Source organism: Erythranthe guttata, chromosome 4 (assembly GCF_056151865.1).
Source record: "Erythranthe guttata isolate IM_541 chromosome 4, IM_541, whole genome shotgun sequence".
In the NCBI taxonomy this organism is placed as follows: Eukaryota; Viridiplantae; Streptophyta; class Magnoliopsida; order Lamiales; family Phrymaceae; genus Erythranthe; species Erythranthe guttata.
This window is the reverse complement of record NC_142536.1, coordinates 14,761,973-14,833,417: the sequence shown is the minus strand read 5'-3', so window position 1 is coordinate 14,833,417 and position 71,445 is coordinate 14,761,973. Positions and strand designations below refer to the sequence as shown.

The 71,445-nt window shown below is 38.2% G+C and overlaps 6 protein-coding genes across 8 annotated transcripts; 1 reads left to right on the top strand and 5 right to left on the bottom strand.

The window, feature by feature from the left end:
• Positions 1–19,761: 19,761 nt before the first annotated feature.
• LOC105973285 (putative late blight resistance protein homolog R1C-3) lies at positions 19,762–22,310 on the bottom strand. Its single transcript, XM_088817543.1, has one exon. The coding sequence runs from the start codon at positions 22,303–22,305 to the stop codon at positions 19,762–19,764; it is 2,544 nt and encodes an 847-aa protein (XP_088673669.1). The 5' UTR covers positions 22,306–22,310.
• Positions 22,311–26,397: 4,087 nt separating this feature from the next.
• LOC105974582 (uncharacterized) lies at positions 26,398–47,833 on the bottom strand. 2 transcript variants are annotated; one of them, XM_088816973.1, is made up of 3 exons: positions 28,934–29,037; positions 27,521–28,192; positions 26,398–27,412 (listed from the first exon to the last, which is right to left on the bottom strand). In XM_088816973.1, the coding sequence occupies exons 2-3, from the start codon at positions 28,122–28,124 to the stop codon at positions 27,195–27,197; spliced, it is 822 nt and encodes a 273-aa protein (XP_088673099.1). In that variant the 5' UTR covers positions 28,125–28,192; positions 28,934–29,037; the 3' UTR covers positions 26,398–27,194. The 2 variants fall into 2 exon arrangements, with proteins under 2 accessions (XP_088673099.1, XP_088673098.1); XM_088816972.1 differs by lacking the exon at positions 28,934–29,037 and adding an exon at positions 47,703–47,833 and having other exon boundaries at positions 27,180–27,412.
• Positions 31,559–50,574, top strand: LOC105973471 (uncharacterized). Of its 2 annotated transcripts, none has more exons than XM_088816970.1 (6): positions 31,559–31,755; positions 32,124–32,207; positions 32,292–32,375; positions 32,450–32,575; positions 32,669–32,733; positions 49,733–50,574. In XM_088816970.1, the coding sequence occupies exons 1-6, from the start codon at positions 31,690–31,692 to the stop codon at positions 50,289–50,291; spliced, it is 984 nt and encodes a 327-aa protein (XP_088673096.1). In that variant the 5' UTR covers positions 31,559–31,689; the 3' UTR covers positions 50,292–50,574. The 2 variants fall into 2 exon arrangements, with proteins under 2 accessions (XP_088673096.1, XP_088673097.1); XM_088816971.1 differs by lacking the exon at positions 49,733–50,574 and adding an exon at positions 44,007–45,847 and having other exon boundaries at positions 31,647–31,755; positions 32,669–34,671.
• On the bottom strand, positions 33,670–46,076 carry LOC105973470 (putative late blight resistance protein homolog R1A-3). The gene is made up of 2 exons (XM_088816965.1): positions 44,007–46,076; positions 33,670–34,671 (listed from the first exon to the last, which is right to left on the bottom strand). Exons 1-2 carry the CDS (start codon positions 45,823–45,825, stop codon positions 33,785–33,787), a joined length of 2,706 nt encoding a protein of 901 aa, XP_088673091.1. The 5' UTR covers positions 45,826–46,076; the 3' UTR covers positions 33,670–33,784.
• Positions 33,670–53,540, bottom strand: LOC148771221 (putative late blight resistance protein homolog R1C-3). Its single transcript, XM_088816966.1, has 2 exons — positions 50,607–53,540; positions 33,670–33,702 (listed from the first exon to the last, which is right to left on the bottom strand). Exon 1 carries the CDS (start codon positions 52,922–52,924, stop codon positions 50,699–50,701), a length of 2,226 nt encoding a protein of 741 aa, XP_088673092.1. The 5' UTR covers positions 52,925–53,540; the 3' UTR covers positions 33,670–33,702; positions 50,607–50,698.
• A 10,221-nt stretch (positions 53,541–63,761) lies between these two features.
• LOC148771220 (putative late blight resistance protein homolog R1B-17) lies at positions 63,762–66,499 on the bottom strand. The gene has a single exon (XM_088817670.1). It carries the CDS (start codon positions 66,463–66,465, stop codon positions 63,871–63,873), a length of 2,595 nt encoding a protein of 864 aa, XP_088673796.1. The 5' UTR covers positions 66,466–66,499; the 3' UTR covers positions 63,762–63,870.
• Positions 66,500–71,445: the final 4,946 nt, after the last annotated feature.

Here is a 71,445-nt window from a genome sequence, read left to right as displayed (position 1 = left end):
CATTCCCATTTAGAATCAATTCAACTGTTGGCCAAACAATCGAAAGCATTTAATACAGGAAAACATAAACAGAATCAAAGAACGACAAATAGATAACAGATCTGGAAATCAAAATCAATATATACAAGGTTTCATTTCCCTAAAAGAAAATGCTCAGTTCATTACAAACATAGCATCAAAATGAAGAACACGAGAAATTATAAACTAAACGTAAAGAAAAAGCTTATGAAAAACCCGAGTCGAAACCCTCGTCGAAGCTTCCCGCGAAAAACTGGCGAGAACCAAAGAAAAACCGAAGACGAAGTCGAGAAGATAATCGAGATATCGAAAAATGAAAAGGAGACCTTCTATTTATAGTGAAAAATCAAAGAAAAATATCTAGTCTCGATTTCTGTGCCCAGATCGCGATCTGGGCTTCTTGGATCGCGATCTGGCAACCTTGAAAACTGTGAACCGCCTTCCCAGATCGCGATCCAGGAAGTGCGGATCGCGATCTGCCCCAATTTCTCGCTGCTACTGGAATTCGCCACCAGATCGCGATCCGGTGTTTCTGGATCGCGATCTGGCCTCTGCATCAACTTCAAACACTGTTTTCACCCATTTTTCGCCCGAATTTGACAATTATGCATTTCACAAAAGTTGTAGCCCTTGAAGTTAGCTATCTAAGGCCACTTGAATCAGCTCAATCGGAGGTCGTATGAGAAAGTTATGCTTGAAATACCAAACACTGCCACAATCCGCGAGAATGCACTTTTGCACGTGTTTGGTTTGGTTCTCGGCTTCGCTTCCAAAATCGTTTCGAATCGGCAAAAATAGCTTATCTTTACCTAAAATATAAATAAAACAAAAACAACATAATATATACAAATAAAGCCGAAAACTCGGACGAACGAAGACCAAAACTCGAAGAATTGATAAGTGAAAATCATGCAAAATGAACACTTATCACACCCTCAAACTTAGATCTTTACTCGTCCCGAGTAAATCAAAACAAAACAACAACAACCCAAAAACAAAAATGACGAAAGCAAAAAAAACTAAACCTAGGCCACTAACGTAGGGAAACACGATTGCATTTAGCGTATGCAACAAGCCGTTGAACCCCTGGGTACCCCCAAAGGACGAGTTGTGTCTCGTGAGGGTTTTTAGACAACACACCCACAAAGTTGCCGGATTGGTCAAAGCATTGCAATTAATTCGAAAGATGAAACGAGCTAGATAACCTAAAATCTTAGAATGGCATACGGCTTAAGGTATTCGACTTTCTTACCGACGCAATTAGTTGTTTCTACACCAAAATGAAAGATAGACTCAAGAATCCGTAATTAAACAATAAACACAATGATCGAGGGTTTTGAGTAGAAATGTGGGTGAAAAGTAAGTTTTGATTCAGAAATTCAAAAACTCGAGTTGGGCATAAGTAGGTCTATTTATTCAATAGAAGAAATGACAACAACAATATTTTTGGTGATTTTCATCACAATTTTTTTCTTTTTTCATTTTTTTTGAAACGGGCATAATCGTGACTCGTGCAAGGCTCGACACCACTGTGTTATCTCCCTGACCCATTTATCGAACTTTAGTCCAAGAAACCCCCAAGCTCGACAGCTCGAGAGACTTAGGCGACGAGGTGCACCCAACGGGTTAAGCTCGAGTCAGAAAGGCGGGGAAATCAGAGCGTGAATCACAACAATACCACAAATTATTATTTTTCTCTTTTTTTTTTTTTTTTTTTTTTTTTAACATCGAACATAAAATAAAAACGTAAAGACCATTGATAGAACTTTTAGCCAACAACTGGAAATCGTGAAAACATAATTCAATTCTAACTCGCCCCCCAAACCTCAGACTATTATACCCCTCAGAAAAGTGCGCTCCAGCTTAATCGGAAAGGATTCGAAAGGCTATCCACACAAGTTGCAAAAACGCAGTCGGAAGGTACATCTATAATTAGCCGGTTATCCATAATTTCAATTTTAAAATCAACTAGCCCATCTACTAATTCATTAATTGCTTTGCTTCAATAGAATCCGGAAATGCAACTTACACTCGATCCTAAATGAAATGCATGTGACAAACATAACACAATTACGGAAATCGAAATACATAAACGAGACTAAATTATATGATATGCATGCAAAAGACCAAATCAAAATAAGCTAAACTCCCCCCAAACTTAAATCATGCATTGCCCTCAATGCGAAAATAAAAGAAAGGAGAAAGAAATACGCCCTGAACAGTCGTGCCGCAGATTGATCAGTGTTCTACGGTTGCGAAAGTGTTCTTTGGTTGCACGGGGTGCCGTCAATTTTGGCACCGAGGGCGAATTGCCGGAATTGCCTAGACTTCCCGACTTCTTACTCTTCTTTCCTTGGGGACGAGATACCGGCAAAAATCAAGAAAAATGGGTGAAATCTAGCTTTAAATAAAAAAAAAATGCAAAAATAAAAGAAAACTAACAAAATAAATGACGAAAAATGAAAAATGGGTTGCCTCCCATTCAGCGCCTGTTTTACAGTCGACGGCTCGACACGTTTTGGACGGATTATGTCCAATCCAAAACCTTGTAGATTGCGCATCCATCCGTCAGTCTTGATACATACTTTGCAATCATATCGTGGACTAGATTGCAATCTTGTAATGACCATCCCAACCCATGGTACTTTTCGTTTGCTTTGGAAATCAGTCGGTAGGAGACTAGGATGGGTTGCTTGCCTACCGATCTCTCAAACTCGTATACAAGATACTCGAGCTTTGGAGAAAGCTCTACCTCAAATTTGAAACTCGTCTCCTCGCTCACACTCAAATCTGGAATAGCAATGTGGATAGGATTATGTTCGTCAAGTTCCTCTACCATCATCTTCATCCCACTCTCATCACACGCTAAAGTATCTACAGAACTGGGATGAATAATTCCCTCAAGGTGCTCAACCTCATCGTTTATACGAAAATCTGTAAATACCTCGTTGTCTTCATAAAGGATGGTCGGATGTGGTTTATGAATGTGACATCTCTGAAAATTTTCGAAAATATTTTCCAAAAAGTGGAGTTCTTCTTGTAGATAGCAGAAGTGCTCATTTGTTTGTGCAATTCCATTTTCTGGGTTCAACCTTCGATGTCTTTCAATATCCTCCAACTCCTGTTGAATGTAATCAGCTCTGGATTGAATCTTGCAAAGAGAGAGATCATAAATCGAGGCCATCGATGTATACAAATCTGCTATAAAAATAAAAAAAAATCAAAAGAAAAAAAAAATGTCTAAAGTAAAGTAAGGATAGTTGGTAACGATATTAGTAAATTCAAGATTAACTAATTCCCCGGCAACGGCGCCAAAAACTTGATACGCGTAAAACCTACGTATAAATAACCGCAAGTGTACAGTATCGCGTTTTGTAGAATAGTGAATTCCAGATATCGATCCACAGGGAATTAAGTTCCTAAATCTACCAAGTACCGTAATTATACTATCCTAAACTTTATCTAGACGAGAGAAAAAGATGGGAGATGACATGAAGCCAAAAGGAAACAAAAATAATAAAAACAACGGTCCGCCAGTATACGCGAGGAATTCCGACGTGTGATGGCTTCTAGGGTAAAATCCACCAGTGTATTATCGATAAAGATCTACAAATCCGAATCTATTGTCAATTCTATGTTCGCTAACCCAGACACTAAAGTACCCTAACCCCCGTCTCCAGTGTAGTTAGAGTCTACCCACAGGTCCGACGTCTCCGTTCAGAACCTGATATTAAGAGAGTATTTAGGTCAAGTCCTTAAGGGCTACCCGAGGTGCATCACGTCTCCGTTTCCACAACCCGAGCTATGTTTTCCTAAAATCAAACGAGAAATCCTCTCTCGAGTTCATTCCCATTTAGAATCAATTCAACTGTTGGCCAAACAATCGAAAGCATTTAATACAGGAAAACATAAACAGAATCAAAGAACGACAAATAGATAACAGATCTGGAAATCAAAATCAATATATACAAGGTTTCATTTCCCTAAAAGAAAATGCTCAGTTCATTACAAACATAGCATCAAAATGAAGAACACGAGAAATTATAAACTAAACGTAAAGAAAAAGCTTATGAAAAACCCGAGTCGAAACCCTCGTCGAAGCTTCCCGCGAAAAACTGGCGAGAACCAAAGAAAAACCGAAGACGAAGTCGAGAAGATAATCGAGATATCGAAAAATGAAAAGGAGACCTTCTATTTATAGTGAAAAATCAAAGAAAAATATCTAGTCTCGATTTCTGTGCCCAGATCGCGATCTGGGCTTCTTGGATCGCGATCTGGCAACCTTGAAAACTGTGAACCGCCTTCCCAGATCGCGATCCAGGAAGTGCGGATCGCGATCTGCCCCAATTTCTCGCTGCTACTGGAATTCGCCACCAGATCGCGATCCGGTGTTTCTGGATCGCGATCTGGCCTCTGCATCAACTTCAAACACTGTTTTCACCCATTTTTCGCCCGAATTTGACAATTATGCATTTCACAAAAGTTGTAGCCCTTGAAGTTAGCTATCTAAGGCCACTTGAATCAGCTCAATCGGAGGTCGTATGAGAAAGTTATGCTTGAAATACCAAACACTGCCACAATCCGCGAGAATGCACTTTTGCACGTGTTTGGTTTGGTTCTCGGCTTCGCTTCCAAAATCGTTTCGAATCGGCAAAAATAGCTTATCTTTACCTAAAATATAAATAAAACAAAAACAACATAATATATACAAATAAAGCCGAAAACTCGGACGAACGAAGACCAAAACTCGAAGAATTGATAAGTGAAAATCATGCAAAATGAACACTTATCACACCCTCAAACTTAGATCTTTACTCGTCCCGAGTAAATCAAAACAAAACAACAACAACCCAAAAACAAAAATGACGAAAGCAAAAAAAACTAAACCTAGGCCACTAACGTAGGGAAACACGATTGCATTTAGCGTATGCAACAAGCCGTTGAACCCCTGGGTACCCCCAAAGGACGAGTTGTGTCTCGTGAGGGTTTTTAGACAACACACCCACAAAGTTGCCGGATTGGTCAAAGCATTGCAATTAATTCGAAAGATGAAACGAGCTAGATAACCTAAAATCTTAGAATGGCATACGGCTTAAGGTATTCGACTTTCTTACCGACGCAATTAGTTGTTTCTACACCAAAATGAAAGATAGACTCAAGAATCCGTAATTAAACAATAAACACAATGATCGAGGGTTTTGAGTAGAAATGTGGGTGAAAAGTAAGTTTTGATTCAGAAATTCAAAAACTCGAGTTGGGCATAAGTAGGTCTATTTATTCAATAGAAGAAATGACAACAACAATATTTTTGGTGATTTTCATCACAATTTTTTTCTTTTTTCATTTTTTTTGAAACGGGCATAATCGTGACTCGTGCAAGGCTCGACACCACTGTGTTATCTCCCTGACCCATTTATCGAACTTTAGTCCAAGAAACCCCCAAGCTCGACAGCTCGAGAGACTTAGGCGACGAGGTGCACCCAACGGGTTAAGCTCGAGTCAGAAAGGCGGGGAAATCAGAGCGTGAATCACAACAATACCACAAATTATTATTTTTCTCTTTTTTTTTTTTTTTTTTTTTTTTTTAACATCGAACATAAAATAAAAACGTAAAGACCATTGATAGAACTTTTAGCCAACAACTGGAAATCGTGAAAACATAATTCAATTCTAACTCGCCCCCCAAACCTCAGACTATTATACCCCTCAGAAAAGTGCGCTCCAGCTTAATCGGAAAGGATTCGAAAGGCTATCCACACAAGTTGCAAAAACGCAGTCGGAAGGTACATCTATAATTAGCCGGTTATCCATAATTTCAATTTTAAAATCAACTAGCCCATCTACTAATTCATTAATTGCTTTGCTTCAATAGAATCCGGAAATGCAACTTACACTCGATCCTAAATGAAATGCATGTGACAAACATAACACAATTACGGAAATCGAAATACATAAACGAGACTAAATTATATGATATGCATGCAAAAGACCAAATCAAAATAAGCTAAACTCCCCCCAAACTTAAATCATGCATTGCCCTCAATGCGAAAATAAAAGAAAGGAGAAAGAAATACGCCCTGAACAGTCGTGCCGCAGATTGATCAGTGTTCTACGGTTGCGAAAGTGTTCTTTGGTTGCACGGGGTGCCGTCAATTTTGGCACCGAGGGCGAATTGCCGGAATTGCCTAGACTTCCCGACTTCTTACTCTTCTTTCCTTGGGGACGAGATACCGGCAAAAATCAAGAAAAATGGGTGAAATCTAGCTTTAAATAAAAAAAAAATGCAAAAATAAAAGAAAACTAACAAAATAAATGACGAAAAATGAAAAATGGGTTGCCTCCCATTCAGCGCCTGTTTTACAGTCGACGGCTCGACACGTTTTGGACGGATTATGTCCAATCCAAAACCTTGTAGATTGCGCATCCATCCGTCAGTCTTGATACATACTTTGCAATCATATCGTGGACTAGATTGCAATCTTGTAATGACCATCCCAACCCATGGTACTTTTCGTTTGCTTTGGAAATCAGTCGGTAGGAGACTAGGATGGGTTGCTTGCCTACCGATCTCTCAAACTCGTATACAAGATACTCGAGCTTTGGAGAAAGCTCTACCTCAAATTTGAAACTCGTCTCCTCGCTCACACTCAAATCTGGAATAGCAATGTGGATAGGATTATGTTCGTCAAGTTCCTCTACCATCATCTTCATCCCACTCTCATCACACGCTAAAGTATCTACAGAACTGGGATGAATAATTCCCTCAAGGTGCTCAACCTCATCGTTTATACGAAAATCTGTAAATACCTCGTTGTCTTCATAAAGGATGGTCGGATGTGGTTTATGAATGTGACATCTCTGAAAATTTTCGAAAATATTTTCCAAAAAGTGGAGTTCTTCTTGTAGATAGCAGAAGTGCTCATTTGTTTGTGCAATTCCATTTTCTGGGTTCAACCTTCGATGTCTTTCAATATCCTCCAACTCCTGTTGAATGTAATCAGCTCTGGATTGAATCTTGCAAAGAGAGAGATCATAAATCGAGGCCATCGATGTATACAAATCTGCTATAAAAATAAAAAAAAATCAAAAGAAAAAAAAAATGTCTAAAGTAAAGTAAGGATAGTTGGTAACGATATTAGTAAATTCAAGATTAACTAATTCCCCGGCAACGGCGCCAAAAACTTGATACGCGTAAAACCTACGTATAAATAACCGCAAGTGTACAGTATCGCGTTTTGTAGAATAGTGAATTCCAGATATCGATCCACAGGGAATTAAGTTCCTAAATCTACCAAGTACCGTAATTATACTATCCTAAACTTTATCTAGACGAGAGAAAAAGATGGGAGATGACATGAAGCCAAAAGGAAACAAAAATAATAAAAACAACGGTCCGCCAGTATACGCGAGGAATTCCGACGTGTGATGGCTTCTAGGGTAAAATCCACCAGTGTATTATCGATAAAGATCTACAAATCCGAATCTATTGTCAATTCTATGTTCGCTAACCCAGACACTAAAGTACCCTAACCCCCGTCTCCAGTGTAGTTAGAGTCTACCCACAGGTCCGACGTCTCCGTTCAGAACCTGATATTAAGAGAGTATTTAGGTCAAGTCCTTAAGGGCTACCCGAGGTGCATCACGTCTCCGTTTCCACAACCCGAGCTATGTTTTCCTAAAATCAAACGAGAAATCCTCTCTCGAGTTCATTCCCATTTAGAATCAATTCAACTGTTGGCCAAACAATCGAAAGCATTTAATACAGGAAAACATAAACAGAATCAAAGAACGACAAATAGATAACAGATCTGGAAATCAAAATCAATATATACAAGGTTTCATTTCCCTAAAAGAAAATGCTCAGTTCATTACAAACATAGCATCAAAATGAAGAACACGAGAAATTATAAACTAAACGTAAAGAAAAAGCTTATGAAAAACCCGAGTCGAAACCCTCGTCGAAGCTTCCCGCGAAAAACTGGCGAGAACCAAAGAAAAACCGAAGACGAAGTCGAGAAGATAATCGAGATATCGAAAAATGAAAAGGAGACCTTCTATTTATAGTGAAAAATCAAAGAAAAATATCTAGTCTCGATTTCTGTGCCCAGATCGCGATCTGGGCTTCTTGGATCGCGATCTGGCAACCTTGAAAACTGTGAACCGCCTTCCCAGATCGCGATCCAGGAAGTGCGGATCGCGATCTGCCCCAATTTCTCGCTGCTACTGGAATTCGCCACCAGATCGCGATCCGGTGTTTCTGGATCGCGATCTGGCCTCTGCATCAACTTCAAACACTGTTTTCACCCATTTTTCGCCCGAATTTGACAATTATGCATTTCACAAAAGTTGTAGCCCTTGAAGTTAGCTATCTAAGGCCACTTGAATCAGCTCAATCGGAGGTCGTATGAGAAAGTTATGCTTGAAATACCAAACACTGCCACAATCCGCGAGAATGCACTTTTGCACGTGTTTGGTTTGGTTCTCGGCTTCGCTTCCAAAATCGTTTCGAATCTGCAAAAATAGCTTATCTTTACCTAAAATATAAATAAAACAAAAACAACATAATATATACAAATAAAGCCGAAAACTCGGACGAACGAAGACCAAAACTCGAAGAATTGATAAGTGAAAATCATGCAAAATGAACACTTATCACAAGGTTCGAGATGTTGTAGTTCGATTTGATCCTGCCCATATTAACAACTACTTCAATTTGCCCGACTTATCGCTGGAAGGCTACAACACGGTGAAAAAGAAAACCATTTTCGATGATTTGATCAGCACTTTGTGCCCGAGAGGGACATCCTGGGAAGGGAAGAAGAAAAGTTTCAATCGTTCAGAATTGTTTAAGGAAGCAAAGGCGTGGGCTTACTTCGTCTCGGCCCGCCTTATGCCCACATCGGCGGTGAGAACAGTCCTACCCCCCCGGTTGGTTCTTATCTATGCTATCATCATAGGGATCGACATCAATGTAGGGAATATAATTTACGAAGAGATGCGGAGGTGCATCAACGACCTTTCACTTAGTCCGATGTTCCCATCACTGATTACCGGACTTTGTAAATGGGCAGGAGTTCCGACCCGGGAGAACGACGAGACGATGAAACCTCAATTGCCTATCAAAGATGTTTTTTCGTACAAGGACGCTGTTGGGCCGGACGATCCAGGTATGGGAGGCGATGACGATAAGGGAGATGCCCAGAATACTCCAGCTCCACGGCGAGCTGCTCAACCGCGCCAAAAAGGAAAGCAACCAGTTCAAGAGATTGGCGACGGGGACCGAGAGTGGAAGGAGGCAGTCGAAACACACCTGACATTCATCGGGAAAATGTTGCGAGCACTTACCAGCAAAATGGGGTGCGACACCACAGATATCGCAGAACCTCTCCCTTTCCCACGACATGCTGCAGCTGTGGATAGGCCCGAGAGCTCTCGGGCGAGACGAGTCATAGAGAGCGACGACGAGGAGGACCTAAACAACTAAGGGACGTTGTGTATTCTTTCCCTTTTATTTATTATTCTGCTTTTGAGCATAGGGACTATGCTAAAATTTGAGTTTGGGGGGGGTGTATGTTGAACCTCTTTTTTTTTGTTTTGTGTTTATTTTGTTCGTTTTGGATAAGTCGTTGGATTGATATTTCGTTTACGATGTATCTTTGCTAGACTTTGTTTTTATTTTTTATTTTATTTATCTTATTTTGGTTTGGTCTTTTGCATGCTTATCATATAATTTAGTTTCGTTTATGTATTTCGATTTCCGTAATTGTGTTATGTTTGTCACATGCATTTCATTTAGGATCGAGTGTAATTTGCATTTCCGGGTTCTATTGAAGCAAAGCAATTAATGAATTAGTAGATGGGCTAGTTGATTTTAAAATTGAAATTATGGATAACCGGCTAATTATAAATGAACCTTCCGACTGCGTTTTTGCAACTTGTGTGGATAGCCTTTCGAATCCTTTCCTATTAAGCTTAAGCGCACTTTTCTGAGGGGTATAATAGTCTGAGGTTTGGGGGGCGAGTTAGAATTGAATTATGTGTTCACGATTTCCAGTTGTTGGCTAAAATTTCTATCAATGGTCTTTACGTTTTTTTTATTTTTATTTTTATGTTATTATGTTAAAAAAAAAACAAAAAAAAAAAAAAGAAGAAAAAAGAGAAAAATAATAATTTGTGGTATCGTTGTGATTCACGCTCTGATTTCCCCGCTTTTCTGACTCGAGCTTAACCCGTAGGGTGCACCTCGTCGCCTAAGTCTCTCGAGCTGTCGAGCTTGGGGGTTTCTTGGACTAAAGTTCGATACATGGGTCAGGGAGATAACACAGTGGTGTCGAGCTTTGCACGAGTCACAATTATGCCCGTTTCAAAAAAAAATGAAAAAAGAAAAAAAATTGTGATGAAAATCACCAAAAATTTTGTTGTTGTCATTTCTTAATGAATAAATAGACCTACTTATGCCCAACTCGAGTTTTTGAATTTCAGAATCAAAACTTGCTTTTCACCCACACTTCTACTCAAAACCCTCGATAATTGTGTTTATTGTTTAATTACGGATTCTTGAGTCTATCTTTCATTTTGGTGTAGAAACAACTAATTGCGTCGGTAGGAAAGTCGAATACCTTAAGCCGTATGTCATTCTAAAATTTTAAGTTATCTAGCTCGTTTTATCTTTCGAATTAATTGCAATGCTTTGACCAATCCGGCAACTTTGTGGGTGTGTTGTCTGAAAACCCTCACGAGACACAACTCGTCCTTTGGGGGTACCCAGGGGTTCAATGGCTTGTTGCATACGCTAAATGCAATCGTGTTTCCCTACGTTAGTGGCCTAGTTTTAGTTTGGTTTTTTTTATTTTCTTTTTGTTGTAGTTTCGTTTTGATTTACTCGGGACGAGTAAAGATCTAAGTTTGAGGGTGTGATAAGTGTTCGTTTTGCACGATTTTTGCTTATCGAATCTTCGAGTTTTGGTCTTCATTCGTCCGAGTTTCGGCGTTATTTGTATATATTATTGCGTTTCTTGTTTTATTTCTATTTTTAGGTTTTGTTAGATTTTGTTTCCAATTCGAAACGATTTTGAAAGCGAAGCCGAGAATCAAGTCAAACAAGAGCAAAAATTGCAATCAAGTGGATGGTGGCAACCTTCAGTATTTTACGCATAACTTCTTCATACGACCTCCGATTGAGCTGATTCAAGTGTATTTACAAAGCCAACTGCAAGGGCTACAACTTTTGTGAAATGCAAAATTGTCAGATTCGGGCTACAAAAGGGTCAAACCAGAGTTTGAAGTTATTGCAGTGACCATATCGCGATATTACCTCCCATATCGCGATATGGGAGAAAACGAAACAAAGAGCTTGCATTTTTGCCATATCGCGCGATATGCCATTCCATATCGCGATATGGGGAGAAACGAAACAGAGAGCTTGCATTTTTGCCATATCGCGCGATATGCCATTTCATATCGCGATATGGGGAGAAACGAAACAGAGAGCTTGCAATTTTACCATATCGCCCGATATGACTACGCATATCGCGATATGGGCCTCGGGATGTGTAAAAAATATCTAAAAAGGCAAAGCTTCCTCAAGAAGCTTTGCCTTACTATAAATAGAAGTCAGCCCTCATTCTTCTGGGGACTTCTTCGACTTTCTTCGGTCCTCGACAGTTCTTCGCGGGAATCTTCAACGAGGATTTCGACTTGGGTTTTTCTTACGATATTTCTTTACGTTTTGTTCTTCATTTCTTGTGTTCATTCTTTTGACTCTATGTTTGTTATGAACTAAGAACATTTTCTTCTAGGGCAATGAAGCCTTGTATATATTGATTTCGATCGTCATTTCTGTTATCTTTTTGTCGTGTTTTGATTTCGTTTATGTTTTCCTGTATTAAATGCTTCTGATTGCGTTGATCAGCTCTCAGATTGATATTAAATAGGAATGAACTCGAGAGAGGATTTCTTGTTTGAAGTTAGGAAAACATAGCTCGGGGTGTGGAAACGGAGACATGATGCACTTCGGGTAGCCCTTAAGGACTTGACCTAAATGCTCTCTTAATAGCAGGTTCTGAACGGAGACGTCGGACCTGTGGGTAGACTCTAACTACACTGGAGACGGGGGTTAGAGTACTTTAGCGTCTGGGTTAACGAATAGGAATGTGACGTTAGATAACGGATTTGTAGATCGTTGTTGATTATACATAGGTGGATTTGGCCCTAGAAGTCCCCTTTAAATCAAAGTCCCCCCCCCCCCCCCCCCCCCCCCCCCCCGCGTTGAGTTATCGTTATTTTATTTACGTACATCCTATATTTGCATGTTTACGATCTTGCATGCTTTCAAATTAGGGTTTCTCACAATTCCAAATATTTACGATCGGCTAGATAATATAACGATAATATAATTACACTACTCAGCATGTGAATCTACAAGGTCCCTGTGGATCGATATCCGGAACCACTGTTCTGCAAAATGCGATACCGTATCCTTGCGGTAATTTATACGTGAGGAAAACGCGTATCACCTATGCAACTCGGAATTATTGAACAACATATTTCTTAACGAGCCTCTAAAATGAAGTTTAGAGACGTTAAACGAGCCTCCAAAATGAAATTCAGAGACCAATTTTGCTTACACAAGAAAATACAAAACACATCTTATAAACCTCACAACGACAAATTTCATTTCTCGACCTCAAACGAAAAAAAAAAAGAAAAGAAAAGAAAAATAATAAGCCCCAAGTTTGTTACGAGAAGGTGGAGTAACTCAATGTTGAAACTAGAAATACGCATTGGCTTGAAAATTATTTCCCGTAAAGCTCGTTGCTAATTGTTCCACCTTCTTCTTGAAACTCTCTAATTGTTCCTTCGTCTTGAAATCAACTTGAACTCGAAGTTCGTCGTTACCATTGTTCTCTTGTTCCACCGCTATTTTCATAGCAGAAATGGCGGCGGACTCAGTGCACCTATTTAATTCGACAAGTTCAAGCGTTGGTATTTCTCCGATATCTAAAGGGATCTCTTCTGATGATGCTAAAATATAGCTCACCTAGGGTAGTGTAAAAAACGAGCTGGGAGAGCAAAGCAGATCAGTAGCTTGACAACTTGATGATCCTGAGGTACCTGCGAAATGAACACACGTGAACTACGCCGGGGGTTGATCCGGCGGAAACCCCTCCGACGCTCAAGTCAGACGTGCTGATCATAGAAATAGTCCAGAGAATACGTATTATAGTATTGCTCAGTTAATAGGACGTACCTTAATAAAATGAGTAAAACCTCTATTTATATGTCGTTTATTGGGTTGGGTTTGCTTTGTTGGGCCCAAGCCTTACTTGAAGGTGTTTGGGCCTCGGTGATTTTAGTCTTCGATATTGGGTTCGTAGCTCAGTAAGTAAAGAAATTGTAGGCCCATTGGGTCGGCCCAATTAGGCATATCATTAAGCCCCCCACTCTCGAGTCGATGTGGGGGCCATGTTGTGATGGGTCTCAAATCGTGTCGAGAGTAAAAATTGTAGAAGTCGATTGTTGGCGTATGGCCTAAGGGTATGCGAAAACGCGTTGGAGCGTGTGTCGGAGGGGCGTGAATGCGCGTTGGCGCATAGCGCGACAAGGTTGTCGCGATGTAAGTTAATTGAGTCGTCGGTTTTGTCCCGCGACGATGTAGTAGCGAATTATCTCCTCGTGGGAGTTGTCTTGTCGCGGGTAATAGTGTTGATCGAGTTATCTCCTCGTGGGAGTTGTCTCGCGATTATGTAGTAGCACGGATCAAGTAATCTCCTCGTGGGAGTTTTCTCTGGGGTAATCGAGTTGATCGAGTTACGTCCTCGTGGAAGTTGTCTCACGATAATGTAGTAGCACGGAGCTAGTATTCTCCTCGTGGGAGTTGTTATTTTTCGACATTGTCGATGTTTTGACGCGTTGCTTATATGTGTTTACATATAGCCTTGTGCGTGATGTACTTGAAGAGGGGATCAAACTCTCAAGGTTTTTTATGGGGATCGTGCCCCTTGTTAGACCTCGTGGGTTGTAAGTGTGTTTGGACCGTGGCCACGTTTTAATGAATGACCCATCGAAAACAAGTAGATAAATTTGAGTAATCAAGCTGGCCAGGCTATATAGATTCTCATAATATCTCTAAGTGCTTCTAGGGTTGTAATCGTACTAACTTGAGCTTGCGATTATATAGTGAATTTCGGGCGAGTTGTCTTCTCATGGGAGTTGTCTCGCGGTGAGTAATATTATCGAGCGAGGTGGTTGCACGTGAGAGTTGTCTTGCAACGAATTTGTAGTGTCGAGCGAGTTGGCTCCTCGTGGGAGTTATCTCGCTGCGGGTTGTATAACTGCGCGAGTTGGCTCCTCGTGGGAGTTGTCTCGCAAGGGAGTTGTAGGAGCATCGGATGGCGCGCGACTGAGGAGCGAGCGGATTGAGGTCGCTCTGAGCGAATTGTCTCCCCGTGGGAGTTATCTCGAAACGGGTTGTATGGCCGAGCGAGTTGTCTCCTTGTGGCAGTTGTCTCGTTGCGGGTTGCAGTACCGAGCGAGTTGGCTCCTCGTGGGAGTTGTCTCGCTGCGAATTGTGGGACGGGCGAGTGGTCTCCTCGTGGGAGTTATCTCGCTATGGTTATAAGACCCGAGGGAGTTGGCTCCTCGTGGGAGTTACCTCGCAACGGGTTGTTATCTCGCTATGGTTTCGTAGACTCGAGGGAATTGGCTCCTCGTGGGAGTTATCTCGCTGCGGGTGGTAGTACTGAGCGAGTTGGCTCCTCTTGGGAGTTGTCTCGCAAGCCCCCCACTCTCGAGACGATGTGGGAGCCACGTCGAAAAGGGTACCGGATCGTGTTGAGAGTAGATCGGTGTTGTAGTGTTTCTTTATTCGTTGGCATGGCGTGGAGAAATAAATTTTTTATTTATTTTCCATTTGATAGCGAACGCAATTTGGTAGGTGCGTTAAAGAACTCGCGCAATTTGGTGGAGCGCGTTGAAATTCTCTCGCGATTTGGTGAAGCGAGGTGAAATCTACGCGCAATTTGGTGGAGAGTAGCAAAAGTTGTGCCCAATTAGGTGAGAGCGCGCGCTCCAAAGTGGCCTTGGGGGGCGCGCGCGCGTGCATGGGAAGGCGCGCGCGTCTGGCGCGTGTACGCCACGCGCGCGTGCTGTGCATGCGCGCCTCCTTTCCTCTTTTTTTTTTTTCTTCTTATTTTTTCTTCTATCTTTTTTCTTCTTCTTTTTTCTTCTCCTCTTTTTTCATTTTCTTCTTTTTTCATCTTCTTTTTTCTTCTATTTCTTCATCTTCTTCTCTTTTTTTTTTTTTGGTGGTTGATATTCACCCCCTTGGGGATGTTCTATTTTTTGAGTAGGAAGATTATCCTCGTCTCTTGCGATGTGATGTGAACCCCCTTGAGGATGTTATATTTTTTTTTTTAGTAGGGAGATTATCCTCGTTCCTTGAGATGGGATGGGCACCCCCTTGGGGATGTTCTATTTTTTGAGTAAGAAGATTATCCTCGTTCCTTGAGATGAGATGTGCGCCCCCTTGGGGATGTTCTATTTTTTGAGTAGGGAGATTATCCTCGTTCCTTGAGATGGGATGTGCACCCCCTTGGGGATGTTCTACTTTTTGAGTAGGGAGATTATACTCGTCTCTTGAGATGTGATGTGAACCCACTTGGGGTTGAAAGGTAAGGGTGATGCCCAACCTTAGGATGGGGATAACTGCCCACTGTAGGATGAGGCGCTCGAGACCTATGGTCTGAGGTGGATGTGCACGGTTGTGCCATTGGTTCGCGCGTGCGCGTCAGACCATTTTTTCTGTTTTTTGAAGTAGGGACGTGAAACACTTGATGAGATGTGAAACCCCTTGGGGTTGAAAGGTAAGTGGATGTACCACCCTTGAGATGAGATACCCAACTTTAGGATGGGATAGCCCCCCATTTAGGATGAAGGGATCACGAACCACTGGGGTGAGATGCCCAACCTTGGCGATATATGGTGCCACCGATTCAGTGGCAGCACGAGTTGAATCTTCCGTGATCATACGCTGAAGGTCTTTTTCGGTTATCTGAACCGTTCGAGAAGTAAGTAGAAATTGATCATGTTGAGGACCCAGTGGGGCCTCACGAGGAGGAGCGTTAGCTCCTGCTATGACGATGTATGGTGCCACTGCTTCAGTGGTAGCACAAGTTGAAGCTTCCGCGATTATACGCTGAAATTGATGTAGAGAGGTGAGGGGATACCCAGCCTTTGGGGATGGGATGTCCAACCCTTGGGGTGTGTTAGTCCCCCAGCTCAGGAGGAGTTACGTGATGCGGGGATGGTACGCGTGGCGTGGGAGCACAGGGCGATGATGCGCGAGGGATAGGCGCGCGGCGCTAGCGCACGTCGGCGAAGGCGATCGGCGAGGGCGCGCGGCGCTAGAACGCGTCGGCGAGGGCGTGCGGCGCTAGCGCGCGTCGGCGAGGGCGCACGGCGCTAGCGCCCGCTAAAGGCGCAAGGCTAGGGGGCGCGCTGCGCGGTGTTGGGGCGCAAGGCCGGCGGGCGCGCGCGGCGGCAAGGGCGTGCGCGGCATTGCAGCGCAAGGCCTGGGGGTCGGAGGTCGCGTTTGCGCGTGGTAGCCTCGAACGAGTTGTCTCGTCGCGAGGTGGTAGGGCCGAGCATTTTGAGACATGTTTCACCACAATTTAGTTGAAGCGCGAGAGTTGTCACACGGGTAAGTAGTAACTGGGGAGTTGTATCGCCCAGATGTTATATCGACTCGAGAGTTGTCTTGAGGCTAAATATTATTGTCGGGGAAGTTGTCCCGCTGCGACGTGGTAACGACTCAAGAGCTGTCTCGAGGCTAAGTGTAGGCGTCGGGGGAGTTGTCCCGCTGTGACGTAGTAGCGACTCGAGAGTTTTCTCGTGGCTATAAGACATCTCATGTACTTGAAGTAGGACATCCGATGTAGTTGAAGTAGGACATCTGATGTACTTGAAGTATGATATCAGATGTAGTTGAAGTAGGACATCTGTCGTACTTGAAGTATGACATCAGATGTAGTTGAAGTAGGACATCTGATGTGCCTGAGGTAGGACATCAGATGTAGTTGAAGTAGGACATGTGATGTACCTGAGGTAGGACATCAGATGTAGTTGAAGTAGGACATCTGATGTACTCGAAGTATGACATCAGATGTAGTTGACATCTGATGTACCTGAGGTATGACAGCAGATGTAGCTGAAGTAGGACATCTGATGTACCTTAGGTATGCCATCAGATGTGGTTGAAGTAGGACATCTGATGTACTCGAAGTATGACATCAGATGTAGTTGACATCTGATGTACCTGAGGTATGACAGCAAATGTAGCTGAAGTAGGACATCTGATGTACCTTAGGTATGACATCAGATGTAGTTGAAGTAGGACATCTGATGTACTCGAAGTATGACATCAGATGTAGTTGACATCTGATGTACCAGAGGTATGACATCAGATGTAGCTGAAGCATGACATCTGATGTACCTGAGGTATGACATCAGATGTAGTTGAAGTAGGACATCTGATGTACTCGAAGTATGACATCAGAAGTAGTTGACATCTGATGTACCTGAGGTATGATATCAGATGTAGCTGACATCTGATGTACCTGAGGTATGACATCAGATGTAGCTGAAGCATGACATCTGATGTACCTGAGGTATGACATCAGATGTAGCTGAAGTAGGACATCTGATGTACCTTAGGTATGACATCAGATGTAGTTGAAGTGGGACATCTGATGTACTCGAAGTATGACATCAGATGTAGTTGACATCTGATGTACCTGATGTATGACATCTAATGTAGCTGAAGCATGACATCTGAGGTACCTGAGGTATGACATCAGATGTAGTTGAAGTAGGACATCTGATGTACTCGAAGTATGACATCAGATGTAGTTGACATCTGATGTACCTGAAGTGTGACATCAGATGTAGTTGACATCTGATGTACCTGAGGTATGGCATCAGATGTAGCTGAAGCATGACATCTGATGTACCTGAGGTATGACATCAGATGTAGTTGAAGTAGGACATCTGATGTACCTTAGGTATGACATCAGATGTGGTTGAAGTAGGACATCTGATGTATCCGAAGTATGACATCAGATGTAGTTGACATCTGATGTACCTGAGGTATGACAGCAGATGTAGCTGAAGTAGGACATCTGATGTACCTTAGGTATGACATCAGATGTAGTTGAAGTAAGACATCTGATGTACTCGCAGTATGACATCAGATGTAGTTGACATCTGATGTACCTGAGGTATGACAGCAGATGTAGCTGAAGTAGGACATCTGATGTACCTTAGGTATGACATCAGATGTAGTTGAAGTAGGACATCTGATGTATTCGAAGTATGACATCAGATGTAGTTGACATCTGAATGGCCTAGTCGATCATATGTCGAATATCCTCTTTGGTTATCTGAACCATGTGAGGTGGAGCTGGTTGATGAGGGTCTTGCTGAAGGTTTCGAAGTGGATCTGGGGCGCGACCTCAAGTGTCATCTTGAAGATAGCCTCGAGGATCATCACGAGGGGGTCTAGAAGGGGATCTCGGTCACGACGTCAGGCGACGTCCTGAGACATGTCAAACCTGAACCTGCACGTGGCAAGTTGGTTGTTGTTATGAGGTTGTGCTATGGGTGGAGCCACAGGAGGAGCGTTGGTTTCCGTTGTGGCGATGTGTTGTGCTACTGCTTCAGTAGCAACGCGGGAAGAATCTTCCGTAATCATAAGTTGAAGGGCCTCCTCGGTTATCTGAACCGTTAGAGGAGCAAGTAGAAGTTGATGACCCATGGCGAATGAAATGTTTTGGGGGCACTGTGAACCCCCAGGGAGTCGATAACCCTTGGCGAACAAAATATTTTAGGGGCAGACGTAAGCCCCCAGGGAGTCGATAACCCTTGGCGAGCGAAATGTTTTGGGGGCACTGTATACCCCCAGGGAGTTGATAACCCTTGGCGAGCGAAATATTTTGGGGGCAGATGTAAGCCCCTAGGGAGTCGATGGCGGTGGTGCCATAGGTGGCTCCACATGTGGAGCAGGTGCTGGTATCGCGTTGGGAGCATTTGCTCCCATCGTGGCGATATATTGGGTCTCGGCCTCTGTGGCAGCGCGAGTTGAAGCTTCTGCTATCATGCGTTGAAGCGCATCCTCGGTTATTTGAACCATTCGAGGAGCAGGGAGTGGTGGATCGGCGAGTGGTGGGTCCCGAGGGGGGATCACCTGAACCTCGCGAGGCGGATCCATGGGATGGGGAGGAGGTGGCAAGCCAGAGCCTCCACGAGGTGGGAGGTCGTTAGCTGTGTCATTTTCTCTCCGAGCAGACGCCTCAGGAGGATCTTGTTGGCTACGTGATCTGGTTTGCATCGTTCCCACAGACGGCGCCAAAATGATGATGCTAAAATATAGCTCACCTAGGGTAGTGTAAAAAACGAGCTGGGAGAGCAAAGCAGATCAGTAGCTTGACAACTTGATGATCCTGAGGTACCTGCGAAATGAACACACGTGAACTACGCCGGGGGTTGATCCGGCGGAAACCCCTCCGACGCTCAAGTCAGACGTGCTGATCATAGAAATAGTCCAGAGAATACGTATTATAGTATTGCTCAGTTAATAGGACGTACCTTAATAAAATGAGTAAAACCTCTATTTATATGTCGTTTATTGGGTTGGGTTTGCTTTGTTGGGCCCAAGCCTTACTTGAAGGTGTTTGGGCCTCGGTGATTTTAGTCTTCGATATTGGGTTCGTAGCTCAGTAAGTAAAGAAATTGTAGGCCCATTGGGTCGGCCCAATTAGGCATATCATCTTCCAATTTATCCATTCCCATGAGTTCAAGTTTCTCCAAAACCGGAAAATGTGAGCAGTCTGCATTCCAATAAACAATGTCAAAACAAAGTATTGACAAGAATTTCAGGCGAAGGAATTCCCCCTCGACAGGATTCCACACTTCTCCTTCCACCCAACACATACTCAGTTTCAAAACTTCAAGATACGGCAACGAACCAATCACCGACAAATCTTCCCAGCGAACATCGCAACCATCTAAACGCAATTTCTTGAGTGAACTCGGGAACGTGGGCTTCTGCAACAAATTGCGTAGACCGTAAGAAAAGAACGTAAGCGATTCAAGTTTACGCAAGCGGCTAATATTGTGGAGCGAATAGTCATTTGAGCTTTTCGAGTTGTTATCGTACTTAATGCGCAATTTTCTGACATTGACGACTCTCTTACAAGCCTCCTCGCTCCACACGAAGTTTGTTACATTCGCAAGTTTCTGCAGATTTTGCAAAATAAACTCATCCTGATTTTGATTCCGAGGAGGATCGGGAAGGTACAACATATAAATATCCACATGCATAAGTTGTCGCATCTCCCAAATTTGAGACGGTGCATCGATTTTCCTTGCAATAATTATTGTTTGCAAATTCCAGAGCACGCCTATCGACGTAGGAAGCTTGACAGAAGAAGAGGAGTTATTGAATTGGTTATAAGCAAGATACCGCATGTTAACTTGGTCAACAATATGCCGGTGTAAATACTTTTTCTTGGCTTTATTGTTGAAAGACATTACTCTCAACAATCTATTGTTGGACAATCGACCGTCTGTGCTCGTTACCAAAGTACGGGTAAGCGGTGCTAATTGCAAAGTATGACGACGGACCCCCTTTCTGTTACATACAATACGACGTTCACTTTCTACTCTTGCATTTTCTTCCATCATACACATAAACTTGTCTTTCTGAACTATCTTTAGACATAAGTCTCTCAAAAGATCATGGATCTTACAAAATTGATTTTTTCTATTCGATCCCAAATATTGTTTTAAAATGAGATTCCTGTCGATGAGATCATTTATGTAACCTCGTGCAATCTCTTCCAAGCTTTGTGATTCATTTGGTTTTATAAACCCTTCGGCTACCCAAAGTTTGATCAGTCCGGAGACATGAATATCATCGTCTTCTGGAAAAATTGCCATGTATAGAAAACATGGTTTAAGATAGACAGGCAAGTAGGTGTAACTCAAAGATAATATACTCGAGCAATTCTCGTCCTTTCCAGAGTTGAGAATCGAGGTTAAATCTTTTGCAATATTTTTCCAGTATTTATGCGTTCTGTTGGTTCTTCCAAGAAGCCCACCAATCACAGAAATCGAAAGGGGAAGTCCTTTGCATTTCTTAACAATCTCCTGTCCAATATCCTCTAGCTCAGAAGGGCAACCGACTTGACCAAATGCTTTTTCACAAAATAGTTTCCAACTTTTATCCTCATCTAGAAAAGTCAACTCGAAGCACGCATAGTCGAAGTGAGTAGCCACATTCGATATCCTTGTAGTCACAACAATTCGACTTCCATTGTTGTTGTCTGGAAAGAAACGACTTACCTCCTCCCAAGCTTCAATACTCCAAATATCATCGATTACAATCAGATATCTCCGACCCCATAGTATTTTGTGCAACTTTTGTCCTAATAATTGCTCGTCAATTTCACCATTGATTTCACTACTTATTAGCCTTGAATGAAGTTGAACAAAAAGTTCTCTCACATTATACTTTTGAGATACAGTGACCCAAGTACGAATATCAAAATGGTGGAGAATAAGTGAATGTTCGTAAGCATTTTGGGCCAGAGTAGTCTTACCAATGCCGCCCATGCCCGCAATAGGAATGACTTGCCGGTTAGATTGTTGCCCGGTGAGCTTGTCCAAAAGTCGAATCAACTGTTCGTCAAATCCGACCATAGTATTCTTCCCCGGTGGTGTCGATGTAGTAGTCACCATCGAACACGTGGGCTGCTGCATATAACGATCGTCTTTGGATCCAATCTCATCTTTGAACTCCATAACCTTTTTTTCGATGGAATCCATTTCTTCGATTACCGTTTGGAGATCGAGCAACGAAACCGAACCACCGGGAATTTGGTGCAATGGATCAGATTGATCAGTAGTTACAGGTTCCTTGAGGCAACAGAGTAGTGGCACCGAATTCCTTTTGGAATCTTTTGTTGCGTGAATTTGGTCGACGACGTAAGATTCGATAACATCTTCAGCCGCATAGGCTGCAGCTGCAATTTGGCTCTCCAAAATTTCGAATTGTTTGATTGTAATAATAACTCCATGGGAATAATCGGCCTCTATGAATTCTAGCAAGAAACGAACCTTCTCGCCGAGAGATTCCATCTGGTACTTGTCGAAAGAAATCGAAAAGAGAGGATGACTCTGGATATGATCCATGGTAGTCATAAGTGAAACTAGAGATGCATAAGCCGCCATTTATGATTCTGAAGCTTTTCAAATTTGGCCAAATAAATCTTTACTTCAATGCTACTACTGGATTTTGAATATTAAGGAATTGGAAAATAATTATGTGGGGGTGTTGTATATTCTAATCTAGAAATCCTAGTCAAATAATACCAACTACAGTATACAATATTTAACAGCAAATTAGAAGAATCATTCAGCAAATTAGACCAATAATTAATTAGTAGCAACTAACCACGACAACAAGAATTGACTCTTCCAACAGCTGTAATCACAGAATTGACATACAAGCCTAAAATAAATTCAGAATTGGAAAAAATAAACAAGGAAAAAGAATTGAGCTAATTCCATAGAACCTTCTATATAATTTCGAATTATTGAAAAAGTCCTCATATTAAAAAAATTAGCAAAGAACCCTTTATGTTATGGTTTAGAGAGAGAGCCTGCCCCTTTCTTCGAGATTGGTTGATGACTCCATGAAATGATTAAACTATCCTTAATAATTTTTTAATAATATTTGCATTTTAAATAAATGAAATGGAAACAGAAATATACTAAATATAAAAAACCAAAACAAAAAATAATAAATTATTAAACACATGACACACCCACCATCTTCTCCACCCAACAACCGCAACCCTCCACAGAACTCTGCCGCCGCACCAGCAGCACATCCGCCTCCCCACCCCAAACAAACTTCTTCATTTTGTAAACTAATTAAAACAAATTGTTTAAGATCCAGCCATAGTTTGTTGGAACGGAACGGTGCATTGTCGCGGACACTACCGTTCCAATTTCGTTGCAACGTCGCAGCCGAAACGGACATATTTTTATTAAATTGCTAAAAAGATATAATATATTTCAAATATGTTTTTAATAACAATATTACAATACAATAATATGCAAAATATTATTACAATTTCAAAAATAAATATTACAAAGAACATTATGAAAATATATATAAGCAATATTAATACCACGTAGAATGCCGAGCTAGAATTGTGTAAGCTATAATTGAAGAGTGAGGCCAAACATCCGTGTTTTAGGAACCTGTGTTTCAGGCAGTGTTCTAAAAATCGGCCGAGGCGGCCGATTAATCGGTCTCCGAGGTGGAGGCGGTCCCAAACCTTTACGATTTTAGTGTAAGGGTTTGAAAAATCGGTTTTTTGACATTGATGCGGTTTTAGGCGGTCTGAGGCGGTCTAAGACGGTCAAACTCGGTGGCAAAAATCGGTCAAAAATCAATTTTTTTTTTTTTTTTTTTTTTAATTCAAAATAAAAGTTGGGATTTTAATAAAAAAAAAATGAGTTTATGCTTTATTATGTTTATGTTAATTGTTATTGTTAAAGAACTAATGATGTATGCCATGAATGTTCAAGAATAAATGTAAATTCAAAAAAAATGCTTTTTTATTTATATTTTATAAGGATATTTATGTATTATGATCTTATTATTTTTAAACTTTTATTATAACTATGTTTAAATATCTTTTTATATATGTTTTGAGTATTTATAAGAGTAGTGCTATTTCCACCTCCAAATTATCTCAATTCACAACCGAAAATTATAAAATGTCATAAATACCCATCAAATTTGTAATACACCACCCTTCATTATATTCACTTAATCCTCATGTGTTCTAAGTTATTTCTATTTTATTTTATTAATTTTTTATTATTTTTTTTATATACTTTTTAAATTTTAATTTTTATTTGTTACGATGAAATATTTATTAACAAGATATTTAAACTTCCATATCAGATGATCAACATATTATGTAATTCTTTTTTAGGAAACGAAATTATGTTAAGCCAAACTGGCCAATTCTGGAGGAACTTCCATATAAGTAATCTTAATTTATTTCTCAAAAAACGTGAATTCCTGCTATTTTTGACCTTAGAAAATGTTTTTTCTGACGAAAGTATTATTCACTTAAGGTGGAGAGAGTGTGATTTCCGGTGAAAGATGTGCGATTTTTTTTATAAATATTTTAATTAATTTAGTGGTAGGTGGTTTATAAATTTGTAAAAAATATAAGTGAAATAAGAAGAAATGGGTAAAATTAAAAATATATTTAGTTTGGTGGTGAAATAAGATATTTCGAGGGTGAAAATAGCACGTCTCTTTATAAATAATATCTAGAAATATATTATATTAAATTTTAAAAATCGTTTTATTTCCGATTTATCACTGCTGCACTGATTAATCGTGAGTTGGTGTCTGACCGCCTCCGACCCAATTACCGCTTTTTACAACCTTGGTTTTAGGGGAACCTCTATTATTCTCCAACGTGGCCACCACCATCTTATTATTTCCTTTTCTTCTTCTCTTTTTTTTCCCCTTATTTTTTTTAATTTAAATTAGTCAAACTGTATTTTTTTTTATAATTATTTTCTCTTGTTCTGGCGCCGTTTCGGCCGTTCCGTGGCTCTGTCTCGCCCATTGCACCGTTTTCTCAACGTTCTCTTGAGTCACGGTGAAAAAACCGTTCGGATTACGGATTCCGGAACGGAGGGCACCGTTCCCGTTCCATCCCGACCGTTCCAACGCCGTTCCGGCGAACCATGGATCCAACAACCATCATCTTTTCATCACCATTGCAATAACACTCATGTTAGGGTTTTTACCGATTAAATGATTATCCATACATCTCGTTTTCTTGAGTCCCCCATTTGCCAAGTCTCGATTTTTTTTTTGAAAGAGAAACGATGAGCATTTATTAGGCATAACACGCTAGTTGGGAGGTACAGATGAACCCTCCAAACAAGCTAAGTCTGAAGCACTAGCAAGGAAGTGAGCAAGTTGATTACAATGACGTTTAACAAAAGAAAACGAGCAACTATTAAATGATTTGGCAGTAATTTTAATTTCCTCTATAAAAGCACCGTCAGACGTGAAGAATGATCTTCGTCTTGAAGGGCTCCGATGATATTCAAACAATCCCCTTCCATAATAACGGTTGGCCAAGCTCGATGAGATGCTTTTAGGATCGCTTTAGGGGCGGTGTAGGCTTCCCCTTCGACTGGACGAATCATACTCGATATCCTATCCACGCTCCACCACATCGTCTACCCCGGTCTCGATTTTTTACACCCTATCAAATTCCATCACCACCCTACAACCTTTCAAAAAGTGGGACACCCCAAGTGGATTGTGCTAAATTCAGAGAAAACACACAGAGTTGTTGGGAAATATGTTTCATATGGACCACCTCGCCTTTAGGTGTTTTCCTGTAAATAAATATAACTATAAAAGGGCCTAAGTCCCATTAAGCTACATGACCGGTCCAATGGACAACATAAAGACTATAGTAAGGGCCTGGCCAAAACATATACAATGTTCCGACTCAGACCACGAGGAGCCTTGTAAGTCGCACGAGGTGAGGTAGGCAAAGATCTCAGCTCGGGCCTTCGAAGGGACTCAAAGATTGTAGAAGTTTCAAGAAGGCCCAATACTTGGCGACAGAACCAAAAAGTACGGAGAAAACTCTAAAAGAAAAGTCTTGGCCTCCAAGGCAAGAAACCTCTATAAAAAAGAAGTCCTCCTAAAAATCTTCACACACAATAATACACACACGTACACATAAATAAACTTACGAAAAATCTTTAAGGTTGTCTCTAACTTGATCGTCGGAGCCTCTACGTCGGGAAAACCATTTCCTGGTGTTGCAGGTACCTCTTCCAGCCAAGCTTCCGGCGAGATCCAAGCTAGACCCCAACCCAGCAACTGACGTCACCCCCCTCGCGAGAAGAAGAATGTTAAAGATCTCATTTTAACAGAATATCGAGGAAGAAATTCAGCGAGGTGTTCCGATTCCTGATAATATGGATAATTTGTATAGATGCAGATGCTGGCTGAGCTGTTTATGGTCCAAATCTTCTGAAATGATCTCGCGAAGAAGATTTGTTTTTGGGCCGGAAAGGAAAGTTTGAATCTTGATGTTGAAGAGGACATTTCTTAAAGTATTAGGGACTGAATTAAAAATTTTGAAAACTTCATTTTAGGGGTGAATTTATAATTTTTGGAAATTTTAATTTAGAGGCTATTTGGGTCTTTTCAAGTCCCAAAACACACGCCCACTCGCCCACGTTGAGCTCTCAGGGTTCTTATTGCATTTGATTAATTTTCATAGGGGTTTTGTGCTAATTCTTTTAATACAAGATTTCTTTCAACAATTTGAGATTACACAAGGTTGGTCCTTGCAAAAAACCCAAAAAGAATTGGATCATGGGCAGAACACAAAGTCTGCAATGGAGGAAGCTCCGACAAGGGTTTGGTTTTTCCTGCTCAATCTTCGATTTTCCAAGTACTTGTCCAAGATCCAAGTGGGGTTCCAAACACTCAAGGCAGTCACACACAAGCGCGCACACAGTGTATCACAATGGAAAAAGAGAAAAATGAAACCCTAAATTCCAGCCTAATCCCACTTGTTTTTCCGTAAAGAAGTAAGCTCGAAATTTACCGGATAGAATGAGCTTTTTCTTCTAAAAAAAGGGTTTCTCTCTTCACTCGGTTTTTTCCTCTCAAAATATCTAAGGCGTTATCTTTCCCTTTTATTTCCCATCTTCTTGTTGTACTTAACGCGCGGAAGAGAATAGGGGGCACTTATACGCCAAAGTCATCCACCAAACTCATGAAGAATTTGACAACAAATCACCAAGATTTGTTGAGGATAAGAAGATACACGTATTGAGAGAAAAAAGGTAGATTGTATGCTTCAGCCGAGAAGCGAGAGAGTGAGAAACGACTGGTGAAGAGAGAGAGAGTGAAAGCCAAAGTAAGAAATGGGCTGACTTTAATTTGCGGTAAAGTGTTATTTGGGTTGCTCATAAGTGCCTAATTTCGTGCCCTTCAATTTAAATGGACAATTGCATTTTTTTTTAAAAGGTGCTCGTTTTTCCTAGTCTTTGGTCATCTTTAACTGCCACCTTATTCGCAACATAAACACCCCCACGCTCACAACGAAGAACCACATATGGTCTCCCACGTCCTTTTCCCCATCGTTTGAAATCACGCCCATCACTACCATTGATGATTTAGAGAAAATTGACGAAAAATAGGATTCGTCAAAGCAGATATTTGAGAGTAGCAATTTCACCCAATCCTCACTAAAACCGACTGCAAATATCAAATTTCAAATTAATGGGGTGCATTAAAAATCAAATATTTACAAGAAACGGAGTTTTTTATTAGCTCAATCTTGAAATTTACGAGGAGATTGATTACCTGTTGTAACTGTTCGTACGATTTCTACAATGATACCCAGCCCTTGATCGGAAAGCAGTTCAACCAATCTTTCATTACTACCTTCGGAACAAGTGTAGATAACCATGCACAAAGGATCACATGTTTCCTTGCTTTGAACTCGAGCAATATCGATAAATCCAAGGGAGAAGAACTGGGCCCACACAGCTTCTTGATGTTTTTCACCGGCTAACGAAACATTTCCCAACGCTTGCAATACCATACGAAGTATCTCATTATCAGAACCAGAATTCGAACACACAGAACCAACGAGGGTTGAAAGAATACCAACGCCGTTTTGTTCGATAAATAGGTCCTGGTTTTTAATTTCACCCGCACACAAGTTTCGAAGTAGCTTTACGGCTAAAAGAAGTTCTTGGTGTGGGACTCGTAAAGGATTTTGGCAAAGTTCGAGGGCTGGTTTGATAATATCTTTGGAAGAAAGGGATAAACGTCCATCGGAAGTTTTGGCAGTTTCGATTAGCCGCTCTAGTGCTTCGTGTAAAGTCGAAGAGCCAGAAGAAATAAAGAGTGGCTGAATTACATTATTCTGTATAGATAAGTTAACCGATTTTACAGAATCCATACTAATTTTGGATATAAGAATGGACGTTGTTGATGCTATAGTTATTGTGGAGCCGTAAAACTAAGTACCTGAGAAGTTTAATCATGAAAACACGAATATGTGAATGGTCGGTAACTAATAGTACAATAAAACAATATTATCTTGTGCTGCTTTCCAGGAAGAAAAAACACGAATAAAGCTCATTTGATGCATAAAGCAACATCATACCAGATATACATCTTCGTCACATAAAAATAAAAAAAATAAAAAATTACATCTTCATCACACGACGGACATAGATCTCTTAACATATCCAATTATACGAAATCAGCAATACTTTTCGAGAAAATAATCAAAAAGCAAGGAATCACTTTAAACAACACTCTTTGCACCATAAAAAATCATCACTAATATCCATTTCGACTATGAAAAAACACATTGAAACGTACAGCATTATTAAAAAAAAATTAATTACAATGAATCCGCATTTATAAAGATGATCGTATTATCTTTAAAAAAATTGCAGTTTCGCAGAAGCTAAAAAAAATCTCTCAAAATCGAAACCCAATTATACTTAAAGCCACCATTCCCAACTCTAGAAATTATTGCTAAATAGACCACAACAACAAACATTGAGGCACAAATACCCACTCAAATAAATTGAAAATTCTAAGATCATAGCTAATATCTTTCACAGGGCTGTAATGAAACCAAAAGTAAATTAAAAAACCTGCTTAGCATAATACCATCAAGAATCGAGTAATAGAGTATTGGAAATATGAAAAGGGCTCGCCGTTAATCGGAAACAATTTCTACAGCAACTTAATTACCTGATAGAATGGCCGGAGGAGAGCGGCGGAGAGAGGAAGCAGCGGCGAAAGGGTTTGGCGGGGAATAGAAGCGGATTTACAAGAATTTTAATTTGGGGGCAACTAAAACAAATCCCAAATTTTTCTCACTAGTATCTCCTAGTTTAAAACTATTTTTTATAGAAGTTTTTACAATTTTTTCTTACTTTAAAACCATAAATAAAAAAAATTATTAGCAAAGTACAAAAACGCCGTTCATCAACCAAAATACAATTTATACAGACAAAATTTTTATTCCTCACTTCAATACCAGGAAAAAAAGAAAAACAAATCATCTCTTCTTCTTTCCAAACTCAAATCCCTTAAACCTATCTTCTTCATCTTCTTAAATCCTCCAAAACATCTCCAAATTCAAAAAATCAAAACCTCACAAAACTTATAAAATAGAGTTATAAGACAATAATATGGTAGTATATATGGAAAGAGAACCCATTAAGTTATGTATCCATGTTTTTTTTGGGCTTCGAAGTCGATTTTGAAGTTTTTTTTTTTTTTGAAACCCGCCGGCAATTTTCGACACATACAGGTCGATTTTTGGATCAATTTTCGACACCAACGTGTCGAAAAATATAAAAAAAAAAAAAAACAAAACAAATTTCGACACATACCTGTCGAAATTTGGAGAATTTTCGACAGGTATGTGTCGAAAAACACTATTGGTAAATTTTTTTATTATTATTATTATTTTTTTTTTTTTTACCAATAGTGTTTTTCGACACATACCTGTCGAAAATTCTCCAAATTTTGACAGGTATGTGTCGAAATTTGTTTTTTTTTTTTTTTTTTTCTAAATATATTTTTCGACACGTTGGTGTCGAAAATTGACCAAAAAATCGACCTGTATGTGTCGAAAATTGCCGGCGGGTTTCAAAAAAAAAAAACTTCAAAATCGACTTCGAAGCTCAAAAAAGACATCGATACTTACCTTAATGTGTTCTCCTTCCATATATACTACCATATTATTGTCTTATAACTCCATTTTATAAGTTTTGTGAGGTTTTAATTTATTTAGTTTTGAGATTTTTTAGAAGGGTTTGTTGTGAGGAAGAAAAATGAAGAGGTTAAGGAATTTGTGAAGAAGAAGATGGGTTTGAGGGATTTTGTGTGTTTGTATTGAAGAAAGAAAAATGAGATTTTTAATATTTGTATAGTATTTATTTTCATTAAGGGTATTTATGTCATTACTTATTTATTATTCAATTTTTATTTTTTTGGTATTGAAGTGAGAAAAACTTGGGATTTGTTATAGTCATTCCCTTTTAATTTTATGTATATGTAAATAAATAAATAAATAAATAAGGAACAAAAATATACTTCGCCCCCTAAAAGTTTTCATTGCCCCCTAAAGGTTTTAACGTTTGACACTTTCCCCCCTATAAGTTCCACAAAAAGACTCTTTCCCCATCAAAATTTTGTTTCAGTTGCACTTTGCCCCAGATTATAAAATTTCGCGTATTTTTTCACCGAAATAGCCACAAATTCATCCAACTGAAGGACACTTGCATCATTCAAGGGACGAATCACCATAATAACTGCTAATTCTCAGAATTTTAGGGACACGATAGACACAATTCGTTTTACAAGATAAACAAACCTAAGACAATGTTTGAAAGCATTTTGGAACTTATTTTGATTTCATTGTTAGGAAATATGTTTTGGGGGGAAATTTTGAGAATGAAAGTAATGTTTGTTTATATTTTGGAAGGAGACAAAATACACTGTAGCAGTCACATCATGTTTAAAAGTGTTAGAAAAATGTATTTTAGAAGAAAAAAATTAAAAGATGAAGTGATATTTATTTGTTTTTGGGTGAAGACATTTTTTACTGTAAATCATTTTACTGTTGCAGTCACATTATGTCTGAAGAAGAGAAAAACTTTTGAAATTATTTTGAGAAAATTATTTGAGAAGTGTAATAAATATAATTTTGTTTTGGGTAATCAATGAAAACAAAATCAAAATACTACCAAACATTGCCTAATTTTTTTTTTTTATGAAATTAGTATAACGGGTTGTGTTGTGTTTTTTATGTATTAGAAAATATAAGGATATTAAGATTTTGGTTGGATTGATGGAAGGGCTTAAATGCCCTTGAAGTGGACAGATAAATGGCAATTCCAATGAAAAATACACCGAAAATTATAATTTGGAGTAAAGATGCTCAAATAAATAAAAATAGATGAATTGTGTCAAATGAACGACCCACACTAATTAGCAATTTAGCATTTGCAAGAGATGGCTGTGATGATAATCTACCACAGGCCCACAACATATGTTAAGCCAAAATACACTTGAATTTTTATTGACAAGAATGCCCTTGAGAACTCTTTAAAAAAATTATTCCCTTGTTAAAGCAAATATATACATGCATAATGCCTTGTGTGTGTTTTAGTCCTTTCTGTTGTACTTCACAAACACCATATTTAATTTTTAAGGCCTCCTTTTGTTTTCACACTCTATTGAGTCTTTTTTCTGCTTTCAGTAAGGTAACCATTTTCAAGCTCTCTCTCTCTCTCTCTCTCTCTCTCTCTCTCTCTCTCTCTCTCTCATCCTCTTAAGAATTCGAAGCGAGTGTCAGCCATTTTTCAGTAATTGCTCTGCGAATTTGTTTAAGAAATGTTACATTCCCCGTATAATAATTAATCCCTTGATCTCTTGAAATGTACTAATTTTGTGTCAACTGTTTTTTGAAGGGATCCAATTTAATCGAACGAGAAATGTTTGTTGCGCATAAGTCCGGTTTGGAACTAGCACTTCAAAGGGAGCTAGCGAACCGCAAAAAGGTAGGCATCAACCAATTTTTCGTATTTACATGTAATGATTGACTTTCTTGCATTCAATTCATCAAATTTTTAGTATTTATCTTTACAATAGTAAATATAATTTTCTTGGCTCGTATATTCTCATTTTCTTTTAATTTTTTTTCTCTGATTTACAGTCTTGGATGAAAAATCCAAAGTCATGTGTTTAAGTCTGCATTTCGAATCATAAATGAGATATTCGTATATTTCTGTCGGGACAAACTTGTATGCTGATCATATATACTTTCTGATACATCTGCTAAATGTTAATTATTATTATTACATCATATATATTTTCCTAACAAGCATTTTCCGATACATTTTCGACATAATTATACCTATTTTATAAGGTTCCAAGTTCGAATAACGAAGTCGTGAAAACCCTGACTCGATCTCCAAGCTTCGGGGATTGGACGAACACATGTTCATCAAAAGTTAGTTTCTTTTTTTTTTTAAATATTTACCGCTCGGTCTTTTTCTTTTTATTTTTTTTTAAATATTTAATTCCCCGGTTGAAGGTACAATCTTCGATGGAACATCCAAGACTTACGTTTCCTTCTCCAAGACCCCAATTTCACACAGAGCAGAGTTTGATAAAAATTGTGAGTTCTTGCATCAAAATGTACTAATTAAAAGAATTCATTGTCTGAATTTATCGTATTTTTCGTATGATTAGGAGCCATATTCTGACGAAATATCGAGCCTCATAAATCCGTCATCACCTCATAAAGATTGGATAAACCCCAGCAAACTTTTCGACAAAAAACTTCTGACTTATAACTCATCATTTGAACTCCCATTGGTAATTAAACAAATTTTATTTCTAATTTTTGCAAAAATAAATTAAAGTCCTTTTTCCATGTTTGTTAACTAAAATCCCTTTTTTCGTCGACAGATTCCGGCAAAAACTCTACCTCGAAAAGCTATTTTGATTCCGAAAACCGACACAGAAACTCAAAGGCAAAAATATTTTCCAGGGCAAATCATCCCCACAAAGCCGCGTTCGAGTTTAAAGAGAAAGCAAATCGACATTCAAGAATTGCTAAATCCACCACCAGCCTACAGTAACAACAACAGCAGCAAAGCGGTGTATAAATCCCCAGAGAATTTATTCTGCGAGCTCTGCCAGGTCAGCTGCTCAAGCGGGACCACAATGCAGGACCACTTGAGGGGCCGGCCCCACAAGGCGAAGCTGGTGTGGATGCAGCTGAAGACGAGGAACTGCACCGTAAAGCAGCCGAAGTGCAACGTCTGCCAAATTTTCTGCTCGGATAGGGATACAATGGAGATGCACTTGAAGGGGCGGAAGCACAAGGCCAAACTGCACGAACTTGAGGAATGTAGGAGGAACGGAACTGGAGGGATCGTGGCTAAGAAGAAGCCGGTGTTTTGTGAGCTGTGCCACGTCAGCTGCATGAACGAGGACTGCTTCGAGATGCATCTCAGGGGAAAACAGCATGCTACTAGACAAGAGATGAAGCGTAGAGGTATGATATGATGAGGGGCAAAAGAGACATTACCCGAAGGCGGAAAAAAAAGAAAAGAAAACACTTGATTTCATGGTAATTCTTGATAGTTATTTAGTACTTAATTAATCACTGGATACAAATATAGCATCGATCTAATTTGTTAATGACGGACTATAGTAAGGAGAGACCGAAGAGGCGAAGACCCTATGCAACTCGGAATTATTGAACAACATATTTCTTAAAAGGGCAAGTGTCTAAAGATCGAAATTAATTTTATAGAATCTCGATCACTCGAGATCGACTTCATTTTAGAGACACTGAGTCTTTTAACGAGTCTCTAAAATGAAGTTTAGAGACGTTCAACGAGTCTCTAAAATGAAATTTAGAGACCTATTTTGCTTACACAAGAAAATAAAAACACATCTTATAAACTTCACAATGATAAATTTCATTTCTCGACCTCAAACGAAAAAAATAAAAATAAAAGAAAAATAATAAGCCCCAAGTTTGTTACAAGAAGGTGGAGCAATTCAATGTTGAAACTAGAAATACTTGGCTTGAAAATTATTTCCCGTAAAGCTCGTTGCTAATTGTTCGACCTTCTTCTTGAAACTCTCTAATTGTTCCTTCGTATGGAAATGAACTTGAACTCGAAGTACGTCGTTACCATTATTCTCTTGTTCCACCGCTATTTTCATAGCAGAAATGGCGGCAGATTCGGAGCACTCATATTTTAATTCGACAAGTTCAAGCGTTGGTATTTCTCCAATATCTAAAGGGATCTCTTCCAATTTAACCATTCCCATGAGTTCAAGTTTCTCCAAAACCGGAAAATGTGAGCAGTCTGCATTCCAATAAACAATATCAATAAAAAGTATTGACAAGAATTTCAGGCGAAGGAATTCCCCCTCGACAGGATTCCACACTTCTCCTTCCACCCGACCCACACTCAGTTTCAAAACTTCAAGATAAGGCAACGAGCCAATCACCGACAAATCTTCCCAGCGAACATCGCAACCGTCTAAGCACAACTTCTTGAGCGAACTCGGGAACGTGAGCTTCTGCAACAAATTACGTAGACCGTAAGAAAAGAACGTAAGCGATTCAAGTTTACGCAAGCGGCTAATATTGTGGAGCGAGTAGTCATTTGAGCTTTTCGAGTCTTTATCGTACTCTATGTGCAATTTCCTGACATTGACGACTCTCTTACAAGCCTCCTCGCTCCACACGAAGTTTGTTACATTCCCGAGTTTTTGCAGATTTTGCAAAACAAACTCATCCTGTTTTTGATTCTGAGGAGGATCGGGAAGGTACAACGTACGAATATCCACATGCATAAGTTGTCGCATCTCCCAAATTTGAGACGGTGCTTCGATTTCCCTTCCAATAATTATTGTTTGCAAATTCCAGAGTACGTCTATCGACGTAGGTGTTGGGTTTCGGGCACGCATACGCAGCGGAAAACAAAAATTTATGCGATTTAAACGACTTTAAAACACATAAGAACATGCCCGATAAATTAAATTCAATTAATTGCGTACCTTTGCGCTTCCAGCGAAAATAAAACAACATACATGCTAATAAATTTAACCGTACTTAAATCAATTAACATGCTCGCAATTTAAACCAAATAACATGCTTGCAATGATTAAAAACCGATTACACATAATCACATAAAATCATACAAATACAAGCATGAAATCATAGTTTAAACTAAACCCTAAACGAAACTAGGGTTTCGTATATTTACCTCTTGACGCGTGAGGTAGGAGCGATTAGCACTTCGTGATTACTACGGAAACCAATCCGTAGAATCGGGGCAGCAGCGTTGCAACGGCAGCAGCGGCGCGTGAGGTCACGGCGGCGCGTGTAGTGTACGCGCGGCTTCGGGACGGCGCGTGGGGCAGCGTGCGGCTTCGGCTCGTGCGTTGCTCCTCGACTTTTCGATCTACAGTCTTCCTCCTCTCGGATTTCACCTCGTATACTTCGATCTACTAAATCGTGGCACTAGACACGAAGTAGTTAGAATAAAACGGAAGAAAAGGAAAGGAGAAAGAATACCGAATCAAGGAACGGCCGACGAACGGCCGGTTCCGGCGACGGAGCGGCGACGGTGGTGCGGTGGTGGCCGCGCGGGAGAGAGGGCGAGAGAGAGAGGGTCGGCCGCTTTAGGGTTAGGGTTTCATGTGTTTGTGTAAGGGCTATAAGTCATGTATTTATAGTCCCTTGCATATAACCCTAGCGGGCTTAAGTTGGACTGGGCCCAACAGCTTAAGCTCGTTAGTTCCTCTACTTGCTCGTATCTCTCAATTCAATGACCGAAAAATTGCAACGATTACATTTTCGGAATCATTATAACTTCCTCGTCATTACGAGTGCCATCTCTCATTTTCCAACTTTCCAAAAGTGGAAACCCTAGTTCAGTGCACTTTCTAAATTTGGAAACTTCCCGATTTAGAAAGTTCACTAACATGTTCGCCTATTCTTTTCCTTTTCTTATTCTCATTCGTAATTCCAAATTACGAATGTTGGATTCAATCATATTGACTTCCAATTATGCAAAGATAAACTATTTTATCTCTGACCGTTTATTCAAAGATCTCATGTGCACGAGCAGTGTGACCCTCGATGGTTCAGGTGTAAGCTAGCCGTGGGCCCACAACCCATTGTGGTCAAAACTCGTCCCCTTCGAGTTACGATTAAGATGAAGCTCGTTTCACCTTAATCACCCAACGAATCAAGATTGACGTCTAGCAACTACGCGTCATGATTCCCTAGATACAAATGAAGTGCCTGCAAGAACCTTCAGATATAGTTAACGTACAGTACGGTCCCTTCGATGCATATGTCCCGATCGAACTAGAGGCATTGGTTCATCGAGACCTCTTTATATGTTCGATGACGGTGCGATCGTTCCAAGTGTTGTAATCGTCACGTGCATGACTTAGAGAATCGAATTCTCTAATCATCACTTAGTCAGCTCTGGCCAGAGACTTAGAATGATTACAAACTTTCAGAACACACAGGACATCCAAGACTATTCTAGCGATCGAATCCCCGACTACAATGCACAGACCTCCCACTAGATTTCGGACTGCACGAACACTGGCCCTTGGGATGGTCCTCGGTGGAACTCAGGGACAGGTCACGATACAGCTGGTCCTCTAGTGAAGTCACGGTGATGTCTAGGTCATAAGGACTAATGGTGTACAACTATACCATAGATATCTCTACTCGATTATTGGGAACCACTTAGAGATTTCTAGGGTGAGGGAGTTCAGTGAACTCGTCAACTTACGAGCACCCACTTATGCATGCCGATATCACAATACCGTTTACTGATGAGATGCAGTACACATACACTAAGTGCTAGTCTTAATGGGAAAGGCCGATATCCTCATTAGTGGCGTAACCCTTCGACTAGGAACACGTTTAACAGTTATAATACTTGAGTAAATATCTCACAATCCTAACGATCAATTACTAGTACTTGTAATAACTGTAAAGACTATATCTATGCTTGTGACAAAGGGACAAAGATATAGAATGCCAAGATGTTTTATCATTAATACGAATGAAGGTTCGTTTATTACAATAATAAATACGAAAGACCACAGCCACAAGTTGGCTTGTTGGTCACCTACTCTAACAATCTCCCACTTGACCTAAAGCCAACTACCCATAAACCGCAATCCCATCGACTCTCGATGTTTCTCATGGACCGATCTCGGTAAAGGCTTCGTGAAGGGGTCTGCAACGTTCTCTTCCGAGGTGACTCGTTCAACCTTAACTTCACCTCTATCAATGATCTCTCGGATCACGTGATACTTCCTCAGAATATGCTTTGACTTCTGATGAGATCGTGGCTCCTTAGCTTGCGCCACGGCTCCGGTGTTATCACAGTACAACGGTACTGGATCACTAGCATCAGGAATGACACCCAACTCTTGGATGAACTTCCTTATCCAAGTCCCTTCTTTTGCAGCTTCAGACGCTGCAATGTATTCCGCTTCGGTAGTGGAATCGGCCGTCGTGCTTTGCTTGGAACTCTTCCAACACACGGCACCACCATTAAGCGTGAATATAAATCCAGAATTCGACTTTGAGTCGTCCACGTTCGATTGAAAACTAGAGTCGGTAAAACCCTCTAATTTCAACTCGGCACCCCCATAGACCAAAAATATATCCTTAGTCCTTCGCAAGTACTTGAGGATATCTTTCACGGCTTTCCAGTGAGCCGGGCCGGGGTTAGACTGATATCTGCTTGTGACACTCACAGCATACGCGATATCGGGTCTCGTACATAGCATGCCATACATTATGCTTCCTATTGCAGAAGCATAAGGCGTCCTTTTCATCTCCTCGATTTCACTAGGTGTTTGGGGACACATAGATTTCGAGAGACGAACCCCATGGGACATTGGCAAGAATCCCTTCTTGGATTCTTCCATGCTAAACCGTTTCATAACGGTGTCTATGTACAGGCTTTGGGATAAGCCAAGCATCTTTCTTGCTCTATCTCTATAGATGCGTATTCCTAATACATAAGATGCTTCTCCCAAATCCTTCATTGAGAAACGTGTGGACAACCATGCTTTCGTTTGCTGCAACATTCCTACATCATTCCCAATGAGTAGAATGTCGTCAACGTAAAGCACTAAAAATATTACTGCCCTCCCACTAACCTTCTTGTATACACAAGGTTCCTCCGGATTCTTCTCAAAATCAAACTCTTTGATAGTTGAGTCGAACCTAATGTTCCAACTACGGGATGCTTGCTTCAATCCATAAATGGATCGCTGGAGCTTGCAAACCTTTTGCTCACTTCCAGAAGATATGAAGCCTTCCGGCTGCGCCATGTAGATTTCTTCCTCAATATTTCCATTAAGGAAGGCGGTCTTCACATCCATTTGCCATATCTCGTAGTCATACCACGCAGCTATGGCCAGCAAAATCCTAATGGACTTCAGCATCGCGACTGGCGAAAAGGTTTCCTCATAGTCAACACCTTGCCTTTGAGTGTATCCTTTTGCTACCAATCTAGCTTTATAGGTCGATACCTTTCCATCAACTCCAATTTTCTTCTTATAGATCCACTTGCAGCCTATGGGAACGATTCCCTTAGGTGGATCTACCAAGGTCCACACCTTGTTGGAGTACATGGAGTCCATTTCGGATTTCATGGCAGTTAGCCAATGTCCCATGTCCGCATCCGATACGGCCTCGTTGTATGTTCTTGGATCTCGTCCAAGATCAACATGATCTTCATCATTTTCGAGGAGGAATAACCTATCCGGCATTTTCCGAACTCTTTCGGATCTACGTACCGTAGGTTCAGGAGGTATATTAGTGGTTTGTTGTATTGGTTCGATTGCTTGATCTTGTGTTTGAACTTCACTTTGTGGTTCTTGAACTACTTCAAGTTCTATCATGCTGCCCTTTCTATCGGATAGAAACTCCCTTTCCAAAAAGGTGGCATTTCTCGAAACAAACGTCTTTGCTTCTTTGACATAGTAGAACTCGTATCCCATTGAGTCTTCGGGATACCCCACAAAATAGCACAAGTCGGATTTACTATCCAACTTATCTCCCACTAATCGCTTCACATAAGCGGGACAACCCCATATCCTAATATGTTTGTAATTGGGTTTCCGGGAATGCCAAAGTTCATAAGGTGTGGATTTAACTGCTTTGGTGTTAACTCTATTCAGCAAATACGCGGCAGTACGGAGTGCATGACCCCACAAGTATGCCGGTAAGTTTGTGAACCCCATCATTGATCGAACCATATCTAATAGAGTTCGATTCCGACGTTCGGATACTCCATTAAGTTGAGGAGTTCCCGGTGGAGTCCATTGGGACTGTATCCCATTTTCTTTTAGATAGTCAATGAACTCGATGCTCAAGTATTCCCCACCACGATCGGATCGCAGCTTCTTAATACTTCGTCCGAGTTGTTTTTCTACTTCGTGTCTAAAATCTTTGAACCTTTCAAATGTTTCAGACTTGTACTTCATCAAGTATACATACCCATACCTAGAATAATCATCGGTAAAGGTAGCGAAGTAGTTATATCCACCCTTCGCACTAACACTTAGTGGACCACATACGTCTGTATGGATCAAATCCAAAAGACCCTCGGCTCGTTCCATTTTCCCTTTGTAGGGTGACTTGGTCATTTTTCCTTTAAGGCAAGATTCACAAATTTGTAGTGATTTCACGTCCTCCAAAGAGAACAGTCCTTCACTAACAAAATCGTTCATCCTTCTTAAAGAGACATGACCTAATCTAGCGTGCCAAAGTTGTGCGGGGTTTTGACCTATCTCCTTACGTTTTGCTGAATTTCGCCTTAGGGGCCCCCACTACCTTCACCCACTTCGAACTTGCTGTTTGGAAAGGGAACTCTTTCATTTTTCTTCTTTTAGGAAGAACTCTTCTTTCTAGAAGTAACAGCAATGAGAACAGACTTCTCTTTCTTAATGGTGGACTCGAAACTGACCAACATGTTCATTAACTAATCCAAGGGAGGATCTAGTTTGTTCATGTTGAAGTTCACTATGAACAATTCATAGGAACTAGGAAGAGACAACGGGATCAAATCCAACGAGAGCTCGGCCGGGAGGGTGACATCGAGATGCACTAGCTTTTCAAGGAGAGTGATCATTTTGAGACAGTGCTCGTGGACCGAAGTCCCTTCGCGCAGTCTCGCTGTGATCAACTCCTTTGTAGCAATGTACCTCGATGCCCTAATATTCTCACTATACATGCTATCGAGATGAGCCTTTATATCGAAAGCATGCATGTGAGACTCATATTTTCTCGCAAGCGCGGGCTCCATGGCGGCTATCATATATCACCTAGCATGTGTGTCATCTTTCTTCCAAGCTTCATAAGTTTCCTTTTCAGCACCAGTCGCTGTGGCAGGTACAGTGGCGGGAAGTCTCTCGTTCAAAACATAGAGACGCCCCTCAATGGTTAGCACAAGCTTAAGACTACGCAACCAATCCAGGTAGTTAGGGCCATTGAGTTTATTGTCGAGGATTGACATTATGGGATTCTTAGACATGATTATCTGAGAGGTATAGGGAAGAGGATTATTAGAGATTCGCGTTAAATGATTGTTACAATTAAATGTTTGGCCTTATGTTATTTAATTGTTCTCCCACTAATTTTATCGAGTTCCACTTCCCTCTAGTAGACAAACGAGAAAACTGATTTTTCTTAATGGGCTTTAGGTCCAATAGACAAATATAACCCGTAGTTAATCTAGCCCGATTATATTTGCCCAAAGGTAGATCACAATCAATCATATCCACAATATGACCCTAAATTAATTTTCCTCACACTTGATAATGACCTAAGTTAATCTCGCGAATATCAAAATCGTCGTGTGTCAAGTCTAACCTACCAATCAAAGATGCTCATAGAACTTGATTATGTCAAACTAATGCAGTCCCTAGTTAATCTAGCCGACCACGTTAATCCAACATAACCCTTTTCTATGGCTACCTTCATCAATATGTCAATTGAATTACAGCTTACTCTACCATAGCACTCCCCGCTAACACGGCTTACTGCACTACAGCAAAGGGCTACACATAATCCAACCGTTGGCAGAAGGAAAGAAATAACTCAACAGATTGGGTTTTTTCTTTATAGCTTGAAATGATTCTTAATTAAATTAAGAATGAGGGATTTTTATTAAAAGTTTTATCTCATCAGAAGGTTCGGATTGGTCTATGTGATTCCTACATCTATGTTCTCTAAAGGTATATGGAAACGCATATTTGTCCTAAGAGGAACATACGACCTAATTACATAATTAATTACATTAATTAATTATCGAGTTTTTCAAAATAATTATAGAACCTCAACTAGCATAAATCATTCAAATAATGTTGAGGTACTACTAATTAAGTTGAACTATAATCAATATTATATATGTGTTCTATTAATTGAAATCAATTTAACAATTTAAATTAATTAATTAATCTAACACCTATTTACTAAAATAGATGATTGTCGATCCAATTATCTAATTGGGATTAATTGAAAATAATTTTCCAAAAATTAAAATCAATTTGTTTTAAGTTTAATTTTAGAAATCTGAAATAATTTTTTTTTTTTTTTTATTTTCAGTGAACCGGTTCGGCCCAACCGGTCTGACCGGTTCGGACCCAAGCGGTCCGGTTCTGCCCGGTCCAGCTGACCCAAATCAGTGGGCCGGGTCAGTCGGACCGAGAACCGGTCTGACCGACCCGAATCCACGTGGATTCGGTCAACTAGATCGCACACAACCATCGAACCGGCCGGTTCGACCGGTTCGATCCGAACATTTAAAAAACCGACATTTTAAAACAATTTCAGATCCGATTTTCCAATTTTAAACAATTTTAAAGCTGGAAAAATTCTAAACAATATTTCAAAAATATTTTAAACTTACGAAAACTCCCAATTACATAATACGACAATCACTACTTTAATAAATCGAACATGCATAAAATCACAGCATATAAATGCGAACGCAATTAATTGCGCAACGAGCTCTGATACCACTGTTGGGTTTCGGGCACGCATACGCAGCGGAAAACAAAAATTTATGCGATTTAAACGACTTTAAAACACATAAGAACATGCCCGATAAATTAAATTCAATTAATTGCGTACCTTTGCGCTTCCAGCGAAAATAAAACAACATACATGCTAATAAATTTAACCGTACTTAAATCAATTAACATGCTCGCAATTTAAACCAAATAACATGCTTGCAATGATTAAAAACCGATTACACATAATCACATAAAATCATACAAATACAAGCATGAAATCATAGTTTAAACTAAACCCTAAACGAAACTAGGGTTTCGTATATTTACCTCTTGACGCGTGAGGTAGGAGCGATTAGCACTTCGTGATTACTACGGAAACCAATCCGTAGAATCGGGGCAGCAGCGGCGCGTGAGGTCACGGCGGCGCGTGTAGTGTACGCGCGGCTTCGGGACGGCGCGTGGGGCAGCGTGCGGCTTCGGCTCGTGCGTTGCTCCTCGACTTTTCGATCTACAGTCTTCCTCCTCTCGGATTTCACCTCGTATACTTCGATCTACTAAATCGTGGCACTAGACACGAAGTAGTTAGAATAAAACGGAAGAAAAGGAAAGGAGAAAGAATACCGAATCAAGGAACGGCCGACGAACGGCCGGTTCCGGCGACGGAGCGGCGACGGTGGTGCGGTGGTGGCCGCGCGGGAGAGAGGGCGAGAGAGAGAGGGTCGGCCGCTTTAGGGTTAGGGTTTCATGTGTTTGTGTAAGGGCTATAAGTCATGTATTTATAGTCCCTTGCATATAACCCTAGCGGGCTTAAGTTGGACTGGGCCCAACAGCTTAAGCTCGTTAGTTCCTCTACTTGCTCGTATCTCTCAATTCAATGACCGAAAAATTGCAACGATTACATTTTCGGAATCATTATAACTTCCTCGTCATTACGAGTGCCATCTCTCATTTTCCAACTTTCCAAAAGTGGAAACCCTAGTTCAGTGCACTTTCTAAATTTGGAAACTTCCCGATTTAGAAAGTTCACTAACATGTTCGCCTATTCTTTTCCTTTTCTTATTCTCATTCGTAATTCCAAATTACGAATGTTGGATTCAATCATATTGACTTCCAATTATGCAAAGATAAACTATTTTATCTCTGACCGTTTATTCAAAGATCTCATGTGCACGAGCAGTGTGACCCTCGATGGTTCAGGTGTAAGCTAGCCGTGGGCCCACAACCCATTGTGGTCAAAACTCGTCCCCTTCGAGTTACGATTAAGATGAAGCTCGTTTCACCTTAATCACCCAACGAATCAAGATTGGCGTCTAGCAACTACGCGTCATGATTCCCTAGATACAGATGAAGTGCCTGCAAGAACCTTCAGATATAGTTAACGTACAGTACGGTCCCTTCGATGCATATGTCCCGATCGAACTAGAGGCATTGGTTCATCGAGACCTCTTTATATGTTCGATGACGGTGCGATCGTTCCAAGTGTTGTAATCGTCACGTGCATGACTTAGAGAATCGAATTCTCTAATCATCACTTAGTCAGCTCTGGCCAGAGACTTAGAATGATTACAAACTTTCAGAACACACAGGACATCCAAGACTATTCTAGCGATCGAATCCCCGACTACAATGCACAGACCTCCCACTAGATTTCGGACTGCACGAACACTGGCCCTTGGGATGGTCCTCGGTGGAACTCAGGGACAGGTCACGATACAGCTGGTCCTCTAGTGAAGTCACGGTGATGTCTAGGTCATAAGGACTAATGGTGTACAACTATACCATAGATATCTCTACTCGATTATTGGGAACCACTTAGAGATTTCTAGGGTGAGGGAGTTCAGTGAACTCGTCAACTTACGAGCACCCACTTATGCATGCCGATATCACAATACCGTTTACTGATGAGATGCAGTACACATACACTAAGTGCTAGTCTTAATGGGAAAGGCCGATATCCTCATTAGTGGCGTAACCCTTCGACTAGGAACACGTTTAACAGTTATAATACTTGAGTAAATATCTCACAATCCTAACGATCAATTACTAGTACTTGTAATAACTGTAAGGACTATATCTATGCTTGTGACAAAGGGACAAAGATATAGAATGCCAAGATGTTTTATCATTAATACGAATGAAGGTTCGTTTATTACAATAATAAATACGAAAGACCACAGCCACAAGTTGGCTTGTTGGTCACCTACTCTAACAGTAGGAAGCTTGACAGAAGAAGAGGAGTAATTGAATTTGTTATAAGCAAGATACCGCATGTTAACTTGGTCAACAATATGCCGGTGTAAATACTTTTTCTTTGCTTTATTGTTGAAAGACATTACTCTCAACAATCTATTGTTGGACAGTCGACCGTCTGTGCTCGTTACCAAAGTACGGGTAAGTGGTGCTAATTGCAAAGTACGACAACGGACCCCCTTTCTATTCCATACAATACGACGTTCACTTTCTACTCCTCCTGGATTTTCTTCCATCATACACATAAACTTGTCTTTCTGAACTATCTTTAGACATAAGTCTCTCAAAAGATCATGGATCTTACAAAATTTAATTTTTCTATTCGATCCCAAATATTGTTTTAAAATGAGGTTCCTGTCAACGAGATCATTTAAGTAACCTCGTGCAATATCTTCCAAGCTTTGCGGTTTATTCAATTTTATAAACCCTTCGGCTACCCAAAGTTTGATCAGTCGGGAGACACGAATATCATGGTCTTCATGAAAAATTGCCATGTACAGAAAACAAGGTTTAAGATAGACAGGCAAGTAGGTGTAACTCAAAGATAATATACTCAAGCAATTCTCGTCCTCTCCAGAGTTGAGAATCGAGGTTAAATCTTTTGCAATATTTTTCCAGTATTTATGCGTTCTGTTGGATCTTCCAAGAAGCCCACCAATCACAGAAATCGAAAGGGGAAGTCCTTTGCATTTCTTAACAATCTCCTTTCCAATATCCTCTAGCTCGGAAGGGCAACCGACTTGACCAAATGCCTTTTCACAAAATAGTTTCCAACTTTTATCCTCATCTAGAAAAGTCAACTCGAAGCACGCAGAGTCGAAGTGAGTAGCCACATTCGATATCCTCGTAGTCACAACAATTCGACTTCCATTGTTGTTGTCCGGAAAGAAACGACTTACCTCCTCCCAAGCTTCAATACTCCAAATATCATCGATTACAATCAGATATCTCCGACCCCATAGTATTTTGTGTAACTTTTGTCCTAATAATTGCTCGTCAATTTCACCATTGATTTCACTACTTTTTAGCCTTGAATGAAGTTGAACAAAAAGTTCTCTCACATTATACTTTTGAGATACTGTGACCCAAGTACGAATATCAAAATGGTGCATAGTAAGTGAATGTTCGTAAGCATTTTTGGCGAGAGTAGTCTTACCAATGCCGCCCATGCCCACAATTGGAATGACTTGCCGGTTAGATTGTTGACCGGTGAGCTTGTCCAAAAGTCGAAGCAACTGCTCGTCAAATCCGACCATAGTATTCTTCCCCGGTGGTGTCGATGTAGTAGTCACCATCGAACACGTGGGCTGCTGCATATAACGATCGTCTTTGGATCCAATTTCATCTTTGAACTCCATAACCTTTTTTTCGATGGAATCCATTTCTTCGATTACCGTTTGGAGATCGAGCAACGAAACCGAACCACCGGGAATTTGGTGCAATGGATCGGATTCAGCAGTTACAGGTTCCTTGAAGCAGCAGAGTAGTGGCACAGAATTCCTTTTGGAATCTTTCATTGGGTGAATTTGGTCGACCACGTGAGATTCGATTACATCTTCAGCAGCATAGGCTGCAGCTGCAATTTGGCTCTCCAAAATTTCGAATTGTTTGCTTGTAATAATAACTCCATGGGAATAATCAGCCTCTACGAAATCTAGCAAGAAACGAACCTTCTCGCCGAGAGATTCCATCTGGATCTTGTCGAAAGAAATAGAAAAGAGAGGATGATTCTGGATATGATCCATGGTAGTTGTAAGTGAAACTAGAGCTGCATAAGCCGCCATTTATGAATCTGAAGTTTTTCAAGTTTGGGCAAATAAATCTTTTGCTTCAATGGTAATTGGATTAGAAGAAGACGAGTGAGTATTGAGGAATCGGAAAATAATTATGTGGATAGGATTTGAGGGTACCGCTCTACTCAGTTCCAAAACAATACCAGTGACCGAAAATACAAAAGAAAATAATATAATTACAAAATTTTCTTTTAAATTGAAATAGAGAAATAAATAAAATTATTAAATAAAATAAAAAAGAAAAGAAAAAAAAAACTGAATTGAAGGAAAATAATTTTTGAAAGAGATTTGATTGCAGATTATGGGTATAATTTTTTAAATTAAATATTTATATTAATTAATAAATAGTGAGGTTATATATGATTATTCGGGTTCATTGAACTTAAATATCATTTATAAATAAAAGATAAATCAATAATTAAGCCCCTTATTTGCCATTTACTTTATTAAAAGCAAAAGAAAGATTAAATAAGGCGACAAAAATAAAAGAGAAAAAAGCGGCAGACTCACTAAGAAAATAAGTTGAACAGCGCCGCCATCTACCGCCGCTGCCCTCCACCTTCATCAAACCGCCGTTCGGAAGCCCATCGTTCCGTACGAAACAAAGAAGTCACCAGTAAGCAAAATAAAAATTCAGCTGAAATTTATAGGTTTGATTTTATAATCAAAATTTATTTTATTACTTTCGAAATTGAAGATTGGTTTTGTGTTTTGTTTTATGCTTTTGTTCAAATGGAAATCTGTAAACAGGTTTATTGGGGATATTTGTATCTTACCTCGAGTACATATTTTCTTATCTTATTCAAAAAGGGTAAATTTGTATTTTTTATTTTAGGGTATTATTTTTCAAAATGAAATTCGTAGTGTGAATAGAAAAATGGTGTTGGACAAATAATCTCAGCCGTAAACAAATACTACTTCTTAACCTTTTGCCTTCCTAACCTATAAGTAAACCCTTAACCAGGTTGAGGGCATTCGAATAATCTTTGCTCACATCTCGAAAATCCCTAATTTTGAAATGGGTAAATTTATTCAATTGTTGGGAAAATGGGATGGATTTTGTGTGTTCTTGAAATTTAATTTGTAAAACTGCTTTATATATTTTAGCATAATTAACTGAAGTTATTGTTGTTGCAGAAATGAGTGGGCCGTCTCCAAATGATTACGAGGATAACGACGAAGAGACTTTTCTCGATGAAAGTGATATAATTAACGAGTATGAGGTTGATGAAGAAGGTATGTATGCAGTAAAAAAAAAGAAGTTTGTGCGACATGTTTTGCAAGTTATTATTTTTTTTTTTCGTGGGATTAAGTGTGGATATTAAGATTGTTTTTCTGATGATTGCTCGTACGGGTTTTCATTAACCAATTTTATATTAAGTCATTTAGTTAGAATCATGCTATTGCTCGCTAGTAATTTTGTATGCATGTTAAATGTGATTTGACTTGTAATTAAGAATTTGTATTATCGAAAAGTAGTAATTTGTTATTTTCATTTACCATCAATTTCATTTTGCTTCAATATCTATTCAACCTTCATTTATGCGTGTCCGTTTTTCAGAACTCCCAGACGCAGATGAGGAAGGTGGCTCTGATGGAGAAGATGATTCTGGTTCGTTCATCTTAATTCAATTCTCTTTTACCAGCTATACTCGAACGTAGTATTTCTACTTTTTATCGGTGTGGAAAATATTCATCAGTTATTTCAATACTGATCTTTATTGTATCGTAAAAAAAATAAAAATAAAAGACCTTTAAAAATACTGCAAACTGCCAGTTCATTTTATACATTGCATGGACATCAGTTGTTGGATATATTGAAATGTCTCGTCCGTTAATCGGAATAATATCCACAGCAACCCAATTACCTGGAAGAATGGCCGGAGGAGAGTGGCGAAGATAGGAAGCAGCGGTGAAGGGTTTGGTGTAGCGGAATAGAAGAGGATTTACAAGAATTTTACCTCTATGTAAACTGAAATTACTGAAAAACCCCCCTTTAATAAATAAACTAACAAAAAGCCTCCTGTGACTTTTTTTTAAAATAACAGACTCGACCCGTTGATGTTTTAGTCGTGTGACGAATATGCCCTTCAATAAAATAATATAAAATTAGAATAGTATAAAATATGGGCCAAAAATCTACGAACTGAGGCCCAATTGCAATTTATGTTAAATTTTTGAAACTTAAATTAGGGACTTGATTGTAACTTCCCAAAAAATATCATGTCGCCGCACGGCCGCTGCCTTTGATGAACAAGAGAGGGAGAGTGAAGTGATAGTGTGGGACCATTTCACGGGGCAATTATGACATTTCACGTCAAAAAATCGAATAGCAGTCGCACAAACCGCGACTGAGCTGCACGATTTTGCGTCTGGGGTAATGTGCCTTTAACTAAATTTGACAAGGGTTTCTTTTGCTAGTTTATTTATTACAGGGGAATTTTCAATATTTTGAGATTACACATGAGTACTTTTGCACTTTTCTCATTTTAATTTTATGTTATATATATAGGTGGTACCTCCTTGAAGTATATGTAAATAAATAAATAAATAATTTATTTTCAGAAGAGCAAGAGCAAAGGATGCATGTGCAAAATGTGCATACATTCAAAACCTTTTGGAAATGGAGGTACAGTCTATTCTACTTTTTCTTTACAATCTATTTTGCTCGAATAGATGAATTGTCTCTCATCAAAGACACATAAACTTATGTATGTGTGTGTGTGTGTTGTTTTAAATAATCAATCCCTTCTCTTGAAATGTATTAATTTTGTGTCAACTGTTCTTTGAAGGGATCCAATTTAATCGAACGAGAAATGTTTCTCGAGCATAAGTCCGGTTTGCAATTAGCTCTTCAAAGGGAGGCAGCGGCCCGCAAAAAGGTACGATCTTTCTCGCATTCGTATTTTTTTTTTCTTCACATCTGTCTTTACATGTAATGACTCATTTTCTTGCATTCTTTACAAGAATAAATATAATTAATTGTCTGGCTCTAATTTGATTATGTTGTACTTGTAACTTCTTAATTTTGTTGCTCTGATTTACATTCTTGGATGGAAATAAAAAATAATGTATTTTAAGTATGGGTTTCGAATAAGAAAACGAGCCTTTTAATAGTTTCTGCAGATATTTTTCGCGTATATTTTTTCGGGACAAACTTGTATATGCTGATCATTCTTTCTGATTACATATGATAAATGTTATTGTTACATCATATATATTTTCCTAACAAGCAGTTTACGACACATTTTCTACATAATTACACCTATTTTATAAGGTTCCAAGTCCGAATAACGAAGTCGTGAAAACCCTGATTCGATCTCCAAGCTTCGGGGATTGGACGAACGCATGTTCATCAAAAGTTAGTTTCTTATCTCAAACCTTTTTCACCTTAATTAACAATTTACCGCTCGTTTTTTACTTTTTTTGAATAAATATTTAATTCCCCGGTTGAAGGTACAATCTTCGATGGAACATCCAAGACTTACGTTTCCGTCTCCACGACCCCAATATCACACAGAGCAGAGTTTGATAAAAATTGTGAGTTCTTGCATCAAAATGTACTAATTAAAAGAATTCATTGTCTGAATTTATCGTATTTTTCGTATGATTCAGGAGCCATATTCTGATGAAATATCGAGCCTCATAAATCCGTCATCCCCTCATAAAGATTGGATAAACCCCAGCAAACTTTTCGACAAAAAACTTCTGAGTTATAACTCATCATTTGAACTCCCATTGGTAATTAAACAAATTTTATTTCTAATTTTTGCAAAAATAAATTAAAGTCCTTTTTCCATGTTTGTTAACTAAAATCCCTTTTTTCGTCGACAGATTCCGGCAAAAACTCTACCTGAGAAGATATTTTGATTCCGTAAACCGACACAGAAACTCAAAGGCAAAAATATTTTCCAAGGCAAAAATATTTACCAGGGCAAATCATCCCCACAAAGCCACGTTCGAGTTTAAAGAGAAAGCAAATCGACATTCAAGAATTGCTAAATCCACCGCCAGCCTACAGTAACAACAACAGCAGCAAAGCGGTGAATAAATCCCCCCGGAATTTATTCTGCGAGCTCTGCCAGGTCAGCTGCTCAAGTGGGACCACAATGCAGGACCACCTGAGGGGCCGGCCCCACAAAGCGAAGCTGGTGTGGATGCAGCTGAAGACGAGGAACTGCACCGTAAAGCAGCCGAAGTGCAATGTTTGCCAAATTTTCTGCTCGGATAGGGATACAATGGAGATGCACTTGAAGGGGCGGAAGCACAAGGCCAAACTGCACGAACTTGAGGAATGTAGGAGGAATAAAGCTGGAGGGGTCGTGGCTAAGAAGAAGCCGGTGTTTTGTGAGCTGTGCCACGTCAGCTGCATGAACGAGGACTGCTTCGAGATGCATCTCAGGGGAAAACAGCATGCTACTAGACAAGAGATGAAGCGTAGAGGTATGATATGTTGAGGGGCAAAAGAGACATTACCCGAAGGCGGAAAAAAAAGAAAAAGAAAACACTTAATTTCATGCTAATTCTTAATAGTTATTTAGTACTAATTAATCATTTGATACAAATATAGTATCGATCGAATTTGTTATGACGGACTATAGTAAGGAGAGATCGAAGACCCTATGCAACTCGGAATTATTGAACAACATATTTCTTAACGAGCCTCTAAAATGAAGTTTAGAGACGTTAAACGAGCCTCCAAAATGAAATTTAGAGATCTATTTTGCTTACACAAGAAAATAAAAAGCACATCTTATAAACTTCACAACGACCTCAAACGAAAAAAAGAAAAGAAAAGAAAAGAAAAATAATAAGCCCCAAGTTTGTTACAAGAAGGTGGAGTAACTCAATGTTGAAACTAGAATTACGCATTGGCTTGAAAATTATTTCCGGTAAAGCTCGTTGCTAATTGTTCCACCTTCTTCTTGAAACTCTCTAATTGTTCCTTCGTCTCGAAATCAACTTGAACTCGAAGTACGTCGTTACCATTATTCTCTTGTTCCACCGCTATTTTCATAGCAGAAATGGCGGCGGACTCGGTGCACCAATTTAATTTGACAAGTTCAAGCGTTGGTATTTCTCCAATATCTAAAGGGATCTCTTCCAATTTATCCATTCCCATGAGTTCAAGTTTCTCCAAAACCGGAAAATGCGAGCAGTCTGCATTCCAATAAACAATATCAAAAAAAAATATTGACAAGAATTTCAGGCGAAGGAATCCCCCCTCGACGGGATTCCACACTTCGCCTTCCACCCAACCCACATTCAGTTTCAAAACTTCAAGATACGGCAACGAGCCAATCACCGATAAATCTTCCCAGCGAACATTGCAACCTTCTAAGCGCAACTTCTTGAGCGAACTCGGGAACGTGAGCTTCTGCAACAAATTACGTTGACCGTAAGAAACGAACGTAAGCGATTCAAGTTTACGCAAGCGGCTAATATTGTGGAGCGAATAGTCATTTGAGCTTTTCGAGTCGTTATGGTACTCTATGTGCAATTTCCTGACATTGACGACTCTCTTACAAGCCTCCTCGCTCCACACGAAGTGTGTTACATTCCCGAGTTTTTGCAGATTTTGCAAAACAAACTCATCCTGTATTTTATTCTGAGGAGGATCGGGAAGGTACAACTTACGAATATCCACATGCATAAGTTGTCGCATCTCCCAAATTTGAGACGGTGCTTCGATTTCACTTCTAATAATTATTGTTTGCAAATTCCAGAGTACGTCTATCGACGTAGGAAGCTTGACAGAAGAAGAAGAGTAATTGAATTCGTTATAAGCAAGATACCGCATGTTAACTTGGTCAACAATATGCCGGTGTAAATACTTTTTCTTCCCTTCGTTGAAAGACATTACTCTCAACAATCTATTATTGGACAATCGACCGTCTTTGCTCGTTACCAAAGTACGGGTAAGCGGTGCTAATTGCAAAGTATGACGACGGACCCCCTTTCTGTTACATACAATACGACGTTCCCTTTCTACTCCTCCTGGATTTTCTTCCATCATACACATAAACTTGTCTTTCTGAACCATCTTTAGACATAAATCTCTCAAAAGATCATGGATCTTACAAAATTTAATTCTTCCATTCGATCCCAACTTATGTTTCAAAATGAGATTCCTATCAACGAGATCATTTAAGTAACCTCGTGCAATATCTTTCAAGCTTTGCGGTTTATTCAATTTTATAAACCCTTCGGCTACCCAAAGTTTGATCAGTCGGGAGACACGAATATCATGGTCTTCTGGAAATATCGCCATGTATAGAAAACATGGTTTAAGATAGACAGGCAAGTAGGTGTAACTCAAAGATAATATACTCAAGCAATTCTCGTCCTCTCCAGAATTGAGAATCGAGGTTAAATCTTTTGCAATATTTTTCCAGTATTTATGCGTTCTGTTGGATCTTCCAAGAAGCCCACCAATCACAGAAATCGAAAGGGGAAGTCCTTTGCATTTCTTAACAATCTCCTTTCCAATATCTTCTAGCTCGGAAGGGCAACCGACTTGACCAAATGCTTTTTCACAAAATAGTTTCCAACTTTTATCCTCATCTAGAAAAGTCAACTCGAAGCACGCAGAGTCGAAGTGAGTAGCCACATTCGATATCCTTGTAGTCACAACAATTCGACTTCCATTGTTGTTGTCTGGAAAGAAACGACTTACCTCCTCCCAAGCTTCAATACTCCAAATATCATCAATTACAATCAGATATCTCCGACCCCATAGTATTTTGTGCAACTTTTGTCCTAATAATTGCTCGTCAATTTCACCATTGATTTCACTACTTATTAGCCTTGAATGAAGTTGAACAAAAAGTTCTCTCACATTATACTTTTGAGATACCGTGACCCAAGTACGAATATCAAAACGGTGCATAGTAAGTGAATGTTCGTAAGCATTTTGGGCGAGAGTAGTCTTACCAATGCCGCCCATGCCTACGATTGGAATGATTTGCCGGTTAGATCGTTGCCCCGTGAGCTTGTCCAAAAGTCGAAGCAACTGCTCGTCAAATCCGACCATAGTATTCTTCCCCGGTGGTGTCGATGTAGTAGTCACCATCGAACACGTGAACTCCATGGGAATAACCAGCCTCTATGAATTCTAGCAAGAAACGAATCTTATCGCCGAGAGATTCCATCTGGATCTTGTCGAAAGAAATGATGATTCTGGATATGATCCATGGTAGTCATAAGTGAAACTAGAGCTGCATAAGCCGCCATTTATGATTCTGAAGCTTTTCAAGTTTGGGCAAATAAATCTTTACTTCAATGCTACTGGATTTTGTTTCTCCGCTATGGGTGGAGGAGTAGAAGAAGACGATTGAAATTTGAATATTCAGGAATTGGAGTTGCAGAGTTTGAGATAGGATTAGAGGCAGGGTCCTCTCCAAACGAACACAAATGAGAGCAGCTACACATGAAAAGACACAAATGACCCTTGCTAATAATCATAATAAATAACAAGTGTAAATTACAAACACCCCTGAGGTATGGACAAATTACAAAAACACCCCTCTTGTTTGGATAATTACAACCACCCCTCAACTCATCAAATTTAGTGGAATCTTCGAGATTATACGGAATATTATCACTTTTGTACCCGTTTTATCCCATTCAAACTCTACATTATGAAGCAAGATGACCATAATATGTGATTTTTAGCTTGTATATATCAGTTTGTGGTGCATCAGAAACTGTATTTTTTACATAAAAATAGTACAAACTAGAGCACATTTCACGGAATCTAGATGACTATGTTGAATTCGACACCATAAAGGTGGAGGTCTAAGAAAAATCATAGTTGAGGGGGTAGATGTAATTATCCAAACAAGAAGGAGGGTTTTGTAATTTGACCATACCTCAGGGGGGTGTTTGTAATTTATCCTAAATAACAAAGAACACATAATTATTAATGAAACTATTTCATTAATATTACTGTCTTGACTTGCAATATTATTGACTGATACACTAATATTGTAGACAAAGACAATAATATTATTGTGTTAATATTAATATTATTGTCCTAATTGTTATATTATCGTCACATACGGTAATATTGTTGTTAACACAGTAGTATTAATATATTAATTAATTTTATCGCTTTGGCCTGCAATATTGTTGTCTCCAACCGTAATATTATTGTATCATGCAGTAAAATTACTGTTTGGAACAATAATATTATTATTGTTTTGGCATTCAATATTACTATTTACTCCATCAGACAATAATTTTGTTGCTAACACACTAATTTAGGGAGAAAATAAAATTAAGAAAAAAAAAGTTTCAAAAAAAAAAAAAATTCAACGTCGAAGCCTGGTGATCAACGGCGGCTGACCGGCCGGGATATAGATTTCAGAAAATAAAAATTCAACGCCGGAATCTGACCGAAAAAGGAAATTAAGGAAAAAAAAAATTCTAAAAACAATATTCAAAAAAGTATGAAAAGGGGGGTTAATGTGATATATTTGTTCAAATTCGGGGTCAATGTGCAATATTGATAAAGTTATAGTATAATAGATGAAATTGTAGAAAAGTATACTATGATGGGTATTTTAGACAAAATATATGGGATTAGTTTATTTACGAAACTGTTTTTTCTCTCGACAAATATAGGCATTTAAATCTCTTGTCATGGGCCTATATACCATTTGCTCATAAATTAATTTTAAATTCTCATTTGATTAATTATAAGGGAAAATTAGCAATACACATCTTATATAGGAAATGTAGTGAAGGAAAATCTCCCTATAAAAAATAGGGGTAATCACAAAAAAGCCCATGACAAGGGCACTTAATTAAAAGAGGGACATCCAACTTTTTTGTCTTTCAAATAAATCCACCCCATTCAAACTTATTTGCAAATAAGGAAAATTCCTTTATATATACCAAAATTACCCCCAATTCATTGAAACTCAATTCAACTCCAATTTCATGATTTACATCCCAATTTAGCCCAATTTCATAAATTAACCAATTTTAACCCTAATTTCAATTTTGACCCCAATTTTAACCCTAATTCTTATCAATTCCACCCATTATGCTCTAACTTCTTAAATATTACACATTGACCCCGGATTTAAACAAATATATCACATTAACCCCCAAAACTTTTTTTTTTAGAAAATTAATTTTTTTTCTGAAATATTTTTTTTCCGGCCAGATTCCGGCGTTGACCGCCGGAGACCGCCGGTCTCCGGCGTTGACTTTTTTTTTTTTTTTTAATAATTTTGTTTTCGTGAAATTTTTTTCCGGCCGGTCAACGGCCGTTGACCGCCGGGTCTCCGGCGTTGACTTTTTTTTTTAATAATTTTGTTTTTTCTTAAAAAAAATATTTTAATTAATTTTACTGTCTTTGCTGCTAAATTACTGTCTCCGGCAGCTATTTAACTATCGGAGACAGTAATTTTACTGTTAATTGACTGTTTTTTTTTTTTCTTTAAAATATTTTAATTAATATTACTGTATTCGTTGCTAAATTACTGTCTCCAGCAGTTATTTAACTGTCGGAGACAGTAATTTATCTGTTAATTGACTTTTTTATTCTTAAAAAAAATATTTTTAATTAATATTACTGTATTCGTTGCTAAATTACTGTCTCCAGCAGTTATTTAACTGTCGGAGACAGTAATTTAACTTTTAATTGACTTTTTTATTCTTAAAAAAATATTTTTAATTAATATTACTGTATTCGTTGCTAAATTACTGTCTCCAGCAGTTATTTAACTGTCGAAGACAGTAATTTAACTGTTAATTGACTTTTTTATTCTTAAAAAAAATATTTTTAATTAATATTACTGTATTCGTTGCTAAATTACTGTCTCCAGCAGTTATTTAACTGTCGGAAACAGTAATTTAACTGTTAATTGACTTTTTTTTTTTTTTTAATTTTTTTCCTTACAAAAAAATTTATATTAATTAATATTACTGTCTTGGATGTTAAATTACTGTCTTCAACAGTAATTTAACTGTCTTAGTCAATAATATTAATAATATTACTGTTCGGAAAAATAATATTCATAATATTACTGTCCCAAACAGTAATATTACTGTCAGAGACAGTAATTTAGTAGTCAAGACAGTAATATTAATTAAAATATTTTTTTTCTAAGAAAAAACAATTCAAAAAAAAAAAAAAAAGTCAACGCCGGAGACCGGCGGTCTCCGGCGGTCAACGCCGGAATCTGGCCGGAAAAAAAAACATTTCAGAAAAAAAATTATTTTCTGAAAAAAAAAAAGTTTTGGGGGTTTATGTGATATATTTGTTTAAATCCGGGGTCAATGTGTAATATTAAGGAAGTTAGAGCATAATGGGTGAAATTGTTAAGAATTATATTATTGAGGGTATTTTAGACTAAATACATGGGGATGAGCTTAATTGAGAGACTGTTTTTTTTATGGACTAAAATGCATTTAAGTCCCATGTGATGGGCCTTTTTGCCATTTGCCCTAAAAAATAATTTGAGAAAACACTTTCAGTTAATAGTTTGATATATTAATAGTAGCATAATACCAATATTGCCCTTATTTGATTATGGGAGAACGAGACTTCATCAATCCCGTTTCACATCGCGAGAGCAACTTTTCGAAAGTCCGCGGCAGAGAATGTGGCGACAACGCGGCGACGGAGAATTATGCGGCGGTATTTTTTTGCGAGCGGAACTGTACAAAAATTTGCTAAAGCGGCTGAAAGTGGAGAAATCAAATCGCTACTGTGATACCAAGAGGAAAATGACACGTTCACGGCGGCGGAGGACACGTCCTAGTATTTTAATTTTAAATTTGTTGTCTCTAGTTTGTTTTGCTTTTGATATTATGTTTTTCAACTGTGGTTTCAAAACATCGGTGGTGTGTTTTTGTTCTACCATTGTCAATTTATCGTCCGATTTGTATAAATCAATATAATTTTTGTATATTTGTTATTTTGTAAAAAATAGTTGATTTTTGTTTTTTTTAGTTATTTGTTTCTGTTGGTTATTTTTTCGGATTCTTTTTGTAGAATCGTATTGGGTTTTCATTGACGACATTACGGTTGTTTTTGTTACTTTTAGTGGTCAATTTCATTATTCAACCATGATTTTAGAAGTTAGCTCATTAATCGACTATGCCTTAGTCGATTAGTACACCTGACATAAAAAAAGCTAAAAAAACGATTAAAAAATTTTAAAAATAAAATAAAATAATAAAATAATAATAGAACATTAAAAAAATAAAATCGAAAAATTAATTAAAAAAACGAAAAACAATAAATGTGGATGGGTGTAGTGGGAAGAAGATAGTGGAAGGGCAATTTTTGGATAATAAAAGAAGGGAAAAGAGCATGGGTTTTTCTCAAATAGTTGAATATTGAATAAACATCTCCCTATTAAAAGAAGTATTGAGGGGGCCTCTCTAATAACCCCTAATTTCAAATGCAGGCATTGATCGCATCTTTCTAAAATGTAACCTATTCTATCTATTTATGTCTATTTATCTAGGCAACGAATATTTGCAATTACAAATCTTTTAAGGGCAAAACTTTACTTGGTGGAAGACCATAATATAAACAAACTTACTAAAAAAGAAGAGTTTAATTTACTAATATAACTATTATCACAATATATTCTTATTTCAGTATATTATCCCTAATTTCCTTATTGAAATACAAAAAAACAAAAAAAAAAAAAACTGGGTAGACCTAGAAAAGAGAAGATGAAAGAAGAACCACCGCTGCCGAAGAAGAAGAAGAAGATGAACGAAGAACCACCGCTGAAGAAGAAGAAGAAGAAGAAGAAGAAGAAGAAGAAGAAGAAGAAGAAGAAGAAGAAGAAGAAGAAGAAGAAGAAGAAAATTTGCCATACACATGATGATTTTTTGGTAAAAAATCGACATGTAGATTTGATGTTCAATTTCTCGCGAAAAATCGACATCTACATGTCGTTTTTCGTTACAAAAATCGACATCTGATGTCAATTTTTTTCACAAAAATCGACATGTAGATTTTTATTTTCAAACTTAAAAAATCTGTCACCTAGCAATAAAAATACATTAGTCCATAGTTTGTTTTCTTCTTTTTTCTAAAGAATCCTCCATATTGATGTCTTGTGATTCCATAATACCCTGCTCTCCTTTGAAAGTTTAGGTTCCAGTTCCGGTTTTGTGCAAAATGGTTCCAATTCGGTTTTGAAACCGCTTTTTCGATTCGGTTCCCGGTAGACTTGACCACGGTTCGGTTCCGGTTCCTCGTTCCGGTTCCGATTTTGGAGGAACCGGAACCGAACTGAAAATATCCGGTTCCTTACGGTTCGGTTCCCGGTTAGAACCGGTAGAACCGTCCGATTATGATATATATATATATATATATATATATATATATATATATATATATATATATATATATATATATATATATATTAAAATTACTTAAGAAAGACTTAAAAAATAGTTAATTTTTTTTTAAAAAAAATACTTCAAAAACTTAAAAAAAAAAAGAAAAGTTTTTTTTACAGTACTTAATTTTTTTTTATTAAATTACTTAAAAAATATTTTTACACTTTTAAATATTTTTTTTGAAAATCTGACCGTTAGGAGCTGCCTATTGTGTGGAAATTCAATTTTTTTTTAATCCGATTATTTAAATAATATTTTATTATTATTTTTTTTTTCAAAAAAAAACCGATTCGAACGGTTAGAACCGCGGTTTTAACCGTCGGTTCTCGGTTCAAAAAATGAGGAATCGGGAACCAACCGATTTTTTCGGTTCGGGTTCCGGTCAAACCGGTTCCGGTCCGGTTCTAAAACCGTTGACCCCGGTTTGGTTTCGGTTCCGGTTCCGGTTCTAACCGAATCGGTGGTTATGTCTAGTTCCCGGTTTGAACCAGACCGGTGGTCATGTCTAATCTATATCTATATCTATATCTATCTATATTCTTCTATACTATCTATTCTATTTTTTTTTTCTTGATAAATCTATCTATTCTATACTATATTGATAAAAGTATGAATCATGTGGTTTCTTCCATATTTTATGTGGACGAAAGTATTCCTTTAAATAGGTTAATACAGATTAGTTAGTAGATATTAATTTTGAAAAAAAAAGACGTATAACTCATAGTTTGTGTCTTAAAGATGCATTACATTTATTATTTATGTCAGATTTAATTTTTTGTTACTGTTGCATAAAGTGTTGTAACAGTTCCTGAATAGTTCGTAAAAACAGAATTATTAAAAGAGACACACACATTTAATGTGGTTTAGATACAATTGTATCTACATCCACGATGATCTGCAAAAATGATTTTTCATTATTTTAGTTTTACATGCACAATATTAGGACTTAAACAATAAATTAAAGACTCCCTATTTATCTTGACACCATTCTTATGCAATACTCAAAACTAGTCACTCTGATTATACCAGCCTACTCTCTGCACGATTGAACTCCCTTCAACTTTGAATAAATTCAGTGGACGGATCGATCTCCTCTCGAGATATTTTAAGCCCCTCTCTCGATCGATCTTTTCTTTTTTGCGTAGAAGAAGAATTTTTTTGATAACTCGTGAAACTTAATGTCTTGTCCACAAAGTCTTGAGGCCGATATATTATCTTATATTCCTTCGCCAGCTACCTGTACAAACAATAAGAATCCTTTACGGTTTGAACTTATGTACATGGTAGAAATAATAAACATGCTCATTCCTTATCGAATAAAATAATAATCTCATATTAAGATCTTAATTAATAACAATAAAATAATATCAACAAAGATAACAAGGAAGGAAACAAGTTCCTGCACCAAGACATAAACAAATATTTTCTTACGCAGGTTATAAAACTTAAAAACTTAATATTGTCTTAAGATTGTTGGTCTAATTATAACAATCTGCGTAAAAGAACGAAAAAAACTTACTTGTTTGTCGAAAAGAGGAATTGTGAAAAACACAAAGAACAATCGAGGCTTGGCAAAGCAATTCCCTTAAGACAATATTTTCGGGATGTTGATGGTGCACAGCTCTTCCCGGCAGTCTCCCAAGGTACAACGATCCGATTTCTGAATCTTGCACGAGAATGAAACCTGAACTTGAACAACGGAAAAGGAATTTCGACAAAAGAGAATAATATAAACAACTATAAACTCAATTATTCGATTAAAAATTCAGTGAAGAATTAGCCAAATTCTTACTTTATTTATAAGCGATAGAGTTTGATTCATAAAGAGAGGCAACGATTGGAGAAGGAGAAGACACAAGTCTGTTTAGAACAACGTCTCTCATACGGCGTTTCATTGGTTCAAAAGATGGGCTAGGAGCCCGCATGGGTGTAGCTCAACTGGTTCCGGAGGTGGTAAGTTGGTGCAAGGTCCTAGGATCGAATCCTGGCAGCAGCAGTGTGGGAATTTCAACTCCAATGAGGGTTGGTTCCTTGTGGGCACCAGGTCCGGGTCCGCTACCTTAACGGGCTGTTGAGTTACAATGATTTACATTCCTCCATCAATCCTTGTCGGGCCAAGGGATGGGGGCGTCGCCTTTTGGTGCAAAAGATGGGCTAGGATAATTAGTTATTTTGTTTAATTTAAATTTAATAGTTTTAATTAATTTAGTTGTGCCTAAATAATTTTATTAATTAATAAAATATCTAAAGCCCAAACAAATAATTGAAACTTATACCCAAGCCCAAGCTCAAGCTCGATCGAATTACCGATCGATGAACGTTTCCACGCGAGCGTTTATTTCGAACCTTGACCATCTAGGTCATCTCCCTTCCTCCAAAGTTAGAGACAACTTTTATACATTTTACTTCATGATTTTGAGAAATTAATCTCCACATAATTTAATTAATATTATCGACAATCATGAAAGTTCCAACATGTTTTTATTTCCATGTTCTAATTATTAAAACGTTATGTCGATTCAATTTTAACAATAACACATAGAAACATAAATTGGCAGATTCATGCACTAAATAAAATCAGATATAAGAAATTATCAATAAATTAAACTTGCATAATTAAAAAAAAATAGGTTCAAAATCACCACATAGAGTTCCAACAAAATCATAGATACAAAAGTATTAGCTACACATTAATCCTACGAAAAACATCATACAAATATTAAAGAACATAGATTTAAGGGCAAATTACGGCCACCCCCCTGATGTATGGTCAAATTACGAAAAAAAACCCTCTTGTTTGGGTAATTACAGACACCCCCCTCCTTTTAAATATTTTTACGTAAAATTTATGTAATTCGGTTATTTACCGAACCAAATCGTATATTTAGTTCGGTAAACGGTATGAAATGTTGGCGTACTGAAATTTTGGACCGGTTTTACCGAATTAACATCCCTAAATTTACCTCTGGAGGGGTCTTTTCGTAAGATAAATACATAGTTGAGGGGGGTGGCTGTAATTACCCAAACAGGAGGGGGGTTTTCGTAATTTGACCATAGCTCAAGGAGGTGGCCGTAATTTGCCCTAGATTTAAAGAAGAGAAGAAGAATAAAAATTATGCAGGAGATTTGTCGTCTTCTTGTTCTTTTGTGCTCAATTCCCGTCCCCCTTTAATGATAGAAGGAATTGTTGCTTTTAGAAGCTTTTGTTGACAATGAAGTAGTAGAAAGTAGAAACCTAATAGGATTCAATTTACGCATATTTTCTCCAGTAGAACCTGTTATCTAGTTTTGACCATGTTAGACTTCGAATCTAGGAAAGTTGCATGAAATAAGGATAGTAGCCTTTTAATTTAGCTTCCCAATGCCGCTAGAACCAGTTATTTGGAATCCGTATAAGAGAGGTATGATATAAATTTTTTACACTGCCAAAGCTGTTGCAGGATTCTTTCTTCCAATTTGATTTTATTTCCTTAATTGCAACTTTTTCCTCTATTTTTGATATTTTTTCCTTCATGGACACCTTATTCTCGATTTTCACACACAAAAAAAAAAATCTATCAATTACATCACGAATATAAATAGGGGTTTTTGTGCATAAGTCCCCAACCAATCATCTTTATTATTCTAGGTTTAGGGGCTATATCTCTTTCACCAATAAGCCCATCATTTTAATATTTATTATAAATAAAGGAAACATTCATGTATATCCCAATATTACCCTCAGCCATTTATACCCAATTCTTAATTTTAACCACAATTTAATCAATTTTCTCCACAAAAATCCAATTTTGACCACAAAAATTCAATTTTGACTTTTTTTTGGAGCATACTTTAATATGCTGCAATTCATCCTTAACTTAATTTTATCTCAATTTGACCCCAAATTTCACGAATAATTCAATTTTGACCCAAAACTTTTTTTTTTCAAAAATAAAATTTTGCCGCCGGTCTTCAGCATTGAATTTTCAATTTTTTTTTCTTTCTTTCGGATTTTTTCGCCGGTTTCCGGTGTTGATTTTTTTTTTCTTTTTTCTTTTCTTTTCTTCCGGATTTTTTTGCCGGTTTTCGGCGTTGACTTTTTTAAGGTTTTTTTTTTTGTGTTTTTTTTTTTTTGACGTCCGCCGCTAAACATTGACCGTAATTGTGCTGTCACAGACAGTAAATTAAGGTAATTATACTGTCAATGACAGTTAATTAACGTAATTGTACTGCCGTTGACAATACATTTATGTAATTGTTCTACCATTGACAGTAAATTAACGTAATATTATTATTTTTTATTTTTTGTTAATTTTTTTATTTTTTGTTAATTTTTTTATTTTGTTTGATTTGTTGACAAGTAAACGTAATTATATTACTGTCGTTGACAGTAAAATAACTGTAAACACAATAATATTACTGTCAACAACATCAAATTATTATTTTTTTGGGTTTTTTTGTTTTGTTTGAGTTATTCACGGAGTAACGTAATAACATTACTGTCTATTATTGTAATATTACTGTAAACACAATAATATTACTGTGGTTGACGGTAATATTACTGTTGTTATAGTAATATTGATGTCAACCACATCAATATTATTATTTTGTTTGGAATTTTTTGTTTGTTTGAGTTATTCACGGAGTAACGTAATAATATTACTGTCTATTATTGTAATATTACTGTGGTTGACGGTAATATTACTGTTGTTATAGCAATATTACTGTCACTCACAGTAATATTAATTCTTTAGGTTTTTTATTATGTTTACATTTGTTGAACGGTCAACATAGTAATATTACTTTATTAAACAATAATAATGAGTTTTGTTGTGCTAATATTAATGTGCTAGAGATTAATATAACAATATTACTGTGTTAAACTATAGTTTAGTTAATTTTACTGTGTTTAACAGTAATATAGTTAATATTACTGTCAATCACAGCAATATTGCTGTTTAAACGGGAAAAAAAAATTACAGAAAGAAAGAAAAGAAGAAAAAAATATAAAATCAAAAAAATCAACGCCGGAATCCGGCGAAAAAATCCGGAAGAAAGAAAAAAAAATGGAAAGTCAACGCCGGAATCCGGCGGCAAAAAAAAGTTTTGAATTTTTTTTTTTTTTGGAAAAAGAAAGTTTTGGGTCAAAATTGAATAATTTGTAAAATTTAGGGTCAAATTAAAGTTAAATTAAGTTAAGGATGAAATTGGAGCATATTAAAGTATGAGGGGTTATTTTAGTCCTTTACAAAAATTTGGACCATGTGTGGACTTATTGGTAAAAAAATTTTTTGTCTAAATCTCTTTATGAATAAGTACCCATTGAAGAACTTATTTGTAAAGACCACATATAAATACATGTAAACCTATTGAGTGTAACTAGCTAGAGCTACTAGCCAAGTAGACACAAGAAAATAAAAACACATCTTAGAAACAAATTCAAATATACATGATACTATTTACAATGATAAATTTCATTTCTTGACCTCGAATATATATATATATATATATATATATATATATATATATATATATATATATATATATATATATATTTCGACAAAAGAAAATTGGAAAAAAATAAAAGGAAAAATACTGATGAAAATATCAGCTCTGAAACCAACAAACAAAAAAAAAAAAAATAATAAACACCACCTTAATTTCTTGTGAAGCTAGTTGCTAATTGTTCCACCACCTTCTTGAATCAACTTGAACACGAAGTCCGTCATTGCCTGCATTCACTTGTTCCTCCGCTATTTTCCTAGCAGAAATGGCCACAGACTTACTGCACCGATTCAATTCAATAAGTCGAAGCGTTGGTATTTCTCCAATATCTAAAGGGATCTCTTCCAATTTGTTCATTCCTCTAAGAACAAGTTTCTCGAGGACTGGAAAATGGGAGCTTTCTACATTCCAGTTAACCATATCAAAATAAAATATCGATAGGAATTTCAGGCGAAGGAATTCCCCCTCAACGGGATTCCACACAGCTCCTTCAACCCGACCCACGTTCAGTTTCAATACTTCAAGATAAGGCAACGAACCAATCACCGTCAAATCTTTCCAGTGAACATTGCAACCATCTAAACGCAACTTCTTGAGCGAACTTGGGAATGTGAGCTTCTGCAACAAATTAGGCGGACCATGCGAAAAAAACACAAGTGATTCTAGTTTATGAAAGTGGCTAATATTGTGGAACGAATAGTCATTTGATATTTTTGAGTGACTATCGTACTTTATGTGCAATTTCCTCAGATTGACGACTCTCTTACAAGCCTCCTTGCTCCACACGAAGTTTACTACTTTCTTAAGTGTCTGTAGATTTTGCAAAACAAACTCATTCTTCTGCTGATTCTGAGGAGGATCAGGAAGGTATAACCTATAGATATTCACATGCATAAGTTGTCGCATCTCCCATATTTGAGATGGTGCTTCGATTTCCCTTCCAATAATTATTGTTTGCAGATTCCAGAGTGTGTCTATTGACGAAAGAAGCTTGACAGAAAAAGAGACTCGATTGTATTTGTTATAAGCAAGATACCGCATGTTAACTTGGTCAACAATATGCCGGCGTACATACTTTTTCTTGGCACGATTGTTGAAAGACATTACTCTCAACAATTTATTGTTGGACGATTGGCCATCTATGCTCGTTACCAGAGTGCGCGTGAGTGGTGCTAATTGCAAATTATCAAGGACCCCCTTTCTATTACATACAATACGACGCTCCTTTTCCACTCCTCGTGGAATATCTTCCATCATACACATAAACTTGTCCTTTTGAGCTATCTTTAGACATAAGTCTCTCAAAAGATCATGGATCTTACAAGTTTTAACTTTTCCAGTTGATCCCAACTTATGTTTCAAAATGAGATTCCTATCAATGAGATCATTTAAGTAACCTCGTTCAATATCTTCCAAGCTTTGTGATTTATTTGATTTTGTAAATCCTTCAGCTACCCAAAGTTTGATCAGTTGGGAGACGCGTATCTCATGGTCTTCTGGAAAGATTGCCATGTATAGAAAACATGGTTTAAGATAGACAGGCAAGTAGGTGTAACTCAAAGATAATATACTCAAGCAATTCTCGTCCTCTTCGGAGTCGAGAACTGAGGTTAAATCTCTTGCAATATTTTTCCAGTATTTCTGCGTTCTGTTGGATCTTCCAAGAAGCCCACCAATCACAGAAATCGAAAGGGGAAGTCCTTTGCATTTTTTAACAATCTCCTTTCCAATACCCTCTAGCTCGGAAGGGCAACCAACTTGACCAAATGCCTTTTCACAAAACAGTTTCCAACTTTTATCCTCATCTAGAAAAGTCAACTCCAAGCACGAAGAATCAAAGTGAATAGCGACACTCGATATCCTTGTAGTCACAACGATTCGACTTCCATTGTTGTTGTCTGGAAAGAAACGACTTACTTCCTCCCAAGCTTCTACACTCCAAATATCGTCTATTACAATCAAATATCTCCGACCCCATAGTATTTTGTGTAACTTTTGTCCTTCATCATCTTCATTGTCGACTTCACTACTTATCATTGAAAGAAGTTGCAAGAGAAGTTCTCTCGCATTATATTCTTGAGATATAGTAACCCAAGTACGAATATCAAAATGGTGGACAATAAGTGAATGTTCATAAGCATTTTGGGCGAGAGTAGTCTTACCAATACCGGCCATGCCTACGATTGGAATGATTTGCCGGTTAGATCGTTGCCCCGTGAGCTTGTCCAAAAGTTGAAGCAACTGCTCGTCAAATCCGACCATAGTATTCTTGTCGGTGGTAATAAGAGGCGTTGATGGAATAGCACGCATCGAATACGTGGGCTGCATATTATGATCATCTTTGACCTCGATAACCTTTTTCTTGATGGAATCCATTTCTTCAATCACCGTTTGAAGATCGATCAAGGAAGTCGAACCACCTTCGACTACATCAGATTCAGTAGTTACAGCTTTCTTGAGGTAACGGAGTAGTCGTGCCGAATACCTTTTGGCATCTTCCATTGCGTGAATTCGGTCGACCACGTGAGATTCGATTACATCTTCAGCAGCATAGGCTGCAGCTGCAATTTGGCTCTCCAAAATTTCGAATTGTTTGCTTGTAATAATAACTCCATGGGAATAATCGGCCTCTATGAATTCTAGCAAGAAACGAACCTTCTCGCCGAGAGATTCCATCTGGATGTTATCGAAAGAAATCGAAAAGATAGGATTATTATGGATGTGATCCATGGTAGTCGTAAGTGAAACTAGAGCTGCATAAGCCGCCATTTATGATCCTCAAGCTTTTCAAGTTTAGGCAAATAAATCTCTTACTGGATTTTGATTATTCAGGAATTCGAAAACAATTATGTGGGGGTGTTCAATATTTTAATCTAGAAATCCTAGTCAACTAATACAGACTACAGTATACAATATTCAACAGCAAACTAATACACGCAGAAGAATCATTCAGCAAATTAGTAGTAACTAATCACGACTACAAGAATTGACTGTTCCAACAGCTGTCTGTAATCACAGAATTGACATATATGCCTAAAATTAATTCATAATCAATTAAGAATTGGAGAAAATAAACACGGAAAAAGAATTGAGTTAATTGCACAGAACATGTATAATTTCGAATTGCTGAAAAATTCCTCGTGTTAAATTTTTTAGCAAATAACCGTTTATGTTATGGTTTACAGAGAGAGCCACACTGCCCCTTTCTTCGAAATTGGTTGATGACTCCATGAAATGATTAAACTATCGTTTATAATTTTTTAATAATATTTGCATTTTAAATAAATGAAATGGAAACATAAATATACTAAATATAAAAAACCAAAACAAAAAATAATAAATTATCACACACACCCACCAGGCCACCATCTTCTCCACCCAACAACCGCAACCCTCCACACAGGGGCGGTACATGCAAGGGGCAGGGGCTGTTATCTGTTGACCCCCAAGATTTTTTTTTTTTTAGGTATTTGGTATTGTATTTTTTGAATATTACTTTTGGTCCCTCAAAGTTTTTGTAAATATGTGTCTTAATCCATTATTTTTTGTGTTTCTTCTTCATAATCTTATATAAATTATAGATAAATATATCATATTTAATATAAAATATAAAATAAGATGCTTAAAACTTGTATTATTTTAAATAAAATTTATGAATATTACTTAATTTTGAATTTTTTTTATCAATGCCTTGAGATCGTGCCATGAATCCCCGAAAATATTAAGTGCAATACATTATTAGACTAATTTAAATTAATTTAGAATTTTGTGTGATGATTAAAATATGATATAATTATAATATATATGATATTTTAATTAAAAATTAGTAATATAAACTTATTTTTGCAATGTTTTGTGAACCTAAATTTTTTTTCGGGGCGCTGCCACGAACCCCAAAATTTTAGTTAGCTCCCCCTACATTTTGATCCTGGTTCCACCCCTGCCTCCACACACCTCTGCTGCCGCACCAACAGCACATCCGCCTCCCACCCCAATCTTCATTTTGAAAAACCAATTAAAACAAATAGTTCAAGATCCAACCATGGTTTTCTGGAACGGAACAGTGCATTGTCGCGGACACTGCCGTTTCAGTTACGTTGTAACGTCGAGGCCGGAACAGACACATTTTAATTAAATTGCTAAAAAAATACAATATATTTCAAATATGTTTTTAATAACAACATTACAATACAATAATATGCAAGATATTATTACAATTTCAAAAATAAATATTACAAAGAACATTATGAAAATACAAGCAATATTAATACGACGTAGAATGCCGAGCTGGAATTGTGTAAGCTATAATTGAAGAGTGAGGCCAAATATCCGTAATTAAGGGAACCTCTATTTTGCAACGTGGCCACCGCCATCTTATTATTTCTTTTTCTTCTTTTATGTTTTTTTTTCCCTTATTTTTTTAGTCAAATTAGTCAACCTGTATTAAAAAAAAAAAAAAAAAAATTCTCTTGTTCCTGCGCCGTTCCGACCGCGTCGCGGTCGTTCTGTGGCTCCGTCTTGCCCATTCCACTGTTTTCTCGGCGTTTCGGTGAATCACGATGAAAAAATCGTTCCGGTTACAGATTCCGGAACGGAGGGCACCGTTCCCGTTCCATCCCGATCGTTCCAACGCCGTTCCGGCGAACCATGGATACATCAACCAACATCATTTCATCACCATTGCAATAACAATGGTGTTAGGGTTCTTACAAATTAAATGATTACCCACTTCCTACATCTCGTTTTCTTGAGTCCCCCATCTGCCAAGTCTCGATTTTTGACACCCTATCAAATTCCATCACCACCCTATAACCTTTCAAAAAGTGGGACACCCAAGTGGATTGTGCTAAATTCAGGAAAACGATGAGAGTTGTTGGGATATGTTTCATATGGACCACCTCGCCTCTAGGGGTTTTCCTGTAAAAAAAATATAACTGTAAAAGGGCCTAAGGCTCATTAAGCTACATGACCCGTCCAATGAACATCATAAAGACTATAGTAAGGGGCCTGGCCCAAAACATATACAATGTTCCGACTCGGACCACAAAGAGCCTGGTAAGTCGCACGAGGTGAGGTAGGCAAAGATCTCAGCTCGGGCCTTCGAGGGGACTCAAAGGTTGTAGAAGTTTCAAGAAGACCCAATACTTGGGGACAAACCCAAAAAGTAGGGAGAAAACTCTGAAAGGAAAGTCTTGGCCTTCAATGCAAGAAACCTCTATAAAAAATAAATCCTCCTAAAAATCTTCCCACAGAATAATACACACACGTACACATAAATATACTTACGAAAAACCTTTAAGGTTGTCTCTGACTTGATCGTGGGAGCCTCTATATTAGGAAAACCCTTTCCCGGTGTTGCAGGTACTTCTTCCAACCGAGATCCAGCCGGGACCCCAACCCAATCACGTCACCTTGTCGCGAGAAGAAGAATGTTAAAGATCTCGTTTTAATAGAATGTCGAGGAAGAAATTCAGTGCGGTGTTGCGATTCCTGATAATATGGATAATTTGTATAGATGCATGCAGATGCGGGCTGAGCAGTTTATGGTCCAAATCTTCTGAAATGGTCTGGCCAAAACGATTTGTGTTCGGGCCGGAAAGGAAAGGCTGAATCTTGAGGTTGAAGATGACATTTCTGAAAGTATTAGGAACTGAATTAAAACTTTTGAAAACTTCATTTTAGGGGTGAATTTGTAAATTTTGCAAATTTAATTTAGAGGGTATTGGGGTCTTTTCAAGTCCCAAGACACACGCCCACTCGCACAAGCTGCGATTGTATCCCACGTTGAGCTCGCAGGGTTCTTATTGCCTTTGATTAATTTTCATAAGGGTTTTGTGCTAATTCTTTTAATACAAGATTTTTTCAACAATTCGAGATTACACAAGGGTAATCCTTGCAAAACACGCAAAAAAAATTGGACCGTGGGCAGAACACAAAGTCTGCAATGGAGGAAGCTCCAGCAAGGGTTTGGTTTTTCCGGCTTAGTCTTCGATTCTCCAAGTACTCGTCGAAGATCCAAGTGGGGCCTCAAAACACTCAAGGCAGCCACACACAACAAGCGCACACACAGTGTATCCTAACGGAAAAAGAGAAAAACAAAACCCTAAATTCCATCCCTAATCCCACTGGTTTTTGCCTAAAGAAGTAAGCTCGAATTCACCGAAAAAAATGAGTTGTTTCTTCTAAAAAAAGGGTTTATCTCTTCACTCAGTTTTTTTCTCTCAAAATATCAAAGGTGTTCTTTCCCTTTTATTTCCCTATCTTCTTGTTGTACTTAACGCGCGGAAGAGAATAGGGAATACTTATACGCCCAAGTCATCCACCAAAGTCACGAAGAATTTGACAACAAATCACCAAAATTGTTGAGGATAAGAATATATATGTATTGAGAGAGAAAAATCAGATTGGATGCTTCAGCAGAGAAGCGAGAGAGTGAGAAACGACTGGTGAAGAGAGAGAATGAAAGCCAAAGTAAAAATGGACTGACTATAATATGCGGTAAAGTGTTATGTGGGATGCTCATACGCGCCTAATTTTGTGCACTTCAACTTAAATGACAGTTGCATTTTTAGAACATGTGCTCCTTTATCCTGGTCTTTGGTCATCTTCACCGGCCACCTTATTCATAACATAAATGCCCCCACGCTCATAACGAAGAACCACATATGGTCTCCTACGTCTATTTCCCCCATCGTTTGAAATCACGGTCATCGCTACCATTCCAATTCGTTTACATACTTCACGAATCAATTCCAACAAAGCTTCTTTTGTTGCAAATATATCTGACGTGGTAAATTCATTAGAGCAATCCACCTACACAAAAGTGGAGAACTTAATCAATATGCAACAGACATATTGCGACATAATGGTGTTGAATTATTTGGGCATTTTCGATACAACTGTGTTGAAAATGTGCACCAAAATCGACATCCTTGTGTTGAATTTGAGTTATGTATAAAATTAAGTTCTAACAAATTTCGACAAAAATGTGTCGATTTCTCTGATACTTTTCGACACACTTTGCTACTTTTCGACACATACGTGTTGAAAAATGAGAGCAAAATCTACTTGTGTGTGACAAAAGCGGGGAACGAGTTTAAAAAAAAAAAAACCTTCAAAATCTACTTCCAAGTTTCAAAAAAGCCATGGATACATACCTTAATGTGTTCTCCTTCCATGTAAACTATCATTTTATTTTCTTATGACTTCATTTTGTAAGTTTTGTGAGGTTTTGATTTTTTTTGATTTTGAGATTTTTTGGAGGGATTGTTGTGAAGAAGGAGGATGAGGAGGAGGGGTTTGTGAAGAATAAAAGAGTTGTGAGAGGTTTTTTGTGTTTGATATTGAAGAAATAAAATTTGATTTTTAATGTGATGTGTGGTATTGATTTTTATTAAGGGTATTTATGTCATTACCTATATTATTATTATTATTATTATTATTATTATTATTATTATTATTATTATTATTATTATTATTATTATTTTGGTGATATTGAACTGAGACAAAAACAGATTTTATTTTAGCTGCCTCTCGTCACATTGTCGCAAATTATTGCTATATTTAACAACTAACGTGATAAACTAGGGTCTATAATTCATAGTTTATAATATAGGGGTAATGGCAAATAGGCCCATGACAAGGGCAGTTAATTAAAAGAGGGACATCCAATTTTTTTGTCTTTCAAATAAATCCACCCCATTCAAACTTATTTGCAAATAAGGAAAATCATTTTATATATACCAAAAT

Coding starts and splice junctions, on each gene's coding strand:
- LOC105973285 (XM_088817543.1), bottom strand. CDS start 22,305: ATGGCGGCTTATGCATCTCTAGTTTCACTTATGACTACCATGGATCAT.
- LOC105974582 (XM_088816972.1), bottom strand. CDS start 28,124: ATGGATTCTGTAAAATCGGTTAACTTATCTATACAGAATAATGTAATT. Junction 27,413..27,520: donor CGTACGAACAGTTACAACAG/GTAATCAATCTC, acceptor TGATATTTGCAG/TCGGTTTTAGTGAGGATTGG.
- LOC105973471 (XM_088816970.1), top strand. CDS start 31,690: ATGTTTGTTGCGCATAAGTCCGGTTTGGAACTAGCACTTCAAAGGGAG. Junction 31,756..32,123: donor AGCTAGCGAACCGCAAAAAG/GTAGGCATCAAC, acceptor CTATTTTATAAG/GTTCCAAGTTCGAATAACGA. Junction 32,734..49,732: donor ACCGACACAGAAACTCAAAG/GCAAAAATATTT, acceptor AGAAACTCAAAG/GCAAAAATATTTTCCAAGGC.
- LOC105973470 (XM_088816965.1), bottom strand. CDS start 45,825: ATGGCGGCTTATGCAGCTCTAGTTTCACTTACAACTACCATGGATCAT. Junction 34,672..44,006: donor CTCTTCTTCTGTCAAGCTTC/CTACTGTTAGAG, acceptor GAAACCCAACAC/CTACGTCGATAGACGTACTC.
- LOC148771221 (XM_088816966.1), bottom strand. CDS start 52,924: ATGGAGTTCACGTGTTCGATGGTGACTACTACATCGACACCACCGGGG.
- LOC148771220 (XM_088817670.1), bottom strand. CDS start 66,465: ATGGCGGCTTATGCAGCTCTAGTTTCACTTACGACTACCATGGATCAC.